Source organism: Vigna umbellata, chromosome 6 (genome assembly GCF_029865625.1).
Source record: "Vigna umbellata cultivar VRB3 chromosome 6, Vumbellata_1.0, whole genome shotgun sequence".
Classification (NCBI taxonomy): Eukaryota; Viridiplantae; Streptophyta; class Magnoliopsida; order Fabales; family Fabaceae; genus Vigna; species Vigna umbellata.
In genome coordinates, this window is record NC_142170.1 from 16,605,097 (window position 1) to 16,677,016 (window position 71,920).

The window sequence follows — 71,920 nt, forward strand, 5'->3', positions numbered from 1 at the left end:
CACCCCATTGATTTTCACTGTGTTGCAAATTTCATTAAATGTAGTCAGGTGCTCATATGGGCTTTCATGAGATAACCCATTGAATTGATTACTCTTCACCAGTTGGATCAATGCTGGTTTGACCTCCATATTGGCTGCATTGACTCTAGGTCTAGCTATGCTGTTAAAATGTTGAGGTCCAGCTACATTAGTGTAATCAGCAAGAGTTCTTCTGATATGATTATTCTCCATATTTTCTGTGCTATTGTCAGAACCTTGTGGTGATGGTTGCAACAGAGTTTCCGGAGGAGGGAAAAGTTCTCTAGATGTTCTGATTCTTCTCCTCCGTCTACTGTCTTCTAATCCTTCAAGCAACGGTTCTGTTGTTTTCTTGCTCCTAGTTCGAATCGCCTCCTGCATACACAAGAACACAAAACCCTAGAAGATATGGTTAGCACAAAAAGAAATAAAATAAAATAAAAATTCGAAATTTAAAAATAAAATAAAATAAAAAAAAATAAGTCAAAGATAATTAATAATCACACAAATTAACCAGTTAAACCACGAGTCCCCGGCAGCGGCGCCAAAAACTTGATGGACAAATTTATGAACACCAAATTATGATGTCACAAACTTGTTTTCAATCGGCAAGTATGACCGAATCGTTCAAGTAATAAAACTTGGTAAGACCAAGTATCGTTCCTCCCAAAGGACTCACGACCTAGTTTAGTTATGTGATTTCTTAATTAACTAAGACTTACAAACGAATTAATTGGGGTTTAAAATGCAAGACAGAAAATAAACATGTATGCATGAATTGTGATCAATGGCAAAACAAAAGATAAACACTTTCAATGAAATTTATGTATGGATATGTTGTTGGGGTTCAATTTCATCTTATCCACTCTCATATATTTTAAGGAATTCAACGATCAAATCACCATTGTTAATGCCACTCTCTAATGTACCTTTCCAGAAGGCTTCTCCCTAATCACGAGTTCATACAATTCCTAGCATTCCTAATGATTAGTTCATAAGTTCAGGAGCTTAACGACAACCAATATAAAATTGGGAGAAATTCCCCGGATCTAGACTTCCCCGTACGTTCCCGTATCGACAAAACCAATAATCATGCATCGAATGAGTTAAACCATGCAAGCATTAAACAAAGAGGAAAAACCCTAACTAATGATGAAAGAAAGCATAGATCTTAAATAAAAGATGTAAAAACAGATTCCATATATGAGAGTTTCACAAGACTACATTGATTCCCCAACAAACATAAAGAGGTTAGTTCACCATATTCATGGTGAACCTAGATGAATTACAATGAAAGAATGAAAGAATAAACCCTAAAAAGGTGAAGCGGAAGCCTCAGCATCCAAGATCCTCCTTCAAAGGGGTGGTAGAGAGAGTGTTTGCCTCGTTCCAGCCAGAGATACCTAACCCTAGGAAACCCTAAAGCTTATGTATCATTCGTAAATTACAAAAAGTCAAGTCCAAGCCCATTAAAGTGCCGCTCAACGGTAAACTACCGCTCAGCGGTGATTGCGTGACTTGTTTTCTCCCCTCAGCGGCCATTTTGCCCCTCAGCGGATCTCCCGTGACTTTCAGAGTACCGCTCAGCGGTAAACTGCCGCTCAGCGGTGAGTGCGTGACTTGTTTTCTCCCCTCAGAGGCCAATTTGCCCCTCAGCGGACCTCCCGCAAACTCCTGAGTGCCGCTCAGCGGTAAACTGCCGCTGAGCGGTGACTTCGGCTTCTCCTTTTGCACTTTTTGTTGTCTTTTCTGATTTCATCTCTCTCCTTCTTCACTTCTTTTACCAAATTCACCTTAAAATCTGCACCAAAAACACTGAAATCAAGCATAAACCTGTCCAACTCTCTTATTTCTAAAAATATACAGAAAAACATGATTTCAAGCTAGTTTCTAAGTGTAAAGGTTGCTTTTAGTGTCAATTTTAATCATGAAAATAACAGTTTTTCAACTGTTATCATGGACGATGTGGAGGAAATGGATGAAGTGGAGGAAGTGGACGACGTAGACGAAGGGGACGAAGTGGAGGAAGTGGAGGAAGTGAAGGAAGTCGACGACGTAAACGAAGGGGAAGAAATGGAGGAAGTTGAAGAAGTGGACGAAGTGGACGAAGTGAACAAAGTGGACGAAGTCGACGAAGTGGACGAAGTTGACGAAGTGGACGAGGTGGACGAAGTGGACGAAGTCGAGGAAGTGGAGAAAGTGGAGGAAGTGGATGAAGTGGAGTAAGTGAAGGAAGTTGAGGAAGTGGAGGAAGTGGAGGAAGTGGAGAAAGTGGAGGAAGTGGGCGAAGTTGACGACGTTGCGGAAGTGGACGAAGTGGAGGAAGTGGAGGAAGTGGAGGAAGTGGAGGAAGTGGAGGAAGTGGAGGAAGTTGACGAAGTGGAGGAAGTTGACGAAGTGAACAAAGTGGACGAAGTCGACGAAGTGGACGAAGTTGACGAAGTGGTCGAGGTGGACGAAGTGGACGAAGTCGAGGAAGTGGAGAAAGTGGAGGAAGTGGATGCAGTGGAGTAAGTGAAGGAAGTTGAGGAAGTGGAGGAAGTGGAGGAAGTGGAGAAAGTGGAGGAAGTGGGCGAAGTTGACGACGTTGAGGAAGTGGAGGAAGTGGAGGAAGTGGAGGAAGTGGAGTGGAGGAAGTGGAGGAAGTGGAGGAAGTGGAGGAAGTTGAGGAAGTGGAGGAAGTTGACGAAGTTGACGAACTTGACGAAGTGGAGGAACTGAAGGAAGTGGAGGAAGTGGAGGATGTGGACCAAGTTGACGAACTGGACGAAGTGAACGAAGTGGATGAAGTTGACGAAGTGGACAAAGTGGAGGAAGCAGAGAAATCGGAGGGAGGAAGTGGAGGAAGTGGACAAAGTTGATGTAGTTGACGAACGAAGTGGTAGAAGTTGACGAAGTGGATGAAGTGGATGAAGTAGTGTAAGTGAATGAAGTGGAGGAAACGAAAAAAGTGGAGGAAGTGAACGAATTTGACGAAATGGAGGAAGTGGTGGAAGTGGAGGAAGTTGAGGAAGTGGAGGAAGTGGGCGAAGTTAACGACGTTGAGGAAGTGGACGAAGTGGATGAGGTGGACGAAATAGAGGAAGTTGAGGAAGTGGAGGAAGTGGGCGAAGTTGACGACGTTGAGGAAGTGGACGAAGTTGACGAGGTGGACGAAGTGGACGAGGTGGACGAAGTGGACGAAGTGGAAGAAGTGGAAGAAGTGGACGAAGTGGTGGAAGTGCGAAGTGGACGATGTTGACGAAGTGAAGGAAGCGGAGGACGTGGAGGAAGCGGAGGAAGTGGACGAAGTGGAGGAAGTGGAGGAAGTGAGGAAGTTGACAAAGTGGACGAAGCGGACGAGGTGGAGGAAGGGGAGGAAGTGGACGAAATGGACGAAGTGGACGAAGTGGAGGAAGTGATGGAACTGTACGAAGTGGAGGAAGTGGAGGAAATGGGCGAAGTGGACGAAGTGCGGGAAGTGGACGAAGTGGAGGAAGTGGAGGAAGTGGAGGAAGTGGAGAAACTAGAGGAAGTGGAGGTAGTGGAGTAAGTGGACGAAGTTGACGAAGTGGAGGAAGTGGACGAGGTGGACGAAGTGGACGAAGTCGAGGAAGTGGAGAGAGTGGTGGAAGTGGACAAAGTTGACGTAGTTGACGAACGAAGTGGTAGAAGTTGACGAAGTACATGAAGTGGATGAAGTGGATGAAGTAGTGTAAGTGAATGAAGTGGAGGAAACGGAAAAAGTGGAGGAAGTGAACGAATTTGACGAAATGGAGGAAGTGGAGGAAGTGGAGGAAGTTGAGGAAGTGGAGGAAATGGGCGAAGTTGACGACGTTGAGGAAGTGGACGAAGTGGACGAAGTGGACGAAATGGAGGAAGTGGAGGAAGTGGAGGAAGTGGAGGAAGTGGAGGAAATGGAGGAAGTTGAGGAAGTGGAGGAAGTTGAAGAAGTTGACGAGGTGGACGAGGTGGACGAAGTGGACGAGGTGGACGAAGTGGAAGAAGTGGAAGAAGTGGACGAAGTGGAGGAAGTGCGAAGTGGATGAAGTTGACGAAGTGAAGGAAGCGGAGGACGTGGAGGAAGCGGAGGAAGTGGACGAAGTGGAGGAAGTGGAGGAAGTGGATAAAGTGGAGGGACTGGAGGAAGTGGAGGAAGTGAGGAAGTTGACGATGTGGACGAAGCTGACGAGGTGGAGGAAGTTTAGGAAGTGGGCGAAATGGACGAAATGGAGGAAGTGGACGAAGTGGAGGAAGTGGAGGAAGCGGAGGAGGTTGACGAAGTGGAGGAAGTTGACGAAGTTGACGAACTTGACGAAGTGGAGGAATTGAAGGAAGTGGAGGAAGTGGAGGATGTGGACGAAGTTGACGAAGTGGACAAAGTGAACGAAGTGGATTGAGTAGGCGAAGTGGACAAAGTGGAGGAAGCAGAGAAAGCGGAGGGAGGATGTGGAGGAAGTGGACAAAGTTGACGTAGTTCACGAACGAAGTGGTAGAAGTTGACGAAGTAGACGAAGTGGATGAAGTGGATGAAGTAGTGTAAGTGAATGAAGTGGAGGAAACGAAAAAAGTGGAGGAAGTGAACGAATTTGACGAAATGGATGAAGTGGAGGAAGTGGAGGAAGTTGAGGAAGTGGAGGAAGTAGGCGAAGTTGACGACATTGAGGAAGTGGACGAAGTGGATGAGGTGGACGAAATAGAGGAAGTTGAGGAAGTGGAGGAAGTTGAGGAAGTGGAGGAAGTGGGCGAAGTTGACGACGTTGAGGAAGTGGACGAAGTTGACGAAGTGGACGAAGTGGAGTAAGTGGATGAAGTGGAGGAAGTGGAGGATGTGGAGGAAGTGGACGAAGTTCACGAAGTGGACGAAGCGTAGGAAGTGGAGGAAGTGGAGGAAGTGGACGAAGGGGACGAAGTTGACGAAGTTGACCAAGTTGACGAAGTGGACGAAATGGACGAAGTGGAGGAAGTGGAGGAAGTGGAAAAAGTGGACGAAGTGGAGGAAGGGGAGGAAGTGGCGAAGTGGACGAAGTTGACGAAGTGGAGGAAGCGGAGAAAGCGGAGGAAGCGGAGGAAATTGAGGAAGTGGACGAAGTGGAGGAAGTGGAGAAAGTGGGCGAAGTGGAGGAAGTCGACGAATTAGACGAAGTGGACGAAGTTGACGAAGTGGACGAAGTTTACGAAGTGGACGAAGTGGACGAAGTGGACGAAAGTGACGAAGTGGACGAAGTGTACGAAGTTGGCGAAGTGGGGGAAGTAGAAGAAGTGGACTAAGTGGACGAGGTGGACGAAGTTGACAAAGTGAACGAGGTGGACGAAGTTGACGATGTAGACGAAGTGGAGGAAGTCGACGAAGTGGAGGAAGTGGAGGAAGGCGAGGAAGTACAGGAAGTGGAGGAAGTGGATGAAGTAGAGGAAGTAGAGGATGTGGACGAAGTTGACGAAGTGGAGGAAGTTGGCGAAGTTGACGAAGTGGAGGAAGTGGAGGAAGTGGTTGAAGTAGAGGAAGTGGAGGAAGTGGAGGATGTGGACGAAGTTGACGAAGTGGAGTAAGTAGACGAAGTTGACGAACTGGACGAAGTGGACGAACTAGACGAAGTGGACGAAGTTGATGAAGTGGACAAAGTGTAGGAAGTTGGCGAAGTGGAGGAAGTGGAGGATGTGGACGAAGTTGACGAAGTTGACGACGTGGACGAAGTGGATGAAGTTGATGAAGTGGATGAAGTGGAGGAAGTGGCGGATGTGGACGAACTAGACGAAGTGGACGAAGTTCACGAAGTGGACGAAGTGGACGAAGTGGACGAAGGTGACGAAGTTGACGAAGTGTACGAAGTTGGCTAAGTGGAGGAAGTGGAGGAAGTGGAGGAAGTGGACGAAGAGGAGGAAGTGGAGGAAGTTGAGGAAGTGACAAAGTGGACGAAGTTGACGAAGTGGAAGAAGTGGATGATGTTGACGAAGTGGAGGAAGTGGAGGAAGTGGACGAAGCTAACGAAGTTGACGAAGTAGAGGAAATGGACGAAGTGGACGAACTTGGCGAAGTTAACAAAGTGATGAAGTGGAGGAAGTGGAGGAAGTTGAGTGATGGACAAATTTGTAAGCACCAAAATATGATGTCACAAACTTGTTTCACAATCGGCAAGTATGACCGAATCGTTCAAGTAATAAAACTTGGTAAGACCAAGTATCGTTCTTCCCAAAGGACTCACGGCCTAGTTTAGTTATGTGGTTTCTTGATTAACTAAGACTTACGAACGAAATATTTGGGTTTAAAATGCAAGACAGAAAATAAACATGTATGCATGAATTGATCAATGGCAAAGATAAAAGATAAACACTTTCAATGGAATATATGAATGAATATGTTGTTGGGGGTCAATTTCATCTCATCCACTCTCATATATTTTAGGAATTCAACATTCAAATCATCATTGTTAATGCCACTCACTAATGTACCATTCTAGATGGCTTCTCCCTAATCAAATAGTTCATACAATTCCTAGCATTCCTAATGATTAGTTCATTACCGCAGGAGCTTAAGGCAACCAATATAATATTGTCAGTAAAATATTGGGAGAAATTCCCCGGATCTAGATTTCCCCGTACGTGTCCGTATCAACAAAACCAATAATCATGCATTAGAATGAGTTAAACAATGCAAGCATTGAGCAAAGAGGAAAAACCCTAACTAATGATGAAAAGAAAGCATATGTCTTAATTCAAAGATGTATTCAACAAATCCATATATGAGAGCTTCAAGAGATTACATTGATTCCCCAACAAACATACAAGGTTTAGTTCACCATATTCATGGTGAACCTAGATGAATAACAATGAAAGTATGAAAGAATAAACCCAATAAAGGTGAAGAGGTAGCCTGAGCATCCAAGATCCTCCTTCAAAGGGGTGAAAGAGAGAGTGTTTGCCTCGTTTCTGCCAAAGATACTAATTCTAGGACGTGTAAGTCCTTATATACTAGTTTAGAATTACAAAAGATTACAAAAGCCCAAGTCCATAAAAGTGCCGCTCAGCGGTAAATACCGCTCAGCGGTGATTGCGCTTCACGTTTCTTCCCCTCAGCGGCCAGTTTTGCCCCTCAGCGTGACTCCCGCAACCTCCTGAGTGCCGCTCAGCGGTAAAATGCCGCTGAGCGGTGCTTTCGGCTTCTACTTTTGCACTCTTTCTTGTCTTTTCTATTGTCATCTCTCTCATTCTTCACTTCTTTCACCAAATTCACCTCAAAACCTGCACAAAAACACTTAAATCAAGCATAAACCTGTCCAGCTTTCATATTTCTGAAAATATAAACAAAATGCATGATTTCAAGCTAGTTTCTAAGTCTAAAGGTTGCTTTTAGTATCACTTTTAAGCATGAAAATAACAGTTTTTCAACTGTTATCATTGAGGAAATGGACAAAGTGGAGGAAGTGGAGGAAGTTGACGAAGTGGAGGAAGGGGAGGAAGCGGAGGAAGTGGAGGAAGGGGAGGAAGGGGAGGAAGTGGAGAAAGGGGAGGAAGTGGAGGAAGTGGAGGAAGTGGAGGAAGCGGAGGAAGCGGAGGAAGCGGAGGAAGTGGAGGAAGTGGAGGAAGCTGACGTAGTGGAAGAAGTGGAGGAAGTTGACGAAGTTAACGAAGTGATGAAGTGGAGGAAGTGGAGGAAATTGATGAAGTGGACGAAGTGTACGAAGTTGGCGAAGTGGTGGCAGTGGAGGAATGGACGAAGTGGATGAAGTGGAGGAAGTGGAGGAAGTGGCGAAGTGGACGAAGTTGACGAAGTGGAGGAAGCGGAGTAAATGGAGGAAGTGGACGACGTAGACGAAGGGGACGAAGTGGAGGAAGTGGACGACGTAGACGAAGGGTAAGAAATGGAAGAAGTTGACAAGGTGGACGAAGTTGACGAAGTGGAGGAAGTCGGGAAGTGTAGGAAGTGGACGAAGTGGAGGAAATGGACGAAGTGGACGAAGGTGACGAAGTGGACGAAGTGGATGAAGTGGATGAAGTGGAAGAAGTTGAGGAAGTTGAGGAAATGGACAAAGTGGAGGAAGTGGAGGAAGTGGACGATGTGGACGAAGTTGACGAAGTGGAGGAAGTGGAGGAAGTGGAGGAAGTGGAGGAAGTAGAGGAAGTGGAGGAAGTGGGCGAAGTTGACGACGTTGACGAAGCAGACGAAGTTGACGAAATGGACGAAGTGGAGGAAGTGGCAAAGTGGACCAAGATGACTTCATGGACGAAGTTGACGAAGTGGACGGAGGTGACGGAGTTGACGAAGTGGAGGAAGTGGAGGAAGTGGAGGAAGGGGAGGATGTGGACGAAGTTGACGATGTGGAGGAAGTGAAGGAAGTGGAGGAAGTGAAGGAAGTGGAGGAAGTAGATGAAGTGGTGGAAGTGGCGGAAGTGGACGAAGTTCACGAAGTGGACGGAGTGGAGGAGGTGGCAAAGTGTACGAAGATGACGAAGTGGACGAAGTTGACGAAGTGGACGAAGATGACGAAGTGGACGAAGTTCATGAAGTTGACAGAGTTGACGAAGTTGAGGACGTGGAGGAAGTGGAGGAAGTGGAGGAAGTGGAGGAAGTGGAGGAAGTAGAGGAATTGGAGGAAGTGGAGGAAGTGGATGAAGTAGAGGAAGTGGAGGATGTGGACGAAGTTGAGGAAGTGGACGAAATGGACGAAGTTGAGGAAGTGGTTGAAGTTTAGGAAGTGGACGAAGTGGAGGAAGTGGACGAAGTTGATGAAGTAGACGAAGTGGACGAAGTGGACGAAGTGGACGAAGTGGACGAAGTGGACGAAGTGGACGAAGTGGACGAAGTGGACGAAGTGGACGAAGTGGACGAAGTGGACGAAGTGGACGAAGTGGACGAAGTGGACGAAGTGGACGAAGTGGACGAAGTGGACGAAGTGGACGAAGTGGACGAAGTGGACGAAGTGGATGAAGTGGAGGAAGTGGACGAAGTTGAGGAAACGGAGGAAGTGGAGGAGGTTGACGAAGTTGACGAAGTGGAAGAAGTGGAGGAAGTGGAGGAAGTGGAGGAAGTGGCGAAGTGGACAAAGTTTGCGAAGTTGACGAAGTGGAGGAAGTGGAGGATGTGGATGATGTCGAGGAGGTGGAGGAAGTGGAGGATGTGGACGAAGTTGACGAAGTGGAGGAAGTAGACGACATTGACGAAGTGGACGAAGTGGAGGAAGTGGAGGAAGTGGAGGAAGTGGACGAACTAGATGAAGTGGACGAAGTTGACGAAGTGGACGATGTGGACAAAGGTGACGAAGTGGATGAAGTCTACGAAGGTTGAGAAGTGAAGGAAGTAGACGAAGTTGACGAAGTGGACGAAGTGGACGAAGTTGACGAAGTGGACGAAGTGGATGAAAGGGACGAAGTGGACGAAGTTGACAAAGTGGAGGAAGCTGAGAAAGCGGAGGAAGTGGAGGAAGTGGAGGAAGTGGATGAAGTGGACGAAGTTGAGGAAATAGAGGAAGTGGAGGAAGTTCACGAAGTTGACGAAGTGGAAGAAGTGGAGGAAGTTGCGTAGTGGAAGAAGTGGAGGAAGTTGCGAAGTGGACAAAGTGGAGGAAGTGGAGGAACTTGAGTGATGAGTCGTTATTTCTTGAACTAGATTTAATTTATTGCATTTAAATAAACTAGGGAATTGTGTTTAATTGTCTGTTATTTCCCCGTATTCCGAATTCTGCTTAATTTGGTCGGAAATTCGTAATTGTGCTAATTTGGGTTTTCTGACCTGATTAAGTGCATTTCTGGTTGCAGGGATGTTGTGGAAACATCATCTGAAGCATTGGGATATGGCGTGACACACTCAAAGGCTCAACATTTAGTCATTTAGATTCTAATTAAAGTTTTAATTTCGTTTTCTAGAAGCCCTTAATTAGAATTAGGTGTTTTGGACCCTTTTAGGGGCAATTTTGTAAAAAAAAAGAAGACCCATTTGTAGGACATGTGCCTTTTTAGTTAGGGTTTTATTGTGTGGACCCCACCCTTATTAAAAGGATAGCACACGGCCTAGTTAGCCGTCACTTGCATTTTGCCATTTTACTCTCTTGTTTTATTTGTTTTGGAGGTTCTTGTAATGGGGGAGTATATGTTTCTTTGACTCTGGGTTTTTGGGAACGTTGGGATAATGAATGAAGAACACATTTCTCTTTTTCTTGGAGTATAAAAACGGTGATTCATAGTGTGTGTGATGGTTGATTTCATCTTCAAGTTAAAAAAAAAAGAAGAAACGCTGTCACGGTTTTGTTGGCTTTGAATGTTCCCTTTGTTTTATTCTGCCACACACAATGCACATTCATTTTTCTTAGTTTGGAGAAATGATGATTTAATTTGGGAAGCGTTACACGCTGTGCTGGAAGAGACGTGTGGAAGTTTGGTGACACGGCTTGTATGGGAGGCACACATTTAAAGTTATTTTAGAAGCAAGACAGCAACACGCTGATGGCTAATGTGGAGTGGGAGAATAGAAGCACTTTCATACAGCTGATTTACGGAGATTAATGGAGAGGCACGGATCCCAAAGGTGGAGTTGATTCATATTGCTGGAAGCACGTTTGAACGGACAACAGCAATAGAAATTGTAGTAGCACGTTAGGTGAAGTGTGAGGTGTCACGTGGATTTCTATCCTTGGAAGTGAAGCACAAAAATTTTGGAGAAAGGAGATATCTTGGGAGAATAAGGTATAGGTGATGGGACGTTAGCAGCAACAACAATGCATTTCCTTTATTACTTTGAGAATGAAGAGGTGATTAGATGGGGGTAGGTGTACTTGTTTGGTGATAATTTTGAGAGAAGAAATATTTGTGTTTCGTCAGGATTTAGAACCCTAATCCAAAACATTCAAAGTTGTCTGCTCCGATGTCCAGTTGTGTTGTCTTCTCTCTTCTCCTTGTCCAAGCCGCGGGGGAGGGTGCCTGCAAAAGACACTCCGACGCTCAAGTCAGTGACTTTGCGTAATAATCTTGTAATCAAGATTTAGTTATCAAAGCTCTAAGTTTTTAGTTCAAGTTCAAGTTACCTGTCCTCCTTACCAGACAAATATTTATAAATTATAATGAGCTTACCGTTAGGTTTGACTCATTAACCACCAATGAATGACAATATTAATTGTCAATAAATGTCAATTATTTTCATTACCTCCCCGACAGTTATTACTATTAATTACCTTAACGGCTGATTTAACCGATCGGTTTATAGACCTGAGAGGTATCATCGGTCGGGCTGATTTAACCAATCGGTTCATTGACCTGAGAGGTATCATCGGTCGGGCTGATTTAACCGATCAGTTCATTGACCTGAGAGGTATCATCGGTTGGGCTGATTTAACCGGTCGGTTTATTGACCTGAGAGAAATCATCGGTCGGACGACTCTTCTGCACCCTTACCGTTCGGTCGGCTATGATCCCATAGTAACAATTTTCTTTGGAGAAATGGATGCAGCGAGGAACATGTGCATTGGAGGTGATGGTGATTGACTATTGAGGGCATTGGTGTACGGTGGTAGGCTTTGAGAAAAGGAATTTTATTCAATTGCTTTGGAGCATAACGGAGCAACTTCACGGTGATGAAGTTCATTTCATTTCTTGTACAAAGCAAGTTCATTGATTATTGGATGGCGCGCACGTACTTGGAGGTAAAAATGGTTTTTGTCTTTCTTTATTCACACTTGCACTGAGAATGTTTGATATTATATGTTGGAATGCATTCAGCTTGGAAGGAGCTTACTAAGTCATTTTATTTCCACTTTTCAAACATTTTTAACACCGTTTCCGTGATGAATGTTGCATTTCATTTTCCTGCTGTGCGTTTTCCAAACTGCTGCAATGTTTAATTAATTTATTAGTTAAGCATTACTCTTTTAATTGAAGTTTTATTCCAGCCGTGTGCATTTGATTGTTTATATTTTGATAGCTTTAATTGCGTTTGGATATTTACCCATTGCATTGTTTACTTTAATGTTTGCATGCACTTTAATGCTTTCAGTTATATTCGGTTTTGTTTACTTTCCAGTTTCAATTTAGTTTAATTGCATTCACAAAACACATCCAAACCCCCCCCACTTCGTGTTTGACCTAAGCCACGAACCATATTTGGTCCTTGAGAGACGACCTAGGAGTCACTTCCTAGCACTGTACTGCATTCTTTAATGCATATCAAATTTGACGGGCCGCGACAGCCCTAATCAAATTTTGGCGCCGCTGCTGGGGACCAACGGTTCGATTTTAGGTCTTTTGTTGTGTTAATGTGTTGTTTGAGTGTTTGTATATGTTTTGTCTTGTATGTTTGAGTATTTGTGGCTATTTTGTTTGCTTAGGTTGTTTTGTGTGTTTGAATTTTTTTTTTGTGCTATCGTTTCATGATTTTAGGGTGTTGTGACTTAGTGTATGACTAGGGGTAATCCTGGGCCTATACCACCCTTTGATCCGGAGATTAATAGGACTTTTCATAGGTTAGCTAGACATTCTAGAAATTTGTCTTTAGAGTCTCTTTTTGAGTCTGTTCCATTAGATACTGTGCATCCCACTGCTGAGTACTTTGTGCATACTGCATCTACTGCATCTGTTGCATTTGCACTTGATTCTGATTCTGATTCTGTTGTTTTTCACACTGAAAACAATATGGCACAACCTCCACCTCGTGAGAGGACTTTTAGGGAGATGGCTACACCTGATTTCGATATTGAAAGCTTGTGCATCCAATATTCTAATGAGGACGTTCCATTTGTTTTAAAGACTGGACTGATCCATTTGTTGCCCAAGTTTCATGGTCTTGCAGGTGAAAGTCCACATAAGCATTTGAAGGAATTCCACATTGTCTGTTCCACTATGAAACCGCATGATGTTCCTGAAGAGCACATCTTCTTGAAGGCATTCCCTCATTCATTGGAAAGTGTTGCTAAGGATTGGTTGTATGGTTTGGCGCCTAGATCCGTCACTAGCTGGGATGATTTGAAGAGGCTGTTCTTGGAGAAATTTTTCGCAGCAACTCGGACCACAGCTATCAGAAAAGACATAACTGGGATTAGGCAACTTGGTGGAGAGAGCTTGTATGAGTATTGGGAGAGATTCAAGACACTTTGTGCTAGCTGTCCCCACCATCAGATACCTGAACACCTCCTTATCCAGTATTTCTATGAGGGTTTGAACAACATGGATCGGGGTATGATTGATGCTGCCAGTGGTGGAGCTCTAGGAGACACCACACCTGCTGAGGCCAGGCAATTGATTGAGATGATGGCCTCCAAGTCCCAGCAGTTTAGCACCAGGATTGATGCCATTGTGGTGAGGGGCGTACATGATGTTGTTGCCCAGTCTTTATCAATTGTTGAAAGCAAGTTGGAAGGCAAGATTGACTCTCTTGAGAAGTTGGTGACACAGTTGACTACCAACCAGAGATCTACAGCTCCATCTGCATCTGTTGCATGACTATGTGCTATTTGTCCTTCTAGTGACCACTATACAGATGCATGTCCTTCTTTGTAGCACCCTGCTGCCTCTGATGCGCCTCAGGCTTATGCTACGAATATTTACAACAACAGGCAGCAACATCAACATCAACCCCAACAATAGCACAACCATGACTTGTCCAACAATAGGTATAACCCAGGGTGGAGGGATCACCCTAATCTCAGATGGAGCAATGCTCCACATCATCAGCAGCAACAACAACAACAACAACCACCTCATTTCCAGAATGTTGCAGGTCCTAACAGATATGTGCCTCCTTCTGTTCAGAGATTTCAAAGGCAACATCAAGAGATTCCTACCCAGCCAGCTTCCCAACCTTCCACTTCCTCTTCTGAGCTTACCTTGGAGGAGTTGGTGAAGCAGATGACTATTCAAAACATGCAATTTCAGCAGGAAACAAGGGCCTCAATCCAGGAGACAAAAGCTTCCATTTAGAGCTTGACTAATCAGATGGGACAGATGGCCACACGGCTAACTCAAGCACAGTCGCAAAATTCGGACAGATTGCCTTCTCAGACTGTGCCAAATCCTAGAAATGAAAAGATCAGTGCCATCACCCTCAGGTCAGGAAAGCAAATTGTTGTGCCCACTATTCCACCACCTGCACCTAACCCAGCCACCTCTCAGAGAAAGGAAGACCAGGCAGGTCCTACTAGGACATTTGAGGCAGGTGGACCTTCTTCCTCTTCTGGTGGTTCTTCTTCTTCTACAGGTGGACCGTCTTCTTCTACCACCACCACCATCAGTGCATCTCCTGATATACAACACCGACCTATCTCTTTTCCATTTCCTCCTAAAGTAATTCAAAGCAAAAATATGGAAGAAGTGGATAAGGAGATATTAGAGACCTTCAGGAAAGTAGAGGTGAACATACCTTTGCTCGATGCCATAAAGCAGATTCCCAAGTATGCTAAATTCCCAGGTATGCCAATAAAAGGAAGATGAAGGGAAATTAAAGAGTGAGCATGGGTAGAAATGTATCTGCACTGATAGGTAAAGCTGTACCTCAGATTCCTGAAAAATGCGAAGACCCAGGTACGTTCTGCATTCCGTGCATTATTGGAAATAACAAATTTGAGAATGCCATGCTTGATTTGGGTGCTTCCATAAATGTCATGCCTATGTCAATCTTTAAATCTCTTTCTCTTGGAACTTTGCTACCAACGGGTGTGGTAATACAGTTAGCAAATAAGAGTGTTGCCCATCCTACTGGTTACATAGAGGATGTTTTAGTTAGGGTTGGGGAACTGATTTTTCCTGCTGATTTTTACATTCTTGAAATGGAGGAAGAATTTTCCCGTGGGTCTGCCCCAATTATCTTAGGGAGACCATTTTTAAAAACCGCATGAACTAAAATTGATGTTTATGCTGGTACCTTGTCAATGGAGTTTGGCGACATTGCTGTTCATTTTAATATCCTTGATGCCATGAAACATCCATCTGAGGACCAGTCTGTGTTTCGTGCTGAGCTACTTGATTACACTGTTGATGAGCATGTTTCTACTTCTCACTCTTTGCATGACAAGAACTACCTTTTGCATCACATGTGAATGCCTCTTTTCCATGCACTAAACATGAATTTGAGATTGTTGTTGATTTTGAGTCTAAAGTTAAACATCATTCATGCTCTGAAAGTATACTTGTGGTCTAGCCGCATACATTGGAATTGACTGTTGTACCCTTGCATTTAAATTCTGTGGACTTGGAATGCACTAACCTGATTGCAGGAGATACGCATAAATTTTATCACCAAGCACCCAAAGTTGAATTGAAAGGCGCCTGCACAGGCAAAAGATTCAAGGACAAAGGGAACAGGCTGAACCCGCTCATCAATAATCCCGCTTTGGTAGATGCAGTTGTGAAAGAGACTTCTCTACTCAATCAAGCTTGGAAACGTCCACCATGAATTAGGGGAGTTTTCTTTTCTCCTTCCCTCCTCACTTTTATTGCACTTGTCTATATCTTTTGACTGTTCTGATTGTTAATCTGATGATCGTGACACACTGAGGACATTGTGTAGTTTAAGTGTGGTCTATTAGGGGAGGTTTTTCTTTGTTTAGGTCTTGTTTTCTAGGTAGTTTTTTTTGTTGTGTCTTGTGTACAGTTTTGCCTGTTTCTCTTAATTTTTGGACTTTGTTTAGGTTGTAGATATGTCTTTCACTTCATTGATACTCTGACTGTTTGGAAATCCTTTTTTTTTCTCTACTTGGAAGATGATTATGATGTTTGAGAGTGAATTAATTGTGACAGCAGTACCTTAGGTGAGATTTGAGCCACTTTATGTCTTTCTTGTGTGTGATATGTTTCTTGATTGCTTGCACATATGCCTTGGCTTGACTCTTCTTGATAATTCTTGATTGATATGCATGTTTGAAAGTGATAAAGGCAATTATGTTCTTGAGCCTCTCTAGAGCCAGATGAGCCTACCCTGTTTTGATCCATTGATAACCCTTTTGAGCCTATGCTTTTCCCCATTTCTTTGTTTTGAAGCTCATACACCAGCCCTAAGTGAAAAACCGTTATTACCTTAGCCTTAGGGAATTTTGGAGCTTTGGAATTGTTTTGGGAATAAGTGTTGTCTCCTGGGAGTTTCGGATGAATTAGCTAGTGAGTCCTCTTCTTATCGTGTTTTTGTAAATATGTGGTGTATCTTGTCTCTTGAAATTTTGTGCTTAATAGAGTAAAGAAAAGAGATAGGATGAAGAAAAAAAGAGAGCAGAAAAACAGTGAAAAAAAAATTGTGAATAATTGTGAATAATGAAGTCAAGAAGAGGATGAAATTAGAGGTTGTGGGTGTGTTTGAATGTGTTTACACTTGTTCCCCATTGCTCCTCTGTTCCTTATGGTTTGTAGCTTCTTATCCAGATATATCCTCCCTTGTCCTTGGCCCCATTACAACCATGAAAAGACCTTTTGATTTGAACATGCGTATGTGCTTGAGTGTTGATATTAGAGGCTTGCCAAGTCTATTTGTGTTTGCTTTCTTGAGTGCATTGAGTGACATTGATTTACCTTAAACACTTGAGAGAAACACTGATTGTGTGCATCTGTGAGGCTCTGTTGCTTTTGATTCATCTCTTGAACTGATTGACTGTTTTCCTTGTACTGAACTATTTGGATGATTCTTTGAGTATTTGCTTTCATTGACTCTGTGAGGGATTCTGCCTATACCTTTTACTGTCCAGATTTTGTGAGAATTGTGCAATTGTGTTTCGATTTTCGAGTCTTTGTTGTCTGTCTGTCGAGTCTATGTCACCTCCCTAATGTTTGAGTAGTTCCCTGGTTTTCGTCTTGGTTTTGCCCAGGAGTGCAAAAGACTAAGTGTGGTATATTTTGATGAGTCGTTATTTCTTGAACTATATTTAGTTTATTGCACTTAAATAAACCAGGGAAATGTGTTTAATTGTCTGTTATTTCCCCGTTTTCCGAATTATGCTTAATTTGGTCAGAAATTCGTAATTGTGCTAATTTGGGTTTTCTGACCTAATTAAGTGCATTTCTGGTTGTAGGGAAGTTCTGGAAACATCATATGGAGCATTGGGACATGGCGTGACACACTCAAAGGCTCAACATTTAGTCATTTAGATTCTAATTAAAGTTGTAATTTCGTTTTTTAGAAGCCCTTAATTAGAATTAGGTGTTTTGGACCCTTTTAGGGGCAATTTTGTAAAAAAAAAAAGGAAGACCCATTTGTAGGACATGTGCCTTTTTAGTTAGGGTTTTATTGTGTGGACCCTACCCTTATTAAAAGGATAGCACACGGCCTAGGTTAGCCGCCACTTGCATTTTGCCATTTTACTCTCTTGTTTTATTTGTTTTGGAGGTTCTTGTAATGGGGGAATATATTTTTCTTTGACTCTGGGTTTTTGGGAACGTTGGGATAATGAATGAAGAACACATTTCTCTTTTTCTTGGAGTATGAAAACGGTGATTCATAGTGTGTGTGATGGTTGATTTCATCTTCAAGTTAAAAAAAAAAAGAAGAAACGCTGTCACAGTTTTGTTGGCTTTGAATGTTCCCTTGGTTTTATTCTGCCACACACAATGCACATTCATTTTTCTTAGTTTGGAGAAATGATGATTTAATTTGGGAAGCGTTACACGCTGTGCTGGAAGAGACGTGTGGAAGTTTGGTGACACGGCTTGTATGGGAGGCACACATTTAAAGTTATTTTAGAAGCAAGACAGCAACACGCTGATGGCTAATGTGGAGTGGGAGAATAGAAGCACTTTCATACAGCTGATTTACGGAGACGGAGATTAATGGAGAGGCACGGATCCCAAAGGTGGAGTTGATTCATATTGCTGGAAGCACGTTTGAACGGACAACAGCAAGAGAAATGGTAGTAGCACGTTAGGTGAGGTGTCACGTGGATTTCTATCCTTAGAAGTGATGGACGAAAATTTTGGAGAAAGGAGATATCTTGGGAGAATAAGGTCTAGGTGATGGGACGTTGGCAGCAGCAACAATGCATTTCCTTTATTACTTTGAGAATGAAGAGGTAATTAGATGGGGGTAGGTGTACTTGTTTGGTGATAATTTTGATAGAAGAAATATTTGTGTTTCATCAAGATTTAGAACCCTAATCCAAAACATTCAAAGTTGTCTGCTCCGATGTCCAGTTGTGTTGTCTTCTCTCTTCTCCTTGTCCAAGCCGCAAGGGAGGGTGCCTGCAAAAGACACTCCGACGCTCAAGTCAGTGACTTTGCGTAATAATCTTGTAATCAATATTTAGTTATCAAACGTTTTTAATACCGTTTCCATGATGAATGTTGCATTTCATTTTCCTACTGTGCGTTTTCCAAACTATTGCAATGTTTAATTAATTTATTAGTTAAGCATTACTCTTTTAATTGAAGTTTTATTCCAGTCGTGTGCATTTGATTGTTTATATTTTGATAGCTTTAATTGCGTTTGGATATTTACCCATTGCATTGTTTACTTTAATGTTTTCATGCACTTTAATGCTTTCAGTTATATTCGGTTTTGTTTAATTTCCGGTTTCAATTTAGTTTAATTGCATTCACAAAACACATCCAAACCCCCCCCCCCCCCCACTTCATGTTTGACCTAAGCCACGAACCACATTTGGTCCTTGAGAGACGACCTACGAGTCACTTCCAAGCACTGTACTGCATTCTTTAATGCATATCAAATTTGACGGGTCGCGACAGCCCGCATCATGGAGGAAGTGGACGAAGTTGAAGAAGTTCACGAAGTGGACGAAGTGGAAGAAGTGGATGAAGTGGAGGAAGTGGACGAAGTGGAGGAAGGGGAGGAAGTGGACGAAGTGGACAAACTTGAGGAAGCGGAGGAAGTGGAGGGAGGAAGTGGAGGAAGTTGACGAAGTTGACGAAGTGGACGAAGTGGAAGAAGTGGATGAAGTGGAGGAAGTGGAGGAAGTGGACGAAGTGGAAGAAGTGGAGTAAGTGGAAGAAGTGGATGAAGTGGAGGAAGTGGAGGAACTGGACAAAGTGGACGAAGTTGAGGAAGTTGACGAATTGGAGGAAGTGGAGGAAGTGGAGGAAGTGGAGGAAGTGGAGGAAGTTCACGAAGTTGACAAAGTGGACGAAGTGGAGGAAGTTGATGAAGTTGACGAAGTAGACGAAGTAGACGAAGTTGACGAATTGGAGGCAGTTGACGATGTGGACGAAGTTGACGAAGTGGAGGAAGTGGTGCGAATGGACAAAGTAAACGAAGTGAACAAAGTGGAGGAAGAATTGGACGAAGTGGAGGAAGTGAAGGAAGTGGAGGAAGTGGACGAAGTGAAGGAAGTTGATGAAGTTGACGAAGTGAACGAGATGGAGGAACTTGACGAATTGCAGGAAGTTGAGGAAGTGGACCAATTCGACGAAGTTGACCAAGTTGACGAAGTGGACAAAGTGGAGCAAGTGGAGGAAGTGGAGGAAGTCGACGAAGTGGAGCAAGTGGAGGAAGTGGAGGAAGTGGAGGAAGTGGAGGAGGTTGAGGAGGTGGAGGAGGTTGAGGAAGTAGAGGAAATGGCGAAGTGGCGAGGTGGACGAAGCGGAGGAAGTCATGGAAGTGGAGGAAGTTGACGAAGTGGACAAAGTGGACGAAGTGGACGAATTGGAGGATGTGGACGAATCGGAGGAAGCCGAGGAAGTGGAGGAAGTAGAGGAAGTTGACGAAATTGACAACGTTCATGAAGTGGAGGACGTTGGCGAAGTTCCTGAAGTGGACGAAGCTGACGAAGTGGACGAAGTTGACGAAGTGGACGAAGTGGAAGAGGGGAAGTGGACGAAGTTGATGAAGTGAAGGAAACGGAGGAAGTGGCGAAGTGGCGAAGTGGCGAAGTGGACGTAGCGGAGGAAGCGGAGGAAGCGGAGGAAGTGGAGGAAGTGGAGGAAGTGGAGGAAGTGGATGAAGTTCACGAAGTTGACAAAGTGGACGAAGTGGAGGAAGTTGATGAAGTTGACGAAGTTGACGAATTGGAGGCAGTTGACGAAGTGGACGAAGTGGACGAAGTGGAGGAAGTGGTGCGAATGGACGAAGTGGACGAAGTGAACAAAGTGGAGGAAGAATTGGACGAAGTGGAGGAAGTGAAGGAAGTGGAGGAAGTGGACGAAGTGGAGGAAGTTGACGAGGTTGACGATGTTGACGAAGTTGACGAAGTGAACGAGATGGAGGAACTTGACGAATTGCAGGAAGTTGAGGAAGTGGACGAAGTCGACGAAGTTGACCAAGTTGACGAAGTGGACGAAGTGGACAAAGTGGAGCAAGTGGAGGAAGTGGAGGAAGTGGACGAAGTGGACGAAGTGGACGAAGTGGAGGAAGTGGAGGAGGTTGAGGAGGTGGAGGAGGTTGAGGAAGTAGAGGAAATGGCGAAGTGGCGAGGTGGACGAAGCGGAGGAAGTCATGGAAGTGGAGGAAGAGGAGGAAGTTGACGAAGTGAACGAAGTTGACGAAGTGGACGAAGTGGAGGATGTGGACGAAGCGGACGAAGTTGAGCAAGTAGAGGAAGTGGAGGAAGTTGACGAAATTGACAAAGTTGACGAAGTGGAGGAAGTTGGCGAAGTTGATGAAGTGGACGAAGTTGACGAAGTGCAGAAAGTTGACGAAGTGGTCGAAGTGGAAGAAGGGAAGCGGACGAAGTTGATGAAGTGGAGGAAACGGAGGAAGTGGCGAAGTGGCGAAGTGGACATAGCGGAGGAAGCGGAGGAAGTGGAGGAAGTGGAGGAAGTGGAGGAAGTGGAGGAAGTGGAGGAAGTGGATGAAGTTGACGAAGTTGACAAAGTGGACGAAGTGGAGCAAGTTAATGAAGTTGACGAAGTTGACGAAGTGGAGGATGTGGAGGAAGTGGAGGAAGTGGAGGATGTGGAGGAAGTGGAGGAAGTGGAGGAAGTGGAGGAAGTTGATGAAGTGGAGGAAGTTGGCAAAGCTGACGAAGTGGACGAAGTTGACGAAGTGGACGAAGTGGACAAAGTGGAGGAAGTGGACGAAGTGGAGGAAGTGTACAAAGTGGAGGAAGTAGAGGGAGTGGAGGAAGTGGAGGAAGTGGAGGAAGTGGACGAAGTTGACGATGTAGACAAAGTGGACGAAGTGGAGGAAGTGGAGGAAGTGTACGAAGCGTAGGAAGCCCAGGCTGTGGAGAAAGTGGATGAAGTTGACGAAGTTGACAAAGTGGACAAAGTGGAGGAAGTTGATGAAGTTGACGAAATGGACGAAGTTGACGAAGTGGAGGAAGTGGAGGAAGTGGAGGATGTGGAGGAAGTGGAGGAAGTGGAGGAAGTTGATGAAGTTGATGACGTGGACGAAGTTGACGAAGTGGACAAAGTTGACGAAGTGGCCGAAGTGGAAGAAGGGAAGCGGACGAAGTTGATGAAGAGGAGGAAACGGAGGAAGTGGCGAAGTGGCAAAGTGGCAAAGTGGTGAAGTGGACGTAGCGGAGGAAACGGAGGAAGCGGAGGAAGTGGAGGAAGTGGAGGAAGTGAATGAAGTTGACGAAGTTGACAAAGTGGACGAAGTGGAGGAAGTTGATGAAGTTGACGAAGTTGACGAAATGAAGGATGTGGAGGAAGTGGAGGAAGTGGAGGATGTGGACGAAGTGGAGGAAGTGGAGGAAGTGGAGGAAGTTGACGAAGCTGACAAAGTGGACGAAGTTGACGAAGTGGACGAAGTGGAGGAAGTGGACGAAGTGGAGGAAGTGTACAAAGTGGAGGAAGTGGACGAAGTGGAGGAAGTGGACGAAGTTGAAGAAGTGGACGAAGTGGCGGAAGTGGACGAAGTGGAGCGAGTGGACGAAGTTGACGAAGTTGAAGATGTAGACGAAGTGGACGAAGTGGAGGAAGTGTACGAAGCGTAGGAAGCCCAGGCTGTGGAGGAAGTGGAGGAGGTTGAGAAAGTGGATGAAGTTGACGAAGTTGACAAAGTGGACAAAGTGGAGGAAGTTGATGAAGTTGACGAAGTGGACGAAGTTGACGAAATGGACGAAGTTGACGAAGTGGACGAAGTTGACGAAGTGGACGAAGTTGACGAAGTGGAGGAAGTTGAGGAAGTGGAGGATGTGGACGAAGTGGAGGAAGTGGAGGAAGTGGAGGAAGTTGATGAAGTTGATGAAGTTGATGAAGTGGACGAACTTGACGAAGTGGATGAAGTGGAGGAAGTGTAGGAAGTTGAGGTAGTGGCGAAGTGGACGAAGTGGACGAAGCGGAGGAAGCGGAGGAAGTGGACGAAGTTGACAAACTTGACGAAGTGGATGAAGTTGAGGAAGGGGATGAAGTTGAGGAAGTGGACGAAGTGGACAAAGTGGAGTAAGTAGACGAAGCGTAGGAAGCCCAGGAAGTGGAGGAAGTTGACGAAGTTGACGAAGCGGAGGAAGTTGACAAAGTGGAGGAAATTGACGAATTGGACGAAGTTGACAAAGTGGACGAAGTTGACGAAGTGGATGAAGTGAACGAAGTTGATGAAGTTGATGAAGTTGACGAAGTGGACGAAGTAAATGAAGTTAATGAAGTGGAGGAGGTGGAGGAAGTGGAGGAAGTCGACGAAGTGGACGAAGTTGAGGAAGTGGACGAATTGGACAAGGTGGAGGAGGTGGAGGAGGTTTAGGAAGTAGAGGAAGTGGCGAAGTGGCGAAGTGGCGAGGTGGACGAAGCGGAGGAAGTCGTGGAAGCGGAGGAAGAGGAGGAAGTTGACGAAGAGGACGAAGTGGAGGATGTGGACGAAGCGGACGAAGCGGAGGAAGTAGAGTAAGTGGAGGAAGTTGACGAACTTGACAAAGTTGACGAAGTGGAGGAAGTTGGCGAAGTTGATGAAGTGGACGAAGTTGACGAAGTGGACAAAGTTGACGAAGTGGACAAAGTTGACGAAGTGGACGAAGTGGAAGAAGGGAAGCGGACGAAGTTGATGAAGTGGAGGAAACAGAGGAAGTGGCGAAGTGGCGAAGTGGACGTAGCGGAGGAAGCAGAGGAAATGGAGGAAGTGGAGGAAGTGGAGGAAGTTGACGAAGTTGACAAAGTGGACGAAGTGGAGGAAGTTGATGAAGTTGACGAAGTGGACGAAGTTGACGAAGTGGAGGAAGTTGACGAAGTGGACGAAGTTGACTAAGTGGAGCAAGTGGTGGAAATGGATGAAGTGGACGAAGTTGACGAAGTGGACGAAGTGGAGGAACTGGACGAAGTGGAGGAACTGGACGAAGTGGAGGAAGTGGATGAAGTGGAGGAAGTAGAGGAAGTGGAGGAAGTGGAGGAAGTGGAGGAAGTGAGGAAGTGGAGGAAGTGGAGGAAGTGGCGGAAGTGGACGAAGTGGAGGAAGTAGAGGAAGTGGCGAAGCGGCGAAGTGGCAAGGTGGGCGAAGCTAAGGAAGTCGTGGAAGTGGAGGAAGTGGAGGAAGTTGACGAAGTGGACGAAGTGGAGGATGTGGACGAAGCAGAGGAAGTAGAGGAAGTGGAGGAAGTTGACGAAATTGACAAAGTTGACGAAGTGGAGGAATTGGCGAAGTTGATGAAGTGGACGATGTTGACGAAGTGGACGAAGTAGAAGAAGGGAAGTGGACGAAGTTGATGAAGTGGAGGAAACAGAGGAAGTGACAAAGTGGCGAAGTGGACGTAGCGGAGGAAGCGGAGGAAGCGGAGGAAGTGGAGGAAGTGGATGAAGTTGACGAAGTTGACAAAGTGCAGGAAGTGGAGGAAGTTGATGAAGTTGCCGTAGTAGACGAAGTTGATGAAGTGGAGGAAGTTGACGAAGTGGAGGAAGTTGACGAAGTGGACGAAGTTGACGAAGTAGAGGAAGTGGTGGAAATGGACGAAGTGGATGAAGTGAACGAAGTGGAGGAAGTGGAGGAAGTGAAGGAAGTGGAGAAAGTGGAGGAAGTGGATGAAGTGGAGGAAGTGGAGGAAGTTGACGAAGTTGATGAATTGGACGAAGTGAACGAGGTGAAGGAACTGTACGAACTGGAGGAAGTTGAGGAAGTGGACGAAGTAGACGAAGTTGACAAAGTTGACGAAGTGGACGAAGTTGACAAAGTGGAGGAAGTGGAGGAAGTGGAGGAAGCGGACGAAGTGGAGGAAATGGAGGAAGTGGAGTGATGAGTCAATATTTTATTCACTTCACTTAGTTTATTGTACCGAATTTAATCGGGGAATTGTGCTTAATTGTCCAGTATTTTCCCATTTTACTGAATTGAACTTAATCCGATCAGAAATTCTTATTTTAATTAATTTGAATTATCTGAGTTAATTATTTGCATTAATAATTACAGGGAAAAAGGTTTTGGATTTTTAATGGTAAATGGTGTGTTGCAGAACACGTTGCAGCTTTTATTCTTCAAAGCTCACTGTTTTGGAAGATGGGCCCATGACAATTCATTTTGTCAAGCACATATTCACGGAGATAATTTGATGAGGTGCAGCCCATGTGCAAAAGGCAATTACTGCACACGCCACACAGCAGCTTACGGATTCCATTTAATTGGGGGTGTGTCCAGCACACAGCAGCACACGTCCACGCCACGGCCCAGCTAGCGTTCAGCACACCCGGCCCACTGATGGACAAATTTGTAAGCACCAAAATATGATGTCACAAACTTGTTTCACAATCGGCAAGTATGACCGAATCGTTTCAAGTAATAAACTTGGTAAGACCAAGTATCGTTCTCCCAAAGGACTCACGGCCTAGTTTAGTTATGTGATTTGTTGATTAGCTAAGACTTAAGAACACAATAATTGAAGTTTAATATGCAAAGACGAAAATTAAATATGTATGCATGAATTGATCAATGACAAAGACAAAAGATAAACACTTTCAATGAAATATATGAATGAATATGTTGTTGGGGGTCAATTTCATCTCATCCACTCTCATATATTTTAGGAATTCAACATTCAAATCATCATTGTTAATGCCACTCTCTAATGTACCATTCTAGATGGCTTCTCCCTAATCAAATAGTTCATACAATTCCTAGCATTCCTAATGATTAGTTCATGAGTGCAGGAGCTTAAAGGCAACCAATATAATATTGTCAGTATAATATTGGGAGAAATTCCCCGGATCTAGATTTCCCCGTACGTGTCCGTATCAACAAAACCAATAATCATGCATTAGAATGAGTTAAACAATGCAAGCATTGAGCAAAGAGGAAAAACCCTAACTAATGATGAAAGAAAGCATATGTCTTAATTCAAAGATGTACTCAACAAATCCATATATGAGAGCTTCAAGAGATTACTTTGATTCCCCAACAAACATACAAGGTTTAGTTCACCATATTCATGGTGAACCTAGATGAATTACAATGAAAGTATGAAAGAATAAACCCAATAAAGGTGAAGAGGTAGCCTGAGCATCCAAGATCCTCCTTCAAAGGGGTGAAAGAGAGAGTGTTTGCCTCGTTTCTGCCAAAGATACCTAACTAAAGGACGTGCAAGCCCTTATATACTAATCTAGAGTTACAAAAGATTACAAAAGCCCAAGCCCAAAAAGTGCCGCTCAGCGCCATTTACCGCTCAGCGGTGGTTACGCGTCTTCTTTCTTCCCCTTAGCGGCCATTTGCCCCTCAGCGGTTCCAACGCCACCTCTTGAGTGCCGCTCAGCGGTAGTTTGCCGCTGAGCGGTGCCTTCGACTTCTCCTTTTTGCACTCTTTCTTGTCTTTTCTAATGTCCTCTCTCTTATTCTTCACTTCTTTCACCAAATTCACCTCAAAACCTACACAAAAACACTTAAATCAAGCATAAACCTGTCCAGCTCTCTTATTTCTGAAAATATAAATAAAATGCATGATTTCAAGCTAGTTTCTAAGTCTAAAGGTTGCTTTTAGTATCAATTTTAAGCATGAAAATAACAGTTTTTCAATTGTTATCACAACCCCAAACTTAGAACTTTGCTTGTCCTCAAGCAAATAAAATGTAACTCCATCTCCAACCAATTCATATGATGGTTTACTCATTCAAAATCCTCTTTTCAAGATAAGTAATAACTTCACTCAAACTTAAGACCAAGAGTTCAATCAAAGTCATTTAAATTCCAACAAATGCTATTTTTCATGAATGATCAATCAATTAAGCATGGATGTTCATGTGCTTATGGAATATTTCCTCACTAGGTAAAGTGTTTCACTCAACACACAAGTGTATAAGAGGTAAAGTGTTTCACTCATTCACTCCACTATCACAATCACATGAATCAACTTTGCCTTTCATTTAACCACAATCAAATACATTCACAAGCATGCATCATCACAAGGACTTTTCAATGGCTTATAATGTGGCTGGGCTAACAAGAAAATTGGTTTTTCTGGATCACAAAATCCTTGAGTTAAGAGAATCATAACAACACAATCTTCTTATTCATTCCCAACTTTCTTTTGCCTTTGCTTTTGCATTTGCATTGAGCTTTGCTTCTTTTTCTTTTCTTTTCTTTGCATATTCTTACTTTTTAGCTCTTAGCTCAATGCTTTTTCCTTTTTCATGTTTCCCCAATAACCCCAAACTTGAACATTTAACAATACCACACAAGATCTTCTACTTAACTCAAGGTAAAGATTTTCAATCAAAGGTGTTCGGTGTATATTTAAGGCTAAGGGTTCAAAGGATAGAACACAATGTGTTAAGGGGAGGAAGGGGAGGAAGGGGAAGAAGGGGAGGAAGTGGAGGAAGTGCAGTAAGTGTACGAAGTGGACGAAGTGGACGAAGTGGAGGAAGTGAACCAAGTGGACGAAGTAGACGAAGTAGACGAAGTAGACGAAGTGGAGGAAGTGAAGGAAGAGGACGAAGTTGACGAAGTTGACGAAGTCTACAAAGTGGACGAACTGAACAAAGCGGACGAAGTTGAAGAAGTGGAGGAAGTGGAGGAAGTGCAGGAAGTGGAGGAAGTGGACGAAGCTAACGAAGTTGACGAAGTGGAGGAAGTGCAGGAAGTGAAGGAAGTGGATGAAGTGGACGAAGTGGGCGAAATGGATGAAGTGGAGGAAGTGGAGGAAAGGGAGTAAGTGGAGGAAGCGGAGGAAGTGGAGGAAGCGGATGAGCCGGAGGAAGTGGAGGAAGTGGACAAAGTGGAGGAAGTGGACGAAGCTGACGAAGTTGACGAAGTGGAGGAAGTGGAGGAAGTGAAGGAAGTGGACGAAGTGGACGAAGTGGGCGAAATGGATGAAGTGGAGGAAAGGGAGTAAGTGGAGGAAGCGGAGGAAGTGGAGGAAGCGGATGAGCCGGATGAAGTGGAGGAAGTGGACAAAGTGGAGGAAGTGGACGAACTGGACGAAGTTGACGAAGTGGAAGAAGTGTGGGAAGTGGAGGAAGTGGAGGAAGTGGACGAAGCGGAGGAAGCGGATGAAGCGGAGGAAGTGGAGTAAGTGGAGGAAGTGGACAAAGTGGAGGAAGTGGAGGAACTGGACGAACTGGACGCAGTTGTCGAAGTGGAAGAAGTGGAGGAAGTCGACGAAGTGGACGAAGTTGACGAAGTGGAGGAAGTGGAGAAAGTGTAGGAGGTGGATGAAGTTGACGAAGTGGACGACGTTGACGAAGTGGACCAATTGGACGAAGTGGAGGAAGTGGAAGAAGTGGAAGAAGTGGAGGAGGTGGGCGAAGTGGGCGAAGTGGACGACGTGGAGGAAGTGGAGGAAGCGGAGGAAGCGGAGGAAGCGGAGGAAGTGGAGGAAGGGGAGGAAGTGTAGGAAGTGGAAGAAGTGGAGGAACTGGAGGAAGTGGAGTAAGTGTATGAAGTGTACAAAGTGGAGGAAGTGGAGGAAGTGGAGGAAGTGGAGGTAGTGGAGGAAGCGGAGGAAGTGAATGAAGTGGACAAAGTAGACGAAGTTGACGAAGTCTACGAAGTGGACAAAGTGGACGAAGTTGAAGAAGTTGACGAAAGTGATGAAGTTGACGAAGTGGACGAAGTTGACGAAGTGGACGAAGTGGACGAAGTGGACGAAGTGGACGAAGTGGACGAAGTGGACGAAGTGGACGAAGTGGACGAAGTGGACGAAGTTGACGAGGTTGACTAAGTGGACGAAGTGGACGAAGTGGAGGAAGTTGACGAAGTGGACGAAGAGGACGAAGTGGACGAAGTTGACGAAGTGGACGAAGTGCAAGAAGTTGACGAAGTGGACCAAGTCCAGGAAGTGGAGGAAGTGGGGGAAGTGGGCGAAGTGGGCGAAGTGGGCGAAGTGGACGAAGTTGAAGAAGTTGACGAAGTGGACGTCATGGAGAAAGTGGAGGAAGTGGAAGAAGTGGAGCAAGTGGCGAAGGGGACGAAGTTAACGGAGTGGAGGAAGCAGACGGACCGGAGGAAGTGGAGGAAGCGGAGAAAGTGGAGGAAGTGGAGTGATAACAGTTGAAAAACTGTTATTTTCATGGTTAAAATTGATATTAAAAGCAATCTTTATACTTAGAAACTAGCTTGAAATCATGCTTTTCTTCATATTTTCATAAATAAGAGAGCTGGACAGGTTTATGCTTGATTTCAGTGTTTTTGTGCAGGTTTTAAGGTGAATTTGGTGAAATAAGTGAAGAAGGAGAGATATGGAATCAGAAAAGACATCAAAAAGTGCAAAAGGAGAAGCCGAAGTCACCGCTCAGCGGCAGTTTACCGCTGAGCGACACTCAGGAGCTCACGGGAGGACCGCTGAGGGGCAAAACGGCCGCTGAGGGGAAGAAACGTGACACGCACTTACCGCTGAGCGGTATTTTACCGCTGAGCGGCACTTTAATGGTCTTGGACCTAATTTTCTGTAATTTACGAATACTATATAAGCTTTAGGGTTTCCTAGGGTTAGGTATCTCTGGCTGGAACGAAGTAAACACTCTCTCTTCCACCCCTTTGAAGGAGGATCTTGGATGCTGAGGCTTCCTCTTCACCTTTTTAGGGTTTTATCTTTCATTCTTTCATTGTAATTCATCTAGGTTCACCATGATTATGGTGAACTAAACTCTGTATGTTTGTTGGGGAATCAATGTAATCTTTTGAAGCTCTCATATATGGAATCTGTTTTTACATCTTTTAATTAAGATCTATGCTTTCTTTCATCATTAGTTAGGGTTTTTCCTCTTTGCGTAATGCTTGCATTGTTTAACTCATTCGATGCATGATTATTGGTTTTGTCGATACGGGCGCGTACGGGGAAGTCTAGATCCGGGGAATTTCTCCCCATATCATATTGGTTGTCGTTAAGCTCCTGCACTTATGAACTGATCATTAGGAATGCTAGGAATTGTATGAACTCGTGATTAGGGAGAAGCCTTCTTGAAAGGTACTTTAGAGAGTGGCATTAACAATGATGATTTGAATGTTGAATTCCTAAAATATATGAGAGTGGATAAGATGAAATTGACCCCCAACAACATATTCATACATATATTTCATTGAAAGTGTTTATCTTTTGCTTTTTGCCATTGATCAAAACTTCATGCATACATATTTAATTTTCGTCTTTTGCATATAAAATCCAAATATTTCGTCTTTAAGTCTTAGCTAATCAAGAAACCACACAACTAAACTAGGCCGTGAGTCCTTTGGGAAGAACGATACTTGGTCTTACCAAGTTTATTACTTGAACGATTCGGTCACACTTGCCGATTGAAAAACAAGTTTGTGACATCATAATTTGGTGTTCATAAATTTGTCCATCATGGAGGAAGGGGAGGAAGGGGAGGAAGGCGAGGAAGTGTACGAAGTGGACGAAGTGGACGAAGTGGACGAAGTGGACGAAGTGGACGAAGTGGAGGAAGTGGAGGTAGTGGAGGAAGTGGAGGAAGTGGAGGAAGTGGAGGTAGTGGAGGAAGTGAAGGAAGTGGAGCAAGTGGACGAAGTAGACGAAGTTGACGAAGTTGACGAAGTCTACGAAGTGGACGAAGTAGACGAAGTGGACGAAGTGGATGAAGTTGACGAAGTTGATGAAGGGGAGGAAGGGGAGGAAGCGGAGGAAGTGGAGAAGTGGACGAAGTGGACGAAGTCGTCGAAATGCATGAAGTCGAGGAACTGGAGGAAGGGGAGGAAGTGGAGGAAGCGGAGGAAGTGAAGGAAGCGGATGAAGCGGAGGAAGTGGAGGAAGTGGAGGAAGTGGACAAAGTGGAGGAAGTGGACGAACTGGACGACGTTGACGAAGTGGAAGAAGTGGAGGAAATGGAGAAAGTGGAGGAAGTGGACGAAGCGGAGGAATTCGACTAAGTTGACAAAGTGGACCAATTGGACGAAGTGGAGGAAGTGGGCGAAGTGGGCGAAGTGGACTGTTGAGAGGGTCGCACCTCCCAACAAAAGTTGTGCATAAAAGAATGCAGTATAGACTAGGAAGTGACTCCTAGGTCGTCTCTCAAGGACCAAATTTGGTTCAAGTCTCAGATCAAACACGTGATGGGGGGGTTTGAAGGTGTTTTTGTGATTAGAAATGAACTAAATTAAAACACGAATATAAACGTGAAGGTAAACACATAATTAAAATGGTTGGTCCTTAAAAATAACATTACAACTAAATCATCACAATTGAACAAAATAGACAACACTGAAATGAAAAGTGCTTTAATCGAAATAAAATGCAACGTTAAAAAAAAATGAAAAGCTCAAAGACACATCCATCACATATAATATAAAAATAGCAATGAAAATAAAACTATATGATTTTATCTCCTCTGACGAAACCATGTGCACATTCCAATAAATAAAAAAAAACTAAACTCCCATCATCAACTTAAAGGAGCATAATCCACCGAGTGCACCAAATTCTTGCTTCAACTTTTCTCCCTCATTAAAAAAAAACATCCTATTCTCTAATTTCAGCTTTGTAGGTGGCAACATGCAGCTACTTCTTCTAAAAGAGATGAAATAAAAATTGCCAGCACCACTCAAAATCCATCCCGCGTGTGCACTCCAGCACTATCCATCTTTCTTCCTAATCCCGCTCTCTACCGTGCACACCACACAACCAATACGCTTCTCATTAAAAGAAAGAAAATAAATGTGCTTCTACGCAACATGAAAGTCACACTTCATTCAATTTAATCAGTGTTTTAAAAATAATATCACCATTTGCACAAACAAAATAAAATAACAGTGAGTATCATGAATCAGAGCTTCTAAGAAACTTAAACAGATTTTGCTTCTTCCTTTCTCTCCGTGCAACACCTTTCTTCTCCAACGCCCATGAGTGCAGCAGGTGCTGCTTCCCTTTCCGTGTGCTCCTCTCTTTCAAGCCAAAATCACTTCTTCATTTTCTCACTAGGTGACGGCTGGAACAGCTCCAGGCCGAGACCCCCTTCCTTCTCCTCCAAGCCAAAATGTGAACTTAAATGTGCCTCCTCCTAGGTTGCGGCTGGGTCTAGGTGCTGAACGTGTGTCACTTCCTCCTTGGCTTCTTCGTGCACCTCCATCTTTGCTGGATACAACCCGTGCATTCTGCGTGCTGCTGCTGCTGTTGTGCCAAGTGAATCAGCTGGGCTGTTCGTGAGCTGTGTGCTTGAACCGTGGTGCCTCTTCAATGCTGCTGGACCTCACGTGGATAGCCCACTTTTCTCCTCTCATCCAGCGCGCTTCAATTTTAATTTGCTGGGCCCCCATCTGCTGGACTGTGGCTTTGCTTCATCTCCAACTCATTCCCATGCACACCCGCTGTTGCCTTCCATTCTCCGCGTGAAGCCCCTTGCATCTGTTGGACCGTGGAAGAAGGTGTGCAATTCTCCAAGGACCAACTTCTGTGCTGGACGCTGCATGTTTCACTTCTTCAATGACTTGGTGGGCTAACGTGAAGATAGATGGGCTGCACGTGGACCAGCTGCTGCACCTCCTAATTAATATCTTCCCATTCACGTGCTTTTTCTTTGCTGGACACTCCAATTCAATTTGTCCATGGGCCCCTGATGAACCAATATTTTCCTCACTTCACTTAGTTTAATGTGCTAGAATTAGTCGGGGAATTATGCTTAAACGTCCGGTATTTTCCTGTTTTTCCTAATTGTGCTTAATTTGATCGGAAATTCTTATTTTAACTAATTTGAATTATCTGAGCTTATTATTTTGCATTATTAATTATGGGAAAATTTTGGATAACTTTTTGGGACATTTGAAAGCTAAATGAGAAATGGCAATTGAGCCAATGCATCTTAGCCATTTTTTATTTTCGCTGGCTGCCGCGTGAATGTTGTGTCAACTTGTGTGTCTTCGTTTGAGTTCAATTCTTATCCGTTTTCCATGCAATTTTTTTTCATAGTTTCGTCTAGATGTCTATTTTAACGTATAGTTTTTACTTTGTTCAAATTCGTTCTGTGCTGTTCCCAGTATTTATTTTACTCTCATATGTCAGTCCAGTGATTACTGTTTGAGTGATTTCTAATCTGTTTGCATTGTTTGCTTGCTGTTTAGTAATTGTGGTGGCTGGAATTGATCATTGGACAGTGCTAAAACCTTCCAACACTCTTAAACAAGGAATCCAACAGCTTGGGAGGCACTCACGGTCTTAAGCAATACGTTTTGGAGGAAGCACACAATAGAGGGGCCACCACTTTGAAGCTTACGTAAAAATGGAAAGAAGCAATTGTTTGAATGATGATGAAGTGGCACACACTCATGAAAACCGTCCAAGAGGTTTTTAAATCATTTTTGGATGGACTTTTCATTTTGGAAAGTGCACATTAAATTGGAGAGACTTCACGGTCATGAGAAGATACTACCACATTGGCTTTAAAATATGTAGGTATGTAAGATGCTTGGAGGGCCCATACTTACTTTTGCACGTAAGTAAATTATCCAAGCAAATGGAAAAAGCTTATAGAACATTCAACTTTTTAGCTAGACAACACATTGCGGGGCCACCACATTTTCTCTTAAAAGTGGTTTCTAAGTTCTTGGAGAGAAGGAATACGTTTTGGAGGAAGCACATTCTCATTCTTTTTCTCTAAGTGTCACGGCATAATGGCACAAGGGCCCCATTTTTCTTTTGTCTTTTGCATTGAAGGAAATTTGCCAATGGAAAGAATACGGTTTTGGCATAAGAAGAAGATGACCATCCAGCGAAAATAAAAAATGGCTAAGATGTCCGTGAATGATATGCGTTGTTATGTCTTCAATTAGCAATTCATTTCTTTAGTTCAATAGTTGCATTTTAATAGGTTAACCGCATTCGCTGAATTGTACTTCTGCTGCGTTGAATTCCGTAATGTTAAATGCATTTTCTTCCAAGCTTGATTTATGCTTTAATTAGTTCACACACTTTAGGGCAGTTGAATTTAATATTTTCACTTACTTTAATGATTTTATGTTAGGTTGTGTTTAATTTTTGGTTTCATTTTTTAGTCAAATTGCAGTCACAAACCTTTCACAAACCCCCCCCCCCCACTACGTGTTTGATCTGAGACTGAACCAAAATTTGGTCCTTGAGAGACGACCTAGGAGTCACTTCCTAGTACTATACTGCATTCTTTTATGCACAACTTTTGTGGGAGGTGCGACCCTCTCATCAAAATGGCGCCGTTGCCGGGGATCAAGGGTTCAGTCTTAGGTCTTTTTGTTGTGTTTGTGTGTGTTGTGTTTTGTCTTGTGTTGTGTTGTGATGTGATGTGATGTGATGTCCTGTTTTGAGTGTGCGTGTTGCATGTATAAATGTGTTGTGTTTTATTTGTTTCGTGATTTTTAGTATTCTTCTTTTTCCATGTCTACCTATTTTGATTTCGTGAACACTGCTTGTTTTGCTAGTGCCTCTGATTATGATTCTCCTTCTGCATGTTACTCTGATTGTAATTCATATTCTGCTGATTTCTATGTTGAGAACAATACGACTCATCCTCTAATTTTTGAGAGTGCTCTTTGTGAGCCGGTTTCACTTAAGGAGGATGATCTTCATTGCGATCTCACCCCTGGACTGATACATTTGCTGCCTAAGTTTCATGGTTTTGCAGGAGAATGCCCACACAGACATTTGGAGGAGCTCCACATCATGTGCTCTTCAATGAAGCCTCCAGATGTCCCTCTTGATTACATTTTCTTGAGCGCATTTCCGCATTCATTACAAGGAGCAGCTAAGGATTGGAAAGACTCTCTTCCTCTCAGATCCGTTACCGATTGGGGATATCTTGAGCATCAGTTTCTGAGCAAATTTTCCCTTGTGCAATATGCTTACAGCAACGGTCTTGGATGGAATGACCCTACCTTGGAATGGTATAATGCTCCACAGCATCATTATCAAGAACCACCATTCCAGAGTACTTTCATGCCTCCACCAGTCCAGCAATATCAGAGTCAGCAATATGATGCTCCTGCCCAAATAGCTCCTCAACCTTCTACTTCTGAGCCTACATTGCAGGAGTTGTTGGAGCAGATGACCATGCAGAACCTTCAGTTTCAGCAAGAGAACATGCAGTTCCAGCAAGAAATAGGAGCTGCCATTCAGAGTATGACTGATCAGATAGGGCAGATGGCCACTCAACTCACTGAGGAACAGTCTCAAGATTCAGAGTTACCATTTCAGACTGTTCAGATTCCAGATGATGATGATAGTGGCATCAACATAGAAGATTGGGAGAAGAGTCATGAGCTTACTACTGTGCCATCTACTTTCCCATCATCCTATGTCCATACCCTTGCACCTGAGGAGAGTGATGAGTATTTTGAGGAGCAGGCAGAAATAAGCAGTAATCCTGAACCAGGTAGACCACCTTCATCTTCCCACACTTTAGCAATCTTCAAGGAAGAGGAGGTGAGCATACCTCAATTTGATTATATTGATGATTATGTTGTTGAGAGGTATGCTGATGATTATACTGTTGATGAGCATGTTTTTAATTCTCCCTCTGTGCATGATGAGAACCAATTTTTGCTGTCGCATCCGAATGTTTATTCTCCATGCATTGAACATGAATCTGAGTCTGTAGTTGATATTGCTTGTGATTTTGAAATTGATTCATGTTCTGAGGATGTATCTGAGGTTCAGTCTGATAAATTGGGATTGGGTTTTATACCTCTGCACGTCATTTCTTTGGAGCCACATTGCACTAACCCTATTGCAGGAGGTACAAATGAATTTGATCAACAAACACCCACAGTGGACAACAAAGGTGCTCACAATGACAAAAGCTTCAAGATCAATAAGCACCTGTTGAACCCGCTCATCAACAATCACTTCTTCTTAGATCCAGCTGTGGAAGACATTTCCCTGCTTGATCAAATATGGAGGATGAAGCAATTTTTCCTCAAAACTTCCTGGCTGGGTCCAATGGTGGAAGACATCTCCCTGATAGTCCAAAATTGGCAACTGCCACCATGACCAGGGGAGTTTTCTTTCTCTCTTCTCCCCCTTTCCGTACTTTTATTGCACTTGTCCATGATTTGTTCACTGTTCTGATTTCTGATCTTATTGTTTGTGACACATTGAGGACACTGTGTAGTTTAAGTGTGGTCTATTAGGGGAGATTTTTATTTTTCTTTGTTAGTTTTTGTTTTTCGTGTTAATTTTTTTTTTTTTCTTTTCTAGGTAGTTTTTGTTGTGTCTTGTGTACAGTTTTACATGTTTCTCTTGATTTCTGGACTTTGTTTAGGTTGTAGATGTGTCTTTCACTTCATTGATACTCTGAGTTGTTTGAAATCCTTGCTTTTCTCTGCTTGGAAGATGATCATGATGTTTGAGAGTTGAATTGATTGTGACACAAATGCCCTGTGTGAGATTTGAGCCACTTTATGTTCTTTCTTGTGTGTGATACGTCTCTTGATTGCTTGCGCATATGCCTTGGCTTGACTCTTGTTGATAATTCTTGATTGATATGCATGTTTGGAAGTGATAAAGGCAGTTTTGTTTTTGAGCCTCTCTAGCCAAATAAGCTTACCTTGTTCTGATCCTTTGAAAACCCCTTTTGAGCCTATACTTTCCTCATTTCTTTGTTTTGAAGCTCATACCCTGGCCCTAAGTGAAAAAAAAAAAAAAAAAACCATGATTACCTTAACCTTAGGGAATTTTGGAGCTTTGGAAGTGTTTTGGGAACAAGTGTCATCTCCTTGGGGATTCTGATGAGTTGGCTAGTTGGTTCATCTTCTTGTTTTGTTTTGGTAAATATATGTGTATCTTGTCTTTTACAGTTTTGTTTTGAAAAGAGAGAAAAGAAAAGAGACAGGATGAAGAAAAAAAAAAAGAAGAGAGCAGAAAAATAGTGAAAAAAAAATGTGAATAATTGTGAATAATGGAGTCAAGAAGAGGATGGAATTAGAGGTTGTGGGTGTGTTTGAATGTGTTTACACTTGTTCCCCATTGCTCCTCTGTTCCTTATGGTTTGTAGCTTCTTATCCAGATATATCCTCCCTTGTCCTTGGCCCCATTACAACCATGAAAAGACCTTTTGATTTGAACATGCATATGTTTTGAGTGATGATATTAGAGGTTTGCCAAGTCTGTTGTTGTTTGCTTTCTTGAGTGCATTGAGTGACATCGATTTACCTTAAACACTTGAGAGAAACACTCATTGTGTGCATTTGTGAGGCTATGTTACTTTTGATTCACCTCTTGAGCTGATTGATCATTTTGCCATGTCTTGAATTACTTGGATGATTTCATGAGTATCTGCTTTCTTTGATTCATTCTGTGTTGGAATTGTCTACTTCTTTTCTCTGTCCAGATTTCTTGAGGACTGTGTAAATTCTGTTTGTTTCCTTGCGAGTCTTTATTTTGTGTGTGTCGACTTTGTGTCACCTTCTTAAAAGTCCTTTGAACTATTCCCTGATTTGCGTCTTGATTTTGCCCAGGAGTGCAAAAGACTAAGTGTGGTCTATTTTGATGAACCAATATTTTCCTCACTTCACTTAGTTTAATGTGCTAGAATTAGTCGGGGAATTATGCTTAAACGTCCGGTATTTTCCTGTTTTTCCTAATTGTGCTTAATTTGATCGGAAATTCTTATTTTAACTAATTTGAATTATCTGAGCTTATTATTTTGCATTATTAATTACGGGAAAATTTTGGATAACTTTTTGGGACATTTGAAAGCTAAATGAGAAATGGCAATTGAGCCAATGCATCTTAGCCATTTTTTATTTTCGCTGGCTGCCGCGTGAATGTTGTGTCAACTTGTGTGTCTTCGTTTGAGTTCAATTCTTATCCGTTTTCCATGCAATTTTTTTTCATAGTTTCGTCTAGATGTCTATTTTAACGTATAGTTTTTACTTTGTTCAAATTCGTTCTGTGCTGTTCCCAGTATTTATTTTACTCTCATATGTCAGTCCAGTGATTACTGTTTGAGTGATTTCTAATCTGTTTGCATTGTTTGCTTGCTGTTTAGTAATTGTGGTGGCTGGAATTGATCATTGGACAGTGCTAAAACCTTCCAACACTCTTAAACAAGGAATCCAACAGCTTGGGAGGCACTCACGGTCTTAAGCAATACGTTTTGGAGGAAGCACACAATAGAGGGGCCACCACTTTGAAGCTTACGTAAAAATGGAAAGAAGCAATTGTTTGAATGATGATGAAGTGGCACACACTCATGAAAACCGTCCAAGAGGTTTTTAAATCATTTTTGGATGGACTTTTCATTTTGGAAAGTGCACATTAAATTGGAGAGACTTCACGGTCATGAGAAGATACTACCACATTGGCTTTAAAATATGTAGGTATGTAAGATGCTTGGAGGGCCCATACTTACTTTTGCACGTAAGTAAATTATCCAAGCAAATGGAAAAAGCTTATAGAACATTCAACTTTTTAGCTAGACAACACATTGCGGGGCCACCACATTTTCTCTTAAAAGTGGTTTCTAAGTTCTTGGAGAGAAGGAATACGTTTTGGAGGAAGCACATTCTCATTCTTTTTCTCTAAGTGTCACGGCATAATGGCACAAGGGCCCCATTTTTCTTTTGTCTTTTGCATTGAAGGAAATTTGCCAATGGAAAGAATACGGTTTTGGCATAAGAAGAAGATGACCATCCAGCAGCAGCAGCCCACGTAAGAGGGGGTGTGTCCAGCAAGCAGCCCAGCAGAGAGAAACCCACGGACAAATTCAGCTTGGAAGGGGGGTGCACCCAGAAACCTTGTGTCCAACTTTGAAGTCCAGCAGCTTTCCAGGAGCGTCCAGGAGCTTCCTCTCGGTGCAACACACGGCCCACATCTTCATATTTCCAACAGCAGCTTATGGGTGCAGAGCACACGGTCCAGCAAAGGAGGGGGGGCACACGAGGGTTTAAAAACCCTTGGAGGAGAAAGAGGAGAGCCCTCTCGGCCATGAGGCTACGGTTGAGGCAGAGACTCTCGGTTGTTTTTCAGTAGCAAAGGATGTAGATTTTCTTTCTTTAGGGAAGCATGGTGATTGAGTAGAACTGGTGTCACGGTAGAGGATAGTAGCAAGGTGATTAGATAGGAGTATATGTGTACGGTGACGCTGTAACGTAGAGTTTTAGAGGGTTTTCATTTTATTTTTATATGCTGAACCGAGAAGAATTTGTCATTTTCTTTAGAATAGACACCACTTTCTTTTGATTGAAGTTTATTCTAGAAGCACATTTTATTTTCTTATTAGAAGCACGCGGTGATTGATGATTTCATTTGGAGCAGTTGGCCATTTCATTCTTAACTTTACTGTTCATGCATTTATTTTTAAGTGTTATGTCCGTGAATGATATGCGTTGTTATGTCTTCAATTAGCAATTCATTTCTTTAGTTCAATAGTTGCATTTTAATAGGTTAACCGCATTCGCTGAATTGTACTTCTGCTGCGTTGAATTCCGTAATGTTAAATGCATTTTCTTCCAAGCTTGATTTATGCTTTAATTAGTTCACACACTTTAGGGCAGTTGAATTTAATATTTTCACTTACTTTAATGATTTTATGTTAGGTTGTGTTTAATTTTTGGTTTCATTTTTTAGTCAAATTGTAGTCACAAACCTTTCACAAACCCCCCCACTACGTGTTTGATCTGAGACTGAACCAAAATTTGGTCCTTGAGAGACGACCTAGGAGTCACTTCCTAGTACTATACTGCATTCTTTTATGCACAACTTTTGTGGGAGGTGCGACCCTCTCATCAGCCCCGCTGTTGCTTTGCTTCCAGAATCAGGCCGTGACACTCCATAGTTGCTGGATGCCACCCCCTCTTGCTTACTGGACCGTGGATCCAAGTGTGGGCCTGATGTAACAATTCAAAGCTGCTGGCTTGGAGCTCTCCATCAACGTGCATCCGCTTGCTGCTGTGACCTATGTGGCATGTGTTGATATGCTTGACAAAATGAATTGTCATGGGGCTGTGTTGGGGCCGTGTGCAGCTTGTCATTTACGTGGCCACTTCCTCCTTGAGCCAAACATCTTCATTTTTTTCACTTCTAACACACGGAAATAAATCAATGGAACTAGCTTCTCCCAGTTAAATAGCACCGTGTACAAAAGAATGCTCTTTCAAAATGTCCCAAATTGTATTTCCAACATTTTCCCTGCAATTAATAATGCAAATAATTTGCTCAAATAATCCAAATTAATTAGAATAAAAATTTTCGATCAAATTGAGCACAATTGGTGAAAACGGGAAAATACCGGACATTTAAGCACAATTCCCTGATTAATTCTAGCACACTAAACTAAGTGAAGTGAATAAAATATCGACTCATCATGGACGAAGTGGACGAAGTGGACGAAGTTGACGAAGTTGACGAACTGGAGGAAGTGGACAACGTGGAGGAATGGAGGAAGTGGAGGAAGTTGACGAAGTGGAGGAAGTGGACGAAGTAGAGGAAGTGGACGAAGTTGACGAAGTGGAGGAAGTGGAGGAAGTGGACGAAGTGGGCGAAATGGATGAAGTGGAGGAAGTGGAGGAAGCGGAGGAAAGGGAGGAAGTGGAGGAGGTGAACGAAGTTGACGAAGTTGACGAAGTCTACGAAGTGGACCAAGTGGACAAAGTGGACGAAGTTGAAGAAGTTGATGAAATTGACGAAGTTGACGAAGTGCACGAGGTAGACGAAGTGGACGAAGTGGCGAAATGGATGAAGTGGAGGAAGTGGAGGAAAGGGAGGAAGTGGAGGAAGCGGAGGAAGTGGAGGAAGCGGAGGAAGCGGATGAAGCTGAGGAAGCGGAGGAAGTGGAGGAAGTGGACAAAGTGGAGGAAGTGGAGGAACTCAACGAAGTGGAGGAAGTGGAGGAAGTGGAGGAAGTGGGCGAAGTGGACAAAGTTGAAGAAGTTGACGAAGTGGACGACGTGGAGAAAGTGGAGGAAGTGGAGGAAGTGGAAGAAGTGGAGCAAGTGGCGAAGTGGACGAAGTTAACCAAGTGGAGGAAGCGGAGGAAGCGGAGGGAGCGAAGGAAGTGGAGGAAGAGGAGGAAGTGGAGGAAGTGGAGGAAGGGGAGGAAGCGGAGGAAGCGAAGGAAGTGGAGGAAGGGGAGGAAGGGGAAGAAGGGGAGGAAGTGGAGGACGTGGAGTAAGAACAAAACTGCCTTTATCACTTCCAAACATGCATATCAATCAAGAATTATCAATAAGAGTCAAGCCAAGGCATATGTGCAAGCAATCAAGAGACATATCACACACAAGAAAGAACATAAAGTGGCTCAAATTCTCACACAGGGCATTTGTGTCACAATCAATTCAACTCTCAAACATCATGATCATCTTCCAAGCAAAGAAAAGCAAGGAATCCAACATCTCAGAGTATCAATGAAGTGAAGGAAAACTGACAACCTAACCCCAATCCAGAATTCACGAAAAGCATGCAAAACTGTACACAAGACACAACAAAAACTACCTAGAAAAGAAAAAAAATTTAACACGGAAAACAAATATTAACAAAGAAAAATCAGAATCTCCCCCAATAGACCACACTTAAACTACACAGTGTCCTCAATGTGTCATAAGCATAAGATCATAAATCAAAACAGTCAACAGATCATGGACAAGTGCAATAAAAGTAGGGAAAGGGGGAGAAGAGAGAAAGAAAAACTCCCCTGGTCATGGTGGCAATTGCCAATTTTGGACTTGCAGGGAGATGTCTTCCACCATTGGATCCAGCCAGGAAGTTTTGAGGACGAACTGCTTCATCCTCCAAATCTGATCTAGCAGTGAAATGTTTTCCACAACTGGATCTATGCAGTGATTGTTGATGAGCAGGTTCAGCAGGTGCTTGTTGATCTTCAAACTATTGTGTATGTAAGCACCCTTGTCTTCCACTGGGGGTGCATGTTGGTCAAATTCATATGTACCTCCTGCAGCATGGTTAGTACATTGTGGCTCCAAAGAATTGACACACAGGGGTATAACACCCAATCCCAGTGTAACAGGCTGAACAACAGATAAACTCTCAGAACATGAATCAATTTCAAATTCAGAAACAATATCAATCACAGATTCAGATTCATGTTCAGTGCATGGAGAATAAACATACGAATTTGATATCAAAAATTGATTCTCATCATGCAGAGAGGAAGAATTAAAAACAGACTCATCAACAATACAATCATCAGCATACCTCTCAATAACATAATCATCAACATAATCAAATTGAGGTATGCTTACCTCCTCTTCCTTGAAGATTGCTAAAGTGTGGGAAGATGAAGGTGGTCTACCTGGTTCAGGGTTACTGCTTATTTCTGCCTGCTCCTCAAAATACTCATCACTCTCCTCAGGTGCAAGAGTAGGGACATAGGATGATGGGAAAGTAGATGGCACAGTAGTAAGCTCATGACTCTTTTCCCCATCTTCTATGTTAATGCCACTATCATCATCATCTGGAATCTGAACAGTCTGAAATGGTAACTCTGAATCTTGAGACTGTTCTTCAGTGAGTTGAGTGGCCATCTGCCCTATTTGATCAGTCACACTCTGAATGGCAGCTCCTATTTCTTGTTGGAACTGCATGTTCTCTTGCCGAAATTGAAGGTTCTGCATGGTAATCTGCTCCACCAACTCCTTCAATGTAGGCTCAGAAGTAGAAGGCTGAGGAGCTATTTCGGCAGGAGCACTATACTGCTGACTCTCGTATTGCTGGACTGGTGGAGGCATAAAAGTACTCTGGAATGGTGGTTCTTGATATTGATGCTGTGGAGCATCATACCATCCCAAGGTAGGGTCATTCCATCCAAGACCGTTGCTGTAAGCATACTGCACAGGGGAAAATTTGCTCAGAAACTGATGCTCAAGATATCCCCAATCAGTAACGGATCTCAGAGGAAGAGAGTCTTTCCAATTCTTAGCTGCTCCTTGTAATGAATGCGGAAATGCGCTCAAGAAAATGTAATCAAGAGGGACATCTGGAGGCTTCATTGAAGAGCACATGATGTGGAGCTCCTCCAAATGTCTGTGTGGGCATTCTCCTGCAAAACCATGAAACTTGGGCAGCAAATGTATCAGTCCAGGGGTGAGATCACAATGAAGATCATCCTCCTTAAGTGAAACCGGCTCAGAAAGAGCATTCTCAGAAATTAGAGGATGAGTCGTATTGCTCTCAACATAGAAATCAGCAGAATATGAATTACAATCAGAGTAACATGCAGAAGGAGAATCATAATCAGAGGCACTAGCAAAACAAGCAGTGTTCACGAAATCAAAATAGGTAGACATGGAAAAAGCAGAATACTAAAAATCACGAAACCAATAAAACACAACACATTTATACATGCAACACGCACACACAAAACAGAACATCACATCACATCACATCACAACACAAGACAAAACACAACACACACAAACACAACAAAAAGACCTAAGACTGAACCGTTGGTCCCCGGCAACGGCGCCATTTTGATGAGAGGGTCGCACCTCTCACAAAAGTTGTGCATAAAAGAATGCAGTACAGACTAGGAAGTGACTCCTAGGTCGTCTCTCAAGGACCAAATTGGGTTCAGTCTCAGATCGCACATGGAAAAAAAAGGGGGGTTTTGTGAAAAGTTTGTGAATGCAGTTGAATTAAATTAAAACACGAACATAAACACAGATGTAAACACAGAATTAAAATGATTGGTCACTTAAGCTAACATCGCAACTAAAACATCACAACCACGAAAATTAGAGAACATCAAAATGAAAAGTGCTTTAACCAAATTAAAAAGCAACATTGAGCGAAACAATTTAAATGCAAACTGAGACTGACGGACAATTTAAATGAATGCTTAAAGAGATTCAACATTAAATGCTTGCTTGAATAAGTAAAGAAAATTTAAACCCCTTGGCCCTCTCCATTAAGGACGTGGCAGCTGGTCCCTATGTGAAGGCTTGCGTGCGTGTTGTGCTTCTTAAAAGACATCAAAACCGTGACACCTTTCATGCCTTGACACCACACTCGTACTCCATCCTAATCCACCTCTCATGTGCATAAAGGTGTGGCAGCAATTGAATTAAAGACATGAAGATGTGACCGTGTGAGCCACCTTTCTTCCCCTTCAAATCAGCGTTCACACACCAATTCTTTTTTTCTTGCTGCACCCGTGACCGCACACCACTAATCAGCACTCCACCTCTTATTCTTCAAAAACCAAAATTAATGTAGAGCTTCATTCCAAAAGAAAAGAAAGATTGCTTCTACCAGCTCAGCCGTGGCACTTCAAACACCTAACACATAACCACTTCACCTCTTTCAACATGTAACGGTGCATGCCCCACTTCACCTACTATTGTCAAACATTCTTCTCCTAATTTTTCCAGCCGTGACAAGCACCTCACACACCAACGCACCTCTCCCACCTTTCTCATCCCAGCAGCAAGCGCAAGTGGCAGTGTGCATATTTCTCCAGCTCCCGTGCAGTACTCCTTCCAGCAAAGATGAAAATGGCCGTGTGCATCACTTCTAATTCAATCACCGTGCATGTGCACCTACCTACTCCCATCAACTCAGCTTTCAACTTTATAAATCCAAAAACAATTCTATTCCCTTCCAGCAGCCGTGAGACAACCGAGACATCACTTCATTCTCCTATTAAATCACTTCTTCATTTCTAAAGGTAAAGACATCTAAAAGCATTAAACACAATATAAAAAAAAATAGAATAGCCTTCTCGTTCCAGTAGCCGTGATGCCAAAATTTACCCAGGAAAAGGGATTAGATTTGTTCGTGGTGATTCTCAGGTTTTTCTCTTTGCCAATTCCAAATGCAAGAGGTATTTCCACAACCGCTTGAAGCCATCAAAACTTACCTGGACTGCAATGTACAGGAAGCAACACAAGAAGGACATTGCTCAAGAAGCTGTGAAGAAGAGAAGACGTGCTGCCAAGAAGCCTTACTCTAGGTCCATTGTCGGTGCCACTTTGGAAGTTATCCAGAAGAAGAGAAAAGGGTATGAGCCACTGAAAGAGAAGATCGAAGTTGAGACTCTGGAAGACCGACAGAGAATGAGGAAAAGGTGAAGAAAGAAAAGGTTATTGGATTTTTTTAGAAGAAGATAGACTTGGCCGTTAACCGTGAATGCACCAAGCTTAATTCAAGGCCAGCTTTCATAATAAAAACTAAGAAAATATTGCTCATGAATCTAACACTTGCAAAAACGAAATAGAGAACTTGAAAGTGTTTTCTTCCTTCATCGTTCAGAAATGCGTTCTCCCCAAAAACAGTGGCCAAAAAAAAACCCCTTGTAAGTGGCGGCTGGCCTCCAATCTTTAAGGCCGTGTGTCACTTTGTTTTAGGGTAGGGTCCACACAATAAAATCCTAGGGTGCCAAGTCATTAACTTTTAATTTTGGGTCTAATCTAATTTACCAAAAATTGACCCAAAATATAAAAGTTGATACAAAAATTCTAAACTACTGAATTACAATTTAATTAATTCATAAATGTCTGTGTGGAGAATCTTGAATTTATTCAGCACTCTTCCTGATGTCCCAAAATGTATTTCCGAAATTTCCCTGCACTTCAAAAATGCACTTAATCAGCTCAGAAAATCCAAATTAGCACAATTACAAATTTCCGACCAAATTAAGCAGAATTCGGAAAAACGGGGAAATAACAAGCAATTAAACACAATTCTCTGGTTTATTTAAGTGCAATAAACTAAATATAATTCAAGAAATAACGACTCATCAAAATAGACCACACTTAGTCTTTTGCACTCCTGGGCAAAATCAAAACGAAAACCAGGGAACTACTCAAACATCAGGGAGGTGACACAGACTCGACAGACAGACAACAAAGACTCCAAAACAGGAACAGAAACAGAATTACACAGTTCTCCAGGAATCTGGACCAAGAAAGGAAGTAGACAATATCCAACACAAAATCAAAGAAAGCAGATACTCATGAAACTATCCAAGCACTTCCAAGCATGACAAAATAATCAATCAGTTCAAGAGGTGAATCAAAAGCAACAGAGCCTCACAGATGCACACAATCAGTGTTTCTCTCAAGTGTTTAAGGTAAATCAATGTCACTCAATGCACTCAAGAAAGCAATCACAAACAGACTTGGCAAGCCTCTAATATCAACACTTAAGCACATACGCATGTTCAAATCAAAAGGTCTTTTCATGGTTGTAATGGGGCCAAGGACAAGGGAGGATATATCTGGATAAGAAGCTACAAACCATAAGGAACAGAGGAGCAATGGGGAACAAGTGTAAACACATTCAAACACACCCACAACCTCTAATTCCATCCTCTTCTTGACTCCATTATTCACAATTATTCACAATTTTTTTTTTCACTATTTTTCTGCTCTTTTTTTTTTCATCCTGTCTCTTTTCTTTTCTCTCTTTTCAAAACGAAACTGCAAAAGACAAGATACACATATATTTACCAAAACAAAACAAGAAGAGGAACCAACTAGCCAACTCATCAAAAACCCCCAAGAGACCACACTTGTTCCCAAAACACTTCCAAAACTCCAAAATTCCCTAAGGTTAAGGTAATCATGGTTTTTCACTTAGGGCTAGTGTATGAGCTTCAAAACAAAGAAATGAGGAAAGTATAGGCTCAAAAGGGGTTATCAAAGGATTAGAACAAGGTAAGCTTATTTGGCTAGAGAGGCTCAAGAACAAAACTGCCTTTATCACTTCCAAACATGCATATCAATCAAGAATTATCAATAAGAGTCAAGCCAAGGCATATGTGCAAGCAATCAAGAGACATATCACACACAAGAAAGAACATAAAGTGGCTCAAATTCTCACACAGGGCATTTGTGTCACAATCAATTCAACTCTCAAACATCATGATCATCTTCCAAGCAAAGAAAAGCAAGGAATCCAACATCTCAGAGTATCAATGAAGTGAAGGAAAACTGACAACCTAACCCCAATCCAGAATTCACGAAAAGCATGCAAAACTGTACACAAGACACAACAAAAACTACCTAGAAAAGAAAAAAAATTTAACACGGAAAACAAATATTAACAAAGAAAAATCAGAATCTCCCCCAATAGACCACACTTAAACTACACAGTGTCCTCAATGTGTCATAAGCATAAGATCATAAATCAAAACAGTCAACAGATCATGGACAAGTGCAATAAAAGTAGGGAAAGGGGGAGAAGAGAGAAAGAAAAACTCCCCTGGTCATGGTGGCAATTGCCAATTTTGGACTTGCAGGGAGATGTCTTCCACCATTGGATCCAGCCAGGAAGTTTTGAGGACGAACTGCTTCATCCTCCAAATCTGATCTAGCAGTGAAATGTTTTCCACAACTGGATCTATGCAGTGATTGTTGATGAGCAGGTTCAGCAGGTGCTTGTTGATCTTCAAACTATTGTGTATGTAAGCACCCTTGTCTTCCACTGGGGGTGCATGTTGGTCAAATTCATATGTACCTCCTGCAGCATGGTTAGTACATTGTGGCTCCAAAGAATTGACACACAGGGGTATAACACCCAATCCCAGTGTAACAGGCTGAACAACAGATAAACTCTCAGAACATGAATCAATTTCAAATTCAGAAACAATATCAATCACAGATTCAGATTCATGTTCAGTGCATGGAGAATAAACATACGAATTTGATATCAAAAATTGATTCTCATCATGCAGAGAGGAAGAATTAAAAACAGACTCATCAACAATACAATCATCAGCATACCTCTCAATAACATAATCATCAACATAATCAAATTGAGGTATGCTTACCTCCTCTTCCTTGAAGATTGCTAAAGTGTGGGAAGATGAAGGTGGTCTACCTGGTTCAGGGTTACTGCTTATTTCTGCCTGCTCCTCAAAATACTCATCACTCTCCTCAGGTGCAAGAGTAGGGACATAGGATGATGGGAAAGTAGATGGCACAGTAGTAAGCTCATGACTCTTTTCCCCATCTTCTATGTTAATGCCACTATCATCATCATCTGGAATCTGAACAGTCTGAAATGGTAACTCTGAATCTTGAGACTGTTCTTCAGTGAGTTGAGTGGCCATCTGCCCTATTTGATCAGTCACACTCTGAATGGCAGCTCCTATTTCTTGTTGGAACTGCATGTTCTCTTGCCGAAATTGAAGGTTCTGCATGGTAATCTGCTCCACCAACTCCTTCAATGTAGGCTCAGAAGTAGAAGGCTGAGGAGCTATTTCGGCAGGAGCACTATACTGCTGACTCTCGTATTGCTGGACTGGTGGAGGCATAAAAGTACTCTGGAATGGTGGTTCTTGATATTGATGCTGTGGAGCATCATACCATCCCAAGGTAGGGTCATTCCATCCAAGACCGTTGCTGTAAGCATACTGCACAGGGGAAAATTTGCTCAGAAACTGATGCTCAAGATATCCCCAATCAGTAACGGATCTCAGAGGAAGAGAGTCTTTCCAATTCTTAGCTGCTCCTTGTAATGAATGCGGAAATGCGCTCAAGAAAATGTAATCAAGAGGGACATCTGGAGGCTTCATTGAAGAGCACATGATGTGGAGCTCCTCCAAATGTCTGTGTGGGCATTCTCCTGCAAAACCATGAAACTTGGGCAGCAAATGTATCAGTCCAGGGGTGAGATCACAATGAAGATCATCCTCCTTAAGTGAAACCGGCTCAGAAAGAGCATTCTCAGAAATTAGAGGATGAGTCGTATTGCTCTCAACATAGAAATCAGCAGAATATGAATTACAATCAGAGTAACATGCAGAAGGAGAATCATAATCAGAGGCACTAGCAAAACAAGCAGTGTTCACGAAATCAAAATAGGTAGACATGGAAAAAGCAGAATACTAAAAATCACGAAACCAATAAAACACAACACATTTATACATGCAACACGCACACACAAAACAGAACATCACATCACATCACATCACAACACAAGACAAAACACAACACACACAAACACAACAAAAAGACCTAAGACTGAACCGTTGGTCCCCGGCAACGGCGCCATTTTGATGAGAGGGTCGCACCTCTCACAAAAGTTGTGCATAAAAGAATGCAGTACAGACTAGGAAGTGACTCCTAGGTCGTCTCTCAAGGACCAAATTGGGTTCAGTCTCAGATCGCACATGGAAAAAAAAGGGGGGTTTTGTGAAAAGTTTGTGAATGCAGTTGAATTAAATTAAAACACGAACATAAACACAGATGTAAACACAGAATTAAAATGATTGGTCACTTAAGCTAACATCGCAACTAAAACATCACAACCACGAAAATTAGAGAACATCAAAATGAAAAGTGCTTTAACCAAATTAAAAAGCAACATTGAGCGAAACAATTTAAATGCAAACTGAGACTGACGGACAATTTAAATGAATGCTTAAAGAGATTCAACATTAAATGCTTGCTTGAATAAGTAAAGAAAATTTAAACCCCTTGGCCCTCTCCATTAAGGACGTGGCAGCTGGTCCCTATGTGAAGGCTTGCGTGCGTGTTGTGCTTCTTAAAAGACATCAAAACCGTGACACCTTTCATGCCTTGACACCACACTCGTACTCCATCCTAATCCACCTCTCATGTGCATAAAGGTGTGGCAGCAATTGAATTAAAGACATGAAGATGTGACCGTGTGAGCCACCTTTCTTCCCCTTCAAATCAGCGTTCACACACCAATTCTTTTTTTCTTGCTGCACCCGTGACCGCACACCACTAATCAGCACTCCACCTCTTATTCTTCAAAAACCAAAATTAATGTAGAGCTTCATTCCAAAAGAAAAGAAAGATTGCTTCTACCAGCTCAGCCGTGGCACTTCAAACACCTAACACATAACCACTTCACCTCTTTCAACATGTAACGGTGCATGCCCCACTTCACCTACTATTGTCAAACATTCTTCTCCTAATTTTTCCAGCCGTGACAAGCACCTCACACACCAACGCACCTCTCCCACCTTTCTCATCCCAGCAGCAAGCGCAAGTGGCAGTGTGCATATTTCTCCAGCTCCCGTGCAGTACTCCTTCCAGCAAAGATGAAAATGGCCGTGTGCATCACTTCTAATTCAATCACCGTGCATGTGCACCTACCTACTCCCATCAACTCAGCTTTCAACTTTATAAATCCAAAAACAATTCTATTCCCTTCCAGCAGCCGTGAGACAACCGAGACATCACTTCATTCTCCTATTAAATCACTTCTTCATTTCTAAAGGTAAAGACATCTAAAAGCATTAAACACAATATAAAAAAAAATAGAATAGCCTTCTCGTTCCAGTAGCCGTGATGCCAAAATTTACCCAGGAAAAGGGATTAGATTTGTTCGTGGTGATTCTCAGGTTTTTCTCTTTGCCAATTCCAAATGCAAGAGGTATTTCCACAACCGCTTGAAGCCATCAAAACTTACCTGGACTGCAATGTACAGGAAGCAACACAAGAAGGACATTGCTCAAGAAGCTGTGAAGAAGAGAAGACGTGCTGCCAAGAAGCCTTACTCTAGGTCCATTGTCGGTGCCACTTTGGAAGTTATCCAGAAGAAGAGAAAAGGGTATGAGCCACTGAAAGAGAAGATCGAAGTTGAGACTCTGGAAGACCGACAGAGAATGAGGAAAAGGTGAAGAAAGAAAAGGTTATTGGATTTTTTTAGAAGAAGATAGACTTGGCCGTTAACCGTGAATGCACCAAGCTTAATTCAAGGCCAGCTTTCATAATAAAAACTAAGAAAATATTGCTCATGAATCTAACACTTGCAAAAACGAAATAGAGAACTTGAAAGTGTTTTCTTCCTTCATCGTTCAGAAATGCGTTCTCCCCAAAAACAGTGGCCAAAAAAAAACCCCTTGTAAGTGGCGGCTGGCCTCCAATCTTTAAGGCCGTGTGTCACTTTGTTTTAGGGTAGGGTCCACACAATAAAATCCTAGGGTGCCAAGTCATTAACTTTTAATTTTGGGTCTAATCTAATTTACCAAAAATTGACCCAAAATATAAAAGTTGATACAAAAATTCTAAACTACTGAATTACAATTTAATTAATTCATAAATGTCTGTGTGGAGAATCTTGAATTTATTCAGCACTCTTCCTGATGTCCCAAAATGTATTTCCGAAATTTCCCTGCACTTCAAAAATGCACTTAATCAGCTCAGAAAATCCAAATTAGCACAATTACAAATTTCCGACCAAATTAAGCAGAATTCGGAAAAACGGGGAAATAACAAGCAATTAAACACAATTCTCTGGTTTATTTAAGTGCAATAAACTAAATATAATTCAAGAAATAACGACTCATCAAAATAGACCACACTTAGTCTTTTGCACTCCTGGGCAAAATCAAAACGAAAACCAGGGAACTACTCAAACATCAGGGAGGTGACACAGACTCGACAGACAGACAACAAAGACTCCAAAACAGGAACAGAAACAGAATTACACAGTTCTCCAGGAATCTGGACCAAGAAAGGAAGTAGACAATATCCAACACAAAATCAAAGAAAGCAGATACTCATGAAACTATCCAAGCACTTCCAAGCATGACAAAATAATCAATCAGTTCAAGAGGTGAATCAAAAGCAACAGAGCCTCACAGATGCACACAATCAGTGTTTCTCTCAAGTGTTTAAGGTAAATCAATGTCACTCAATGCACTCAAGAAAGCAATCACAAACAGACTTGGCAAGCCTCTAATATCAACACTTAAGCACATACGCATGTTCAAATCAAAAGGTCTTTTCATGGTTGTAATGGGGCCAAGGACAAGGGAGGATATATCTGGATAAGAAGCTACAAACCATAAGGAACAGAGGAGCAATGGGGAACAAGTGTAAACACATTCAAACACACCCACAACCTCTAATTCCATCCTCTTCTTGACTCCATTATTCACAATTATTCACAATTTTTTTTTTCACTATTTTTCTGCTCTTTTTTTTTTCATCCTGTCTCTTTTCTTTTCTCTCTTTTCAAAACGAAACTGCAAAAGACAAGATACACATATATTTACCAAAACAAAACAAGAAGAGGAACCAACTAGCCAACTCATCAAAAACCCCCAAGAGACCACACTTGTTCCCAAAACACTTCCAAAACTCCAAAATTCCCTAAGGTTAAGGTAATCATGGTTTTTCACTTAGGGCTAGTGTATGAGCTTCAAAACAAAGAAATGAGGAAAGTATAGGCTCAAAAGGGGTTATCAAAGGATTAGAACAAGGTAAGCTTATTTGGCTAGAGAGGCTCAAGAACAAAACTGCCTTTATCACTTCCAAACATGCATATCAATCAAGAATTATCAATAAGAGTCAAGCCAAGGCATATGTGCAAGCAATCAAGAGACATATCACACACAAGAAAGAACATAAAGTGGCTCAAATTCTCACACAGGGCATTTGTGTCACAATCAATTCAACTCTCAAACATCATGATCATCTTCCAAGCAAAGAAAAGCAAGGAATCCAACATCTCAGAGTATCAATGAAGTGAAGGAAAACTGACAACCTAACCCCAATCCAGAATTCACGAAAAGCATGCAAAACTGTACACAAGACACAACAAAAACTACCTAGAAAAGAAAAAAAATTTAACACGGAAAACAAATATTAACAAAGAAAAATCAGAATCTCCCCCAATAGACCACACTTAAACTACACAGTGTCCTCAATGTGTCATAAGCATAAGATCATAAATCAAAACAGTCAACAGATCATGGACAAGTGTAATAAAAGTAGGGAAAGGGGGAGAAGAGAGAAAGAAAAACTCCCCTGGTCATGGTGGCAATTGCCAATTTTGGACTTGCAGGGAGATGTCTTCCACCATTGGATCCAGCCAGGAAGTTTTGAGGACGAACTGCTTCATCCTCCAAATCTGATCTAGCAGTGAAATGTTTTCCACAACTGGATCTATGCAGTGATTGTTGATGAGCAGGTTCAGCAGGTGCTTGTTGATCTTCAAACTATTGTGTATGTAAGCACCCTTGTCTTCCACTGGGGGTGCATGTTGGTCAAATTCATATGTACCTCCTGCAGCATGGTTAGTACATTGTGGCTCCAAAGAATTGACACACAGGGGTATAACACCCAATCCCAGTGTAACAGGCTGAACAACAGATAAACTCTCAGAACATGAATCAATTTCAAATTCAGAAACAATATCAATCACAGATTCAGATTCATGTTCAGTGCATGGAGAATAAACATACGAATTTGATATCAAAAATTGATTCTCATCATGCAGAGAGGAAGAATTAAAAACAGACTCATCAACAATACAATCATCAGCATACCTCTCAATAACATAATCATCAACATAATCAAATTGAGGTATGCTTACCTCCTCTTCCTTGAAGATTGCTAAAGTGTGGGAAGATGAAGGTGGTCTACCTGGTTCAGGGTTACTGCTTATTTCTGCCTGCTCCTCAAAATACTCATCACTCTCCTCAGGTGCAAGAGTAGGGACATAGGATGATGGGAAAGTAGATGGCACAGTAGTAAGCTCATGACTCTTTTCCCCATCTTCTATGTTGATGCCACTATCATCATCATCTGGAATCTGAACAGTCTGAAATGGTAACTCTGAATCTTGAGACTGTTCTTCAGTGAGTTGAGTGGCCATCTGCCCTATTTGATCAGTCACACTCTGAATGGCAGCTCCTATTTCTTGTTGGAACTGCATGTTCTCTTGCCGAAATTGAAGGTTCTGCATGGTAATCTGCTCCACCAACTCCTTCAATGTAGGCTCAGAAGTAGAAGGCTGAGGAGCTATTTCGGTAGGAGCACTATACTGCTGACTCTCGTATTGCTGGACTGGTGGAGGCATAAAAGTACTCTGGAATGGTGGTTCTTGATATTGATGCTGTGGAGCATCATACCATCCCAAGGTAGGGTCATTCCATCCAAGACCGTTGCTGTAAGCATACTGCACAGGGGAAAATTTGCTCAGAAACTGATGCTCAAGATATCCCCAATCAGTAACGGATCTCAGAGGAAGAGAGTCTTTCCAATTCTTAGCTGCTCCTTGTAATGAATGCGGAAATGCGCTCAAGAAAATGTAATCAAGAGGGACATCTGGAGGCTTCATTGAAGAGCACATGATGTGGAGCTCCTCCAAATGTCTGTGTGGGCATTCTCCTGCAAAACCATGAAACTTGGGCAGCAAATGTATCAGTCCAGGGGTGAGATCACAATGAAGATCATCCTCCTTAAGTGAAACCGGCTCAGAAAGAGCATTCTCAGAAATTAGAGGATGAGTCGTATTGCTCTCAACATAGAAATCAGCAGAATATGAATTACAATCAGAGTAACATGCAGAAGGAGAATCATAATCAGAGGCACTAGCAAAACAAGCAGTGTTCACGAAATCAAAATAGGTAGACATGGAAAAAGCAGAATACTAAAAATCACGAAACAAATAAAACACAACACATTTATACATCCAACACGCACACACAAAACAGAACATCACATCACATCACATCACAACACAAGACAAAACACAACACACACAAACACAACAAAAAGACCTAAGACTGAACCGTTGGTCCCCGGCAACGGTGCCATTTTGATGAGAGGGTCGCACCTCTCACAAAAGTTGTGCATAAAAGAATGCAGTACAGACTAGGAAGTGACTCCTAGGTCGTCTCTCAAGGACCAAATTGGGTTCAGTCTCAGATCGCACATGGAAAAAAAAGGGGGGTTTTGTGAAAAGTTTGTGAATGCAATTGAATTAAATTAAAACACGAACATAAAGACAGATGTAAACACAGAATTAAAATGATTGGTCACTTAAGCTAACATCGCAACTAAAACATCACAACCACGAAAATTAGAGAACATCAAAATGAAAAGTGCTTTAACCAAATTAAAAAGCAACATTGAGCGAAACAATTTAAATGCAAACTGAGACTGACGGACAATTTAAATGAATGCTTAAAGAGATTCAACATTAAATGCTTGCTTGAATAAGTAAAGAAAATTTAAACCCCTTGGCCCTCTCCATTAAGGACGTGGCAGCTGGTCCCTATGTGAAGGCTTGCGTGCGTGTTGTGCTTCTTAAAAGACATCAAAACCGTGACACCTTTCATGCCTTGACACCACACTCGTACTCCATCCTAATCCACCTCTCATGTGCATAAAGGTGTGGCAGCAATTGAATTAAAGACATGAAGATGTGACCGTGTGAGCCACCTTTCTTCCCCTTCAAATCAGCGTTCACACACCAATTCTTTTTTTCTTGCTGCACCCGTGACCGCACACCACTAATCAGCACTCCACCTCTTATTCTTCAAAAACCAAAATTAATGCAGAGCTTCATTCCAAAAGAAAAGAAAGATTGGGGATTTCCGATCAGCGCCACTCGGTCAGACTTTTTCTGCGTTCTGGTTGGTTTTTCAGCATTCTGGTTGACTGGTTGACTTTTCTGGTTGACTGGTTGACTTTTCTGGTTGACTGGTTGACTTTTCTGGTTTCTGGTTGACTTTTCAGCACTCCAATCATTCGGTATTTCAATTCTTCTTTCAAATCATTCAATTAGCCTACAAAATGAAGGGAATCTTGCACAAAACCATTAAATGCACTTTCAACTCTCTTATTCTCAAAACTAAAGCAAAAATATGAGTTCAAGCTAGTTTCTAAGTCTTAAAGGTTGCTTTTGGTATCAAATTTAAGCATAAAAATAACGGTTTTTCAACCGTTATCATGGACGAAGTGGACAAAGTGGAGGAAGTGGAGGTAGTGGAGGAGGCGGAGGAATTGAATGAAGTGGACAAAGGGGACGAAGTTGACGAAGTCTACGAAGTGGACAAAGTGGACGAAGTTGACGAAAGTGATGAAGTTGACGAAGTTGACGAAGTGGACGAAGTGGACGAAGTGCACGAAGTTGACGAGGTTGACGAAGTGGACGAAGTGGACGAAGAGGACGAAGTGGACGAAGTTGACGAAGTGGACGAAGTGGAAGAAGTTGACGAAGTGGACCAAGTCCAGGAAGTGGAGGAAGTGGGGGAAATGGGCTAAGTGAGCGAACTGGACGAAGTGGACGACGTTGAAGAAGTTGACGAAGTGGACGTCATGGAGAAAGTGGAGGAAGTGGAAGAAGTGGAGGAAGCGGAGGAAGCAGACGGACCGAAGGAAGTGGAGGAAGCGGAGAAAGTGGAGGAAGTGGAGGAAGGGGAGGAAGTGGAGGTAGTGGAGGAAGTGGAGGAAGTGGAGGAAGTGGAGGTAGTGGAGGAAGTGAAGGAAGTGGAGCAAGTGGACGAAGTAGACGAAGTTGACGAAGTCTACGAAGTGGACGAAGTAGACGAAGTTGACGAAGTGGACGAAGTGGACGAAGTGGACGAAGTTGACGAAGTTGATGAAGGGGAGGAAGGGGAGGAAGCGGAGGAAGCGGAGGAAGTGGAGAAGTGGACAAAGTGGACGAAGTGGACGAAGTCGTCGAAATGCATGAAGTGGATGAAGTGGAGGAAGGGGAGGAAGTTGAGGAAGCGGAGGAAGTGAAGGAAGCGGATGAAGCGGATGAAGCAGAGGAAGTGGAGGAAGTGGAGGAAGTGGACAAAGTGGAGGAAGTGGACGAACTGGACGACGTTGACGAAGTGGAAGAAGTGGAGGAAATGGAGGAAGTGGAGGAAGTGGACGAAGCGGAGGAATTCGACTAAGTTGACAAAGTGGACCAATTGGACGAAGTGGAGGAAGTGGAGAAAGTGGGCGAAGTGGGCGAAGTGGACGAAGTTGACGAAGTTGACGAAGTGGAAGAAGTGGACAACGTGGAGGAATGGAGGAAGTGGATGAAGTTGACGAAGTGGAGGAAGTGGACGAAGTAGAGGAAGTGGACGAAGTTGACGAAGTGGAGGAAGTGGAGGAAGTGGGCGAAATGGATGAAGTGGAGCAAGTGGAGGAAGCAGAGGAAAGGGAGGAAGTGGAGGGGGTGAACGAAGTTGACGAAGTCTACGAAGTGTACCAAGTGGACAAAGTGGACGAAGTTGAAGAAGTTGAAGAAGTTGACGAAATTGACGAAGTTGACGAAGTGAACGAGGTAGACGAAGTGGACGAAGTGGCGAAATGGATGAAGTGGAGGAAGTGGAGGAAAGGGAGGAAGTGGAGGAAGCGGAGGAAGTGGAGGAAGCGGAGGAAGCGGATGGAGTTGAGGAAGCGGAGGATGTGGAGGAAGTGGACAAAGTGGAGGAAGTGGAGGAAGTGCAGGAAGTGGATGAAGTGGAGGAAGTGGAGGAAGCGGAGGAAAGGGAGGAAGTGGAGGAGGTGAACGAAGTTGACGAAGTCTACGAAGTGGACCAAGTGGACAAAGTGGACGAAGTTGAAGAAGTTGACGAAATGGACGAAGTTGACGAAGTGCACGAGGTAGACGAAGTGGACGAAGTGGCGAAATGGATGAAGTGGAGGAAGTGGAGGAAAGGGAGGAAGTGGAGGAAGCGGAGGAAGTGGAGGAAGCGGAGGAAGCGGAGGAAGCGGATGAAGCTGAGGAAGCGGAGGAAGTGGAGGAAGTGGACAAAGTGGAGGAAGTGGAGGAACTCGACGAAGTGGAGGAAGTGGAGGATGTGGGCGAAGTGGGCGAAGTGGACGAAGTTGAAGAAGTTGACGAAGTGGACGACGTGGAGAAAGTGGAGGAAGTGGAGGAAGTGGAAGAAGTGGAGCAAGTGGTGAAGTGGACGAAGTTAACCAAGTGGAGGAAGCGGAGGAAGCGGAGGGAGCGAAGGTAGTGGAGGAAGAGGAGGAAGTGGAGGAAGTGGAGGAAGGGGAGGAAGCGGAGGAAGCGAAGGAAGTGGAGGAAGGGGAGGAAGGGGAAGAAGGGGAGGATGTGGAGGAAGTGGAGTAAGTGGACGAAGTGGACGAAGTGGACGAAGTGGAGGAAGTGGAGGAAGTGAACGAAGTGGACGAAGTAGACGAAGTGAACGAAGTGGACGAAGTGGAGGAAGTGAAGGAAGAGGACGAAGTTGACGAAGTCTATGAAGTGGACGAAGTGAACAAAGCGGACGAAGTTGAAGAAGTGGACGAAGTGGAGGAAGTGCAGGAAGTGGAGGAAGTGGAGGAAGTGGACGAAGCTGACGAAGTTGACGAAGTGGAGGAAGTGGAGGAAGTGAAGGAAGTGGACGAAGTGGGCGAAATGGATGAAGTGGACGAAGTGGAGGAAAGGGAGTAAGTGGAGGAAGCGGAGGAAGTGAAGGAAGCGGATGAGCCGGAGGAAGTGGAGGAAGTGGACAAAGTGGAGGAAGTGGAGGAAGTGGACGAACTGGACGAAGTTGACGAAGTGGAGGAAGGGGAGAAAGGGGAGGAAGTGCAGGAAGTGGAAGAAGTGGAGGAAGTGGAGGAAGTGGAGTAAGTGTACGAAGTGGACGAAGTGGACAAAGTGGAGGAAGTGGAGGAAGTGGAGGTAGTAGAGGAAGCGGAGGAAGTGAATGAAGTGGACGAAGTTGACGAAGTCTACGAAGTGGACAAAGTGGACGAAGTTGAAGAAGTTGACGAAAGTGATGAAGTTGACGAAGTTGACGAAGTGGACGAAGTGGACGGAGTTGACGAGGTTGACGAAGTGGAAGAAGTTGACGAAGTGGACCAAGTCCAGGAAGTGGAGGAAGTTGGGGAAGTGGGCGAAGTGGGCGAACTGGACGAAGTGGACGAAGTTGAAGAAGTTGACGAAGTAGACGTCATGGAGAAAGTGGAGGAAGTGGAAGAAGTGGAGCAAGTGGCGAAGGGGACGAAGTTAACGAAGTGGAGGAAGCGGAGGAAGCAGACGGACCGAAGGAAGTGGAGGAAGCGGAGAAAGTGGATGAAGTGGAGGAAGGGGAGGAAGGGGAGGAAGGCGAGGAAGAGTACGAAGTGGACGAAGTGGACGAAGTGGAGGAAGTGGAGGAAGTGGAGGTAGTGGAGGAAGTGAAGGAAGTGGAGCAAGGGGACGAAGTAGACGATGTTGACGAAGTTGACGAAGTCTACGAAGTGGACGAACTAGACGAAGTTGACGAAGTGGACGAAGTGGACGAAGTTGACGAAGTTGATGAAGGGGAGGAAGGGGAGGAAGCGGAGAAGTGGACGAAGTGGACGAAGTCGTCGAAATGCATGAAGTGGAGGAAGTGGAGGAAGGGGAGGAAGTGGAGGAAGCGGAGGAAGTGAAGGAAGCGGATGAAGCGGATGAAGCGGAGGAAGTGGAGGAAGTGGAGGAAGTGGACAAAGTGGAGGAAGTGGACGAACTGGACGACGTTGACGAAGTGGAAGAAGTGGAGGAAATGGAGGAAGTGGAGGAAGTGGACGAAGCGGAGGAATTCGACTAAGTTGATAAAGTGGACCAATTGGACGAAGTGGAGGAAGTGGAGAAAGTGGGCGAAGTGGGCGAAGTGGACGAAGTGGACGAAGTTGACGAAGTTGACGATGTTGACGAAGTGGAGGAAGTGGACAACGTGGAGGAATGGAGGAAGTGGAGGAAGTTGACGAAGTGGACGAAGTAGAGGAAGTGGACGAAGTAGAGGAAGTGGACGAAGTTGACGATGTGGAGGAAGTGGAGGAAGTGGAGCAAGTGGTGGAAGTGGACGAAATGGGCGAAATGGATGAAGTGGAGGAAGTGGAGGAAGCGGAGGAAAGGGAGGAAGTGGAGGAGGTGAACGAAGTTGACGAAGTTGACGAAGTCTACGAAGTGGACCAAGTGGACAAAGTGGACGAAGTTGAAGAAGTTGACGCAATTGACGAAGTTGACGAAGTGCAGGAGGTAGACGAAGTGGACGAAGTGGCGAAATGGATGAAGTGGAGGAAGTGGAGGAAAGGGAGGAAGTGGAGGAAGCGGAGGAAGTGGAGGAAGCGGAGGAAGCGGATGAAGCTGAGGAAGCGGAGGAAGTGGAGGAAGTGGACAAAGTGGAGGAAGTGGAGGAACTGGACGAAGTGGAGGAAGTGGAGGAAGTGGAGGAGGTGGGCGAAGTGGGCGAAGTGGACGAAGTTGAAGAAGTTGACGAAGTGGACGACGTGGAGAAAGTGGAGGAAGTGGAGGAAGTGGAAGAAGTGGAGCAAGTGGCGAAGTGGACGAAGTTAACCGAGTGGAGGAAGCGGAGGAAGCGGAGGGAGCGAAGGAAATGGAGGAAGAGGAGGAAGTGGAGGAAGTGGAGGAACGAGAGGAAGCGGAGGAAGCGGAGGAAGCGAAGGAAGTGGAGGAAGGGGAGGAAGGGGAAGAAGGGGACGAAGTGGAGCAAGTGGAGTATGTGTACGAAGTGGACGAAGTGGACGAAGTGGAGGAAGTGAACGAAGTGCACGAAGTAGACGAAGTGAACGAAGTGGACGAAGTGGAGGAAGTGAATGAAGAGGACGAAGTTGACGAAGTCTACGAAGTGGACGAAGTGAACAAAGCGGACGAAGTTGAAGAAGTGGACGAAGTGGAGGAAGTGCAGGAAGTGGAGGAAGTGGAGGAAGTGGACGAAGCTGACGAAGTTGACTGATGGACAAATTTATGAACACCAAATTATGATGTCACAAACTTGTTTTCAATCAGCAAGTATGACCGAATCGTTCAAGTAATAAACTTGGTTAGACCAAGTATCGTTCTTCCCAAAGGACTCACGGCCTAGTTTAGTTATGTGGTTTCTTGATTAACTAAGACTTACAAACGAAATATTTGGGGTTTAAAATGCAAGACAGAAAATAAACATGTATGCATGAATTTTGATCAATGGCAAAAAGCAAAAGATAAACACTTTCAATGAAATATAGATATGAATATGTTGTTGGGGGTCAATTTCATCTTATCCACTCTCATATATTTTAAGGAATTCAACAGTCAAATCATCATTGTTAATGCCACTCTCTAATGTACCTTTCCAGAAGGCTTCTCCCTAATCACGAGTTCATACAATTCCTAGCATTCCTAATGATCAGTTCATAAGTGCAGGAGCTTAATGACAACCAATATAAAATTGGGAGAAATTCCCCGGATCTAGACTTCCCCGTACGTGCCCGTATCGACAAAACCAATAATCATGCATCGAATGAGTTAAACAATGCAAGCATTAAGCAAAGAGGAAAAACCCTAACTAATGATGAAAGAAAGCATAAGTCTTAATTAAAAGATGTAAAAACAGATTCCATATATGAGAGTTTCACAAGATTACATTGATTCCCCAACAAACATACAGAGTTTAGTTCACCATATTCATGGTGAACCTAGATGAATTACAATGAAAGAATGAAAGAATAAACCCTAAAAAGGTGAAGAGGAAGCCTCAGCATCCAAGATCCTCCTTCAAAGGGGTGGAAGAGAGAGTGTTTGCTTCGTTCCAGCCAGAGATACAAACCCTAGGACGTCCTAAAGCTTATATACTATTCCAAAAATACAGAAAAATTAGGCCCAAGCCCATAAAAGTGCCAAAAAACCAGTCCAAGCCCATTTAGAATGGCGCTCAGCGGTATTTTACCGCTCAGCGGTACTAGCGGTTGATCCATTTTGCCCCCCAGCTGCTGTTTTGCCCCTCAGCGGTGATTTCGGCACCTGAAAACTGCCGCTCAGCGCCACTCGGTCAGACTTTTTCTGCGTTCTGGTTGGTTTTTCAGCATTCTGGTTGACTGGTTGACTTTTCTGGTTGACTGGTTGACTTTTCTGGTTGACTGGTTGACTTTTCTGGTTTCTGGTTGACTTTTCAGCACTCCAATCATTCGGTATTTCAATTCTTCTTTCAAATGATTCAATTAGCCTACAAAATGAAGGGAATCTTGCACAAAACCATTAAATTCACTTTCAACTCTCTTATTCTCAAAACTAAAGCAAAAATATGAGTTCAAGCTAGTTTCTAAGTCTTAAAGGTTGCTTTTGGTATCAAATTTAAGCATAAAAATAACGGTTTTTCAACCGTTATCACAACCCCAAACTTAAAACTTTGCTTGTCCTCAAGCAAACAAGATGTAACTCAATCTTCCATCAATCCATATAATGGTTCACCACATTAAAAAATTCTTCTTTCAAGATAAGTAAGTGCTCAATTCAGCTCATTTCAAAGATTTCAATCAAGACATGCACATGCTTTAATGTTCACACAATCACATACTATCCAAAAAATGCTACCTTTCATGAATGATCAATCAACTAAGCAAAGATGTTCTTATATTTTCATGGAATCTTTCCTCACTAGATAAAGTGTTTCACTCAAACACACAAGTGTATAAGAGGTATTCACTCATTCACTCTACTATCACAATGTCACATGAATCAACTTTGCCTTTCATTTTACCACAATCAAAAACATTCACAAGCATGCATCATCACAAGGACTTTTCAATGGCTTATAATGTGGCTGGGCTAACAAGAAAATTGGTTTTTCTAGATCACAAAACCCTTGAGTTAAGAGAATCATATAAACACAACCATTCTTACTTATTCCCAACTTTCTTTTGCATTGAGCTTTGTTTTTTCTTTTCTTTTCTTTCTCTTTTTCTTTTTCTTTTCACATACTTAATTATTAGCCCTTAGCTCAATGCTTTCAATTTTCCTTTCTATTTTCCAACAACCCCAAACTTGAACATTTGTCAATACCACAAAATATTTTCTACTTAACTCAAGGTAAAGCTTTTCAACAAGGGTTTTCAAATCATGTTCAAGGCTAGAGGTTCAAAGGATATAACACATAGTGTTCTCTTTTAGTGGGCTCAATTTATGAATTTGGCTAATAGAAGGGTTATCAACAAATGGCCTTGATCATATGATGCAAACAAGCAAGTAATTCAATCATAGAAAACCTGGGCAAAGTCATTCATGCTTTCACAGTAACAGTATTCAACAATAACAACTCTGGAGCTCAAAACCTCACATATAAGCTCATTCACATTCCACATATAACATCCTGCTTAGAATCATAATCACAATCATAACATCTTGCATTTGTTCACAATGCTTGTGAACCACTTGTATAAGCATATAATGTGCACATTCTCAACATCAATCAATATCAAAGCATCATCAGGCATTACTTATCAAACAACAATCATAAGCAAACCATCATAATAGACAAAATTTCCAATTGAGTACATCAAACCCTATTCTACAAACATAAGTGATTGATAAAAGAAATCCTGCTCTAGTGCTTTGAAAAACTCAGCCCCATCAATGATGCTCTCTCCCAACCCCAAACTTAGATGGAAAACTAGTGAGACAGTGAGTGGAAGGGAGATTTTCTAAAGAGGAATGAAAGGAAAAATGTAGAGAACCTTTGGAAAAATGTTTAGGAGTGTGTGTGCAGAGAAGAATCTAAAAATAGAGGCCAAAGCGTGACTTAGGGTATAAAAATACCCTAATGGGCTCGGGTTCCGCTAAGGGGCAACCTAAGCCCCTTTTACGATACCACCGCTCAGCGGCAATTTTTCGCTCAGCGGCACTTTCGTGTTGTGCTTTTCTTCTTCCTAGCTTACCCTACTTGCCTTCTACTCATGCCCCTCACTTGCTCCCTGTAATTAATTTCTCAGATCACTCAAACATTCAATCCCTATCATGCAACTAAAGCAGAATAAAAACAAACAATACAGATAAAATCAATCAACTGGGTTGCCTCCCAGGTAGCGCTTGTTTAACGTCACGAGCCTGACCCAAAATCCACCAACACCCATCAGTAGGTGTAACAAACTTACCAACACCCATCAGTAGGTGCAAAATTTTCTTACCAACACCCATCAGTAGGTGTTACAAACATAATATCCTTCAGTAGATACTTAACCACCTAGCATCCTTCAGTAGATGCTATCTCCAAAAAAATAGTTACAAAAATAAAGTCCACAAATTAAAAATTACAAAACCAAAATAAAATCAAAAGTTCTTAAATCACTGGGTTGCCTCCCAGCAAGCGCTCTTTTAACGTCATTAGCTTGACCCAACCTCAAGTTCCTTCTTCTTTTTCTTCTTTCTACTGAACTTCTTCAAAAATTTGATCAAACCAGGAACCTGTTGCAGTGTCTCAATCATAGGAACTTTAATCTCCAATTTCTTGAAGATTTCCATAAAGCACTTGAATTTCTTTTCCTTCCTATGATTCTTCTTTAGATGAGGATGTGATTTTTCATATGATTTCTTCTTCTTTCCTCTCATCTTTATTTTCTTCCTTTTTCTCTCCCTAAATTTTCTCTTTTTCTTTTCTTTTATTTTTTTCTTCCCTTTTCTTTTTCTTTTCAACTTCTTTATTTTCACACAAATTTTCTTTCTCTCTTCTCTCTCAACCACTTCTTTCTCTTTTTCTTCATCTTTATTTCTCTCACTCAATTCTTCTTTTTCTTTTCTCTCTATCTTTTCCTCATCGCCCCCTATTTTTTTCTCATCAAGAATCTTGTCACTTTCAGTGATAATGGCTTGCCCTTCCTCCTTAGGGTTAACTTCAGTATTAACCTCATCATTCAATCTCTGACTAATGGAATGAAGCTGCATCTCCATCCTTTTACATGATTCTTTAATGCTTTTCTGAGTAGCGTCAGAATTTTTCAAAAATTGTTGAAGGGTGTCATCCAAACTTCCTGATAGAAAGGTTTGTTGTTGTTGCTTGTTAAATTGCCCAGTTTGTCCAGCTTGCCCACTTTGTTCCTGACCAATACTTGGGTGTGGTTTCCACCCTTGATTGTAGCTCCCTTGACGGTACTGATTGGTCATGTAGTTTACATCCTCTACGGCTTCAACTGGAAAGGCACATTGACCATTGATATGGTCACCTCCACACAATTCGCATAACTGGGATTCTACCTGTGCAACAGTCTTTAACTCTTGTGGCAATTGTTCAAGTATCTTTGAGAGATTCTCCAATTGTTGAGTTATTAACTTGTTCTGAGCTATCAAGGCATCATTGGATTGCAACTGTAGAACTCCTTTTTGTTGAATAGGAGCTCCTCTTTCACTGTTCCACTTATTAGTAGTCATGTTTTCAATTATTTTTGTGGCTTCCTCTGGAGTCTTCCATTTGATATTGCCTCCAGCTGAGGCGTCAAGCATCATCTTGGTTTGTGAACCAAGACCTCCAAGGAAGATTAGGACTACTTCTTCTTCGTTAAATCCATGCTTGGGAGTCTTTCGTAATAGGCTTTTATACCTGTCCCATGCATGCCCCAGTGATTCTTCCATGCCTTGTCTAAATGAAGAGATCTCTTGCTTCCCTTTGTTGATTTTAAAGCTTTGTTGCTGCCATTGTTGTTGTGGTTGGTTCTCAAATTGTCCGGCAGCTTGCCAAAATTGGCTTTGATCCATGTTTGAGTCATGTTCCCACCAGTGGTTGAGATTACTTTGGTAGAATTGAGTGCCCATATAGTTAAATTCTTGACGAAATTGCATTCTGCAGACATTAGGCACAAAACCCTAAAAACAATTGTTAGCACAAAAAGATAGAGAAAAAAAAATCAAAGGATATAATTGAAAAGATAAGAAGATAGGAAATAAAAACAGAAAAAAATAAAAACAGAAAAATAAAATAAAATAAAATAAAAACAGAAAAATAAAATAATATAAAATAAAATAAAAACAGAAAATAAAATAAAAACACAAAATAAAATAAAATAATAACCAAAAAAATAAAAACAGAAAATAAAACAGAAATTCAAAATTAAAGTCAAAGATAATCAATAATCACACAAATTAACCAGTTAAACCAGAGTCCCCAGCAACGGCGCCAAAAACTTGATGGACAAATTTATGAACACCAAATTATGATGTCACAAACTTGTTTTCAATCAGCAAGTATGACCGAATCGTTCAAGTAATAAACTTGGTTAGACCAAGTATCGTTCTTCCCAAAGGACTCACGGCCTAGTTTAGTTATGTGGTTTCTTGATTAACTAAGACTTACAAACGAAATATTTGGGGTTTAAAATGCAAGACAGAAAATAAACATGTATGCATGAATTTTGATCAATGGCAAAAAGCAAAAGATAAACACTTTCAATGAAATATAGATATGAATATGTTGTTGGGGGTCAATTTCATCTTATCCACTCTCATATATTTTAAGGAATTCAACAGTCAAATCATCATTGTTAATGCCACTCTCTAATGTACCTTTCCAGAAGGCTTCTCCCTAATCACGAGTTCATACAATTCCTAGCATTCCTAATGATCAGTTCATAAGTGCAGGAGCTTAATGACAACCAATATAAAATTGGGAGAAATTCCCCGGATCTAGACTTCCCCGTACGTGCCCGTATCGACAAAACCAATAATCATGCATCGAATGAGTTAAACAATGCAAGCATTAAGCAAAGAGGAAAAACCCTAACTAATGATGAAAGAAAGCATAAGTCTTAATTAAAAGATGTAAAAACAGATTCCATATATGAGAGTTTCACAAGATTACATTGATTCCCCAACAAACATACAGAGTTTAGTTCACCATATTCATGGTGAACCTAGATGAATTACAATGAAAGAATGAAAGAATAAACCCTAAAAAGGTGAAGAGGAAGCCTCAGCATCCAAGATCCTCCTTCAAAGGGGTGGAAGAGAGAGTGTTTGCTTCGTTCCAGCCAGAGATACAAACCCTAGGACGTCCTAAAGCTTATATACTATTCCAAAAATACAGAAAAATTAGGCCCAAGCCCATAAAAGTGCCAAAAAACCAGTCCAAGCCCATTTAGAATGGCGCTGAGCGGTATTTTACCGCTGAGCGGTACTAGCGGTTGATCCATTTTGCCCCCCAACTGCTGTTTTGCCCCTCAGCGGTGATTTCGGCACCTGAAAACTGCCGCTCAGCGCCAAATTTCCGCTCAGCGCCACTCGGTCAGACTTTTTCTGCGTTCTGGTTGGTTTTTCAGCATTCTGGTTGACTGGTTGACTTTTCTGGTTGACTGGTTGACTTTTCTGGTTGACTGGTTGACTTTTCTGGTTTCTGGTTGACTTTTCAGCACTCCAATCATTCGGTATTTCAATTCTTCTTTCAAATCATTCAATTAGCCTACAAAATGAAGGGAATCTTGGACAAAACCATTAAATTCACTTTCAACTCTCTTATTCTCAAAACTAAAGCAAAAATATGAGTTCAAGCTAGTTTCTAAGTCTTAAAGGTTGCTTTTGGTATCAAATTTAAGCATAAAAATAACGGTTTTTCAACCGTTATCATTAACGAAGTGGAGGAAGTGGAGGAAGTGCAGGAAGTGGAAGAAGTGGAGGAAGTGGAGGAAGTGGAGTAAGTGTACGAAGTGGGCGAAGTGGACGAAGTTGACGAAGTGGAGGAAGTGGACGACGTGGAGGAAGTGGAGGAAGCGGAGGAAGTGGAGGAAGGGGACAAAGGGGAGGTAGGGGAGGAAGTGTACGAAGTGGACGAAGTGGAGGAACTTGAGGAAGTGGAGGTAGTGGAGGAAATGGACGACGTGAACGAAGGGGACGAAGTTGACAAAGTGGACGAAATTGACGATGTCTGCAAAGTTGACAAAGTGGACGAAATCTACGAAGTGGACGAAGTAGACAAGTGCACGAAGTGGAAGAAGTGGAGGAACTGGACGAAATTGACGAAGTGGAGGAACTGGACGAAGTTGACGAAGTGCAAGAAGTGGACGAAGCGGACGAAGTGGAGGAAGTGGAGAAAGTGGAGGAAGTGGACGAAGTTGACGAAGTGGACGATGTTAACGAAGTTGACCAATTGGACGAAGTGGAGGAAGTGGGCGAAGTGGACGAACTTGACGAACTTGACGAAGTGGACGAAGTGGATGACGTGGAGGAAGTGGAGGAATCAGAGGAAGCGGAGGAAGCGGAGGAAGTGGAGGAAGGGGAGGAAGTGCATGAAGTGGAAGAAGTAGAGCAAGTGGCGGAAGTGGAGGAAGTTGAGTAAGTGTACGAAGTGGACGAAGTGGACAAAGTGGAGGAAGTGGAGGAAGTGGAGGTAGTGTGGGAAGCGGAGGAAGTGAATGAAATGAACGAAGTGGACGAAGTTGACGAAGTCTACGAAGTGCACAAAGTGGACGAAGTGGACGAAGTAGACGAAGTTGAAGAAGTTGACGAAATTGATGAAGTTGACGAAGTGGAGGAAGTGGCAAAGTGGAGTAAGTGGCGAAGTGGACGAAGTTAATGAAGTGGAGGAAGCGGAGGAAGCGAAGGAAGTGGAGGAAGCGGAGAAAGTGGAGGAAGTCGAGGAAGTGGAGGAAGTGGGCGAAGTAGGCGAAGTGGACGAAGTGGACGAAGTTGACGAAGTGGACGAAGTGGACGACGTGGAGGAACTGAAGGAAGGGGAGGAAGCGGAGGAAGCGGAGGAAGCACAGGAAGTGGAGGAAGGGGAGGAAGGGGAGGAAGTGGTTGAAGTGGAGTAAGTGTACGAAGTGGACGAAGTGGAGAAAGTGGAGGAAGTGGAGGTGGTGGAGGAAGTGGAGGAGGTGAACGAAGTTGACGAAGTTGACGATGTCTACGAAGTGGACGAAGCGGACAAAGTGGACGAAGTTGAAGAAGTTGACGAAATTGACGAAGTTGACGAAGTGCACGAAGTAGAAGAAGTGGACGAAGTGGCGAAATGGATGAAGTGGAGGAAAGGGAGGAAGTGGAGAAAGCGGAGGAAGGGGAGGAAGCGGAGGAAGAGGATGAAGCGGAGGAAGCAGAGGAAGCAGAGGAAGTGGAGGAAGTTAACGAAGTGGAGGAAGTGGAGGAAGAGGACGAACTAGACGAAGTTGACGAAGTGGAAGAAGTGGGGGAAGTGGAGGAAGTGGAGGAAGTGGATTAAGTTCGGGAAGTGGACGATGTGGAGGAAGTGGAGGAAGTGGGCGAAGTGGATGAAGTTGATAAAGTAAATGAAGTGGACGAAGTGGACAAAGTGGAGGAAGTGGACGAAGTTGGCCAAGTTGACGAAGTTCACGAAGTTCGCCAAGTGTACGACGTGGACGAAGTGGAGGAAGGGAAGGAAGCGGAAGAAGTGGAGGAGGTGGACGGAGTTGACGAAGTGGACAAAGTGGACGAACTGAACGAAGTTGGCGAAATGGATGAAGTGGAGGAACGGGAGGAAGTGGACAAAGCGGAGGAAGCGGATGAAGCGGAGGAAGTGGAGTAAGTGGAGGAAGTGGACAAAGTGGAGGAAGTGGAGGAACTGGACGAACTGGACGAAGTTGACGAAGTGGAAGAAGTGGAGGAAGTGGACGAAATGGACGAAGTGGACGACGTTGACGAAGTGGACCAATTGGACGAAGTGGAGGAAGTGGAGGAGGTGGGCGAAGTGGGCGAAGTGGACGAAGTGGACAACGTGGAGGAAGTGGAGGAAGCGGAGGAAGCAGAGGAAGTGGACGAAGGGGAGAAAGTGCAGGAAGTGGAAGAAGTGGAGGAAGTGGAGGATGTGGAGTAAGTGTACGAAGTGGACAAAGTGGAGGAAGTGGACAAAGTGGAGGAAGTGGAGGAAGTGGAGGAAGTGGAGGTAGTGGAGGAAGCGGAGGAAGTGAATGAAGTGGACGAAGTAGACGAAGTTGACGAAGTCTACGAAGTGGACAAAGTGGTCGAAGTTGAAGAAGTTGACGAAAGTGATGAAGTTGACGAAGTGGACGAAGTTGACGAGGTTGACGAAGTGGACGAAGTGGACGAAGTGGACGAAGTTGACGAAGTGGACGAAGTGGACGAAGCTGACGAAGTGGAAGAAAAGTTGACGAAGTGGACCAAGTCCAGGAAGTGGAGGAAGTGGGCGAAGTGGGCGAAGTGGACGAAGTTGAAGAAGTTGACGAAGTGGACGTCATGGAGAAAGTGGAGGAAGTGGAGCAAGTGGCGAAGTGGACGAAGTTAACGAAGTGGAGGAAGCGGACGGACCGAAGGAAGTGGATGAAGCGGAGAAAGTGGAGGAAGTGGAGGAAGGGGATGAAGGAGAGCAAGGCGAGGAAGTGTACGAAGTGCACGAAGTGGACGAAGTGGGGGAAGTGGAGGAAGTGGAGGTAGTGGAGCAAGTGGTGGAAGTGGAGGTAGTGGAGGAAGTGAAGGAAGTGGAGGAAGTGGATGAAGTAGACGAAGTTGACGAAGTCTAGGAAGTTGACGAAGTGGACGAAGTCGACGAAGTTGACGAAGTTGACGAAGTCTACGAAGTGGACGAAGTAGACTGATACATCCTAGGAGATGTAGAGAAGATGATCCGTGAGATTGGAGGTGCAAAGAGACTTGGACAGGTTACTGACACCAATGGAACAGTAGCATTAGCAGCTGCAGACTTGGAATTTCATGAGCAGATTGGTTAGGAGTTTTGGATGTGAAGCAGCGGATGATTGGTGATTATGGTGAATGGATATGGAGGCTAGCTTGGAGAGGTGATTCACAACTCAGACGGCTTCCTAGAGTGGAAGAAAGTTGCAATGGAGATCAAGCTAAGAAGTGACTCTTGGAGAAGGAATTTGCTAAACATTTCAGCAGAAATTCTTTACTACAATCCAAAAGTGATTTACAAGCTTTTCCTATCAGATTTTATAGATTAATCTCAAGGCTTTAAGCAAGCAATTTTCACGTTGCAAATCTGAACCCATGTGCTACATGTGTGGCTTCTAAAACACGTGAAAAGTTGAGTTTTATGTGAAAAAAACATTTACTAATGCAGCCCCATAGAAGGATAAGTACACCCCTTTTTGTATAGAAATGTCCTTTTTACCCTTCTCCATGTTTTGGCAGATTTGGCATATCTTCTTGTTCTCCAATTTTCCATCCAAAGATAGCTTATAGTACTTGACCTTGAGGAGAATATTCATCTTGGAGCTTTTTGGTCATTCCCCTTGTGATGGGTCCTATGGTGTTAGACCTTCTTGTATCATCCCCTCCCTCTTGAGAAGGATTTGTCCTCAAATCTGATGGTGCTTCTGAAGACTTATTTTTGGTGTTTCACAAGGGTTCCTCCTGGGTCAAATATCCATCTGCAATAAGCATCAAACATATCTCTAATTAGTTTTCTTTGACCCAATAATATATATAAAAGACTATGTGTAGAAGAAGGTTTTCTAATTTTGAAATTTTTTATGTTAATATAACAAAGAAACCTTTCTTCATTTGAAATTTTATTTGTATCTTGAGTTATTGGTAACCATAAAGGTATCCATAACCCAAGTTGTGACTATGCATGTGTGTAAAGTGATAACATTTTTAAGGATGGAGTGGCAAAGTCTTTGAAAGAAAAGTGAAATTTGGAAATTTCAAATATAAATGGAGAAAAGTGAAAGGATAGAAAACCTCCCCTTAAGAATCTAGCTTCTAGGGTAGGAGGAGATGTTGCCCTTAGTTGCTTTTTCTTTTCTTCCATTTCTATTCTTTCAACTTCTTCTTTTTCTCTTCTTTGTGCTTCTTTTCTCTCTTTCTTTCTTCTTTTCTCTTCTTCTCTTCTTTCTCTTTCTTCCTCGTCTCTTCTCTTGTTTTCTTCCTCTTCTCTTCTCTCTTGCTCTCTTCTTTTCTCTCTTACTTCTTGCTTTTGTTTTTCTCTTTTTAATCTCTCAATTCTATATTTGCTTGTCTCTTCCCATAGCCTTTTAATTTTTCCTAGAAACTCACTTTCCCTACGAGAGAACCCACTTATATTTTGAATGAATGACTCACCTTTTCTAATAAGCTCTCTCATAAGTTCTAAGATTCTTTCAATTTCTCGAGGCACAAACTTTCTTCTCATACAAGCTTTCAATTCATTCCAACCATGAATGGGATATTTTCTACCTATCTTAACATGATATTGTCTATCATCCCACCACTCTCTTGCATGCTTTTTAAAACTAGAAGTGTAAAGACTAAGAATATAAGATTCATTATCTCTAGAATAGAAGGATTCGTATTTACTTTTTCTCACCATGAATGAATGCATGTCATTAATTTCCTTTTCCCAAGCTAGGTATGTTAATGCACCAATATCATCACCAAAGAATGGAATGTTTTTACTAGCTTGTTTATACAAATCATCTTCAATCCTATCAAATTCATAAGATGAACAAGACTTCCTTCTAGCTTTATCATGTTCTCTTTTGATGCCTTTGTAAGTAAGTTGCTTATCAAAATTAAAATTCCTAGAAGACCTATATGAATAACCAGACATCTTTGTTTCTAAAAGTTTTTCTAGTGTAAAAGATATACAAGATTCACACTTTAGACAAGTCCCAGGTAAGAGAGGTGAGTCATGAATACTGCTTAAGTACCAAGTCTTGCCTTGCCAGAAATGTCTTAGGTTACTACTAGTTACCCTTTAAACTAAAATCACTTTTAAAATCAAAGGACACAACCTAAACTCTAAATTCGGACCCCTAAGAGAGCTTCCTATTCGCACAAGATATATGTTATCTAGTCGAAAATTGGAAAAGCAATTAAAGTGAGGTCTCCTAGGTGAGGCTTAGACTTTGGATCTAAGACACACTCACCGCCTACTCAATTTTAGGTTATGAGACTTCTTTGAGTCTAGTTACAAATGAGGGAAGAGCACTTGTGAACTCTAGCACCTCACTTGCTTGGATTTGGAACTTACAACCAAAGAAAACAATGGAAATTACAAAGAAAATTGGATAACTTGGAAAGGAAAAGTTAGAATAGGCTAGGGAAACAATGTATGCATCTTTGGTTGCTCTCAAAGAACTTGAATCTACTGGATTCCACACAATTCTCTCAGCTGCAAAGTGCTTAAACAAAGGAATTAATTTTTCTGCAGTATGGAACTCTGCTGCAAGTCACGGCCTTTCCTTCTTCAAGGCTCAACTTCATTCACTTTCCTCACCAATTGAACTTCCTTTGATGCTTCCACTTGCAATGAGCCATTTGAGTTATAATTCACCTATCCAACAAACTAGTTAATCACAGAAAGTACCACCACAATTGCCAGCAAAATCACATCCAGGTGACAGCAACACCAGGACTTTTGTCAAACAGATGGTGTGCAGAATGTAGAAAAATCGAAAATCAAGCAATGACAGGGTTTCCAAACACGGTGGCACCTC

The 71,920-nt window shown here is 42.9% G+C and overlaps 1 protein-coding gene, 1 non-coding gene and 1 pseudogene across 2 annotated transcripts; 2 read left to right on the top strand and 1 right to left on the bottom strand.

The window, feature by feature from the left end:
* Window positions 1–12,378: 12,378 nt before the first annotated feature.
* On the top strand, window positions 12,379–13,896 carry LOC148196860 (uncharacterized; annotated as a pseudogene).
* On the bottom strand, window positions 12,990–13,097 carry LOC148196861 (small nucleolar RNA R71). The gene has a single exon (XR_015780533.1). It is a non-coding gene; the product is annotated as a small nucleolar RNA R71 (small nucleolar RNA).
* Window positions 13,897–13,920: 24 nt separating the features above from the next.
* On the top strand, window positions 13,921–14,810 carry LOC148196862 (uncharacterized). Its single transcript, XM_088093526.1, has 2 exons — window positions 13,921–14,383; window positions 14,455–14,810. Exons 1-2 carry the CDS (start codon window positions 13,921–13,923, stop codon window positions 14,808–14,810), a joined length of 819 nt encoding a protein of 272 aa, XP_087949652.1.
* The last annotated feature ends 57,110 nt before the right edge of the window (window positions 14,811–71,920 follow it).

Bases quoted from the DNA above. Each gene is read 5' to 3' on its own strand.
- LOC148196862 (XM_088093526.1), top strand. From the start codon at position 13,921: ATGGCCACACGGCTAACTCAAGCACAGTCGCAAAATTCGGACAGATTG. The intron at 14,384-14,454 runs GTATGCCAATAA...CTGCACTGATAG, and splicing joins CAAGTATGCTAAATTCCCAG to GTAAAGCTGTACCTCAGATT.